The sequence below is a fragment of the Onthophagus taurus genome, chromosome 3, assembly GCF_036711975.1.
Source record: "Onthophagus taurus isolate NC chromosome 3, IU_Otau_3.0, whole genome shotgun sequence".
Lineage (NCBI taxonomy): Eukaryota > Metazoa > Arthropoda > Insecta > Coleoptera > Scarabaeidae > Onthophagus > Onthophagus taurus.
The window spans coordinates 20,905,257-20,977,345 of NC_091968.1; the positions used below are offsets into that span (position 1 = coordinate 20,905,257).

At 32.4% G+C, this 72,089-nt stretch overlaps 5 protein-coding genes and 2 non-coding genes across 10 annotated transcripts; 3 read left to right on the forward strand and 4 right to left on the reverse strand.

The window, feature by feature from the left end:
- The first annotated feature begins 10,998 nt into the window (after nt 1-10,998).
- On the forward strand, nt 10,999-11,724 carry LOC139429517 (uncharacterized). The gene has a single exon (XM_071195288.1). The coding sequence runs from the start codon at nt 10,999-11,001 to the stop codon at nt 11,722-11,724; it is 726 nt and encodes a 241-aa protein (XP_071051389.1).
- Nucleotides 11,725-11,868: 144 nt separating this feature from the next.
- LOC139429518 (uncharacterized) lies at nt 11,869-12,701 on the reverse strand. The gene is made up of 3 exons (XM_071195289.1): nt 12,323-12,701; nt 12,091-12,271; nt 11,869-12,029 (listed from the first exon to the last, which is right to left on the reverse strand). The coding sequence occupies exons 1-3, from the start codon at nt 12,404-12,406 to the stop codon at nt 11,869-11,871; spliced, it is 426 nt and encodes a 141-aa protein (XP_071051390.1). The 5' UTR covers nt 12,407-12,701.
- Nucleotides 12,702-19,037: 6,336 nt separating this feature from the next.
- On the reverse strand, nt 19,038-20,814 carry LOC139429360 (uncharacterized). Its single transcript, XM_071195052.1, has 4 exons — nt 20,741-20,814; nt 19,531-20,688; nt 19,299-19,476; nt 19,038-19,237 (listed from the first exon to the last, which is right to left on the reverse strand). Exons 1-4 carry the CDS (start codon nt 20,786-20,788, stop codon nt 19,077-19,079), a joined length of 1,545 nt encoding a protein of 514 aa, XP_071051153.1. The 5' UTR covers nt 20,789-20,814; the 3' UTR covers nt 19,038-19,076.
- A 13,868-nt stretch (nt 20,815-34,682) lies between these two features.
- Nucleotides 34,683-37,470, reverse strand: LOC111421019 (uncharacterized). 4 transcript variants are annotated; one of them, XM_071195196.1, is made up of 5 exons: nt 36,386-37,469; nt 35,176-36,333; nt 35,072-35,124; nt 34,944-35,011; nt 34,683-34,882 (listed from the first exon to the last, which is right to left on the reverse strand). In XM_071195196.1, the coding sequence occupies exons 1-5, from the start codon at nt 36,431-36,433 to the stop codon at nt 34,722-34,724; spliced, it is 1,488 nt and encodes a 495-aa protein (XP_071051297.1). In that variant the 5' UTR covers nt 36,434-37,469; the 3' UTR covers nt 34,683-34,721. The 4 variants fall into 4 exon arrangements, 2 of the variants coding, with proteins under 2 accessions (XP_071051297.1, XP_022909894.2); XR_011640080.1 differs by having other exon boundaries at nt 34,862-34,882; nt 34,944-35,018; nt 36,386-37,470; XM_023054126.2 differs by having other exon boundaries at nt 34,944-35,124; nt 36,386-37,466.
- A 1,945-nt stretch (nt 37,471-39,415) lies between these two features.
- On the reverse strand, nt 39,416-41,011 carry LOC111421018 (uncharacterized). The gene is made up of 3 exons (XM_023054123.2): nt 40,938-41,011; nt 39,728-40,885; nt 39,416-39,677 (listed from the first exon to the last, which is right to left on the reverse strand). Exons 1-3 carry the CDS (start codon nt 40,983-40,985, stop codon nt 39,417-39,419), a joined length of 1,467 nt encoding a protein of 488 aa, XP_022909891.2. The 5' UTR covers nt 40,986-41,011; the 3' UTR covers nt 39,416.
- A 17,984-nt stretch (nt 41,012-58,995) lies between these two features.
- On the forward strand, nt 58,996-59,069 carry TRNAT-AGU (transfer RNA threonine (anticodon AGU)). Its single transcript has one exon. It is a non-coding gene; the product is annotated as a tRNA-Thr (tRNA).
- A 176-nt stretch (nt 59,070-59,245) lies between these two features.
- TRNAT-AGU (transfer RNA threonine (anticodon AGU)) lies at nt 59,246-59,319 on the forward strand. The gene has a single exon. It is a non-coding gene; the product is annotated as a tRNA-Thr (tRNA).
- Nucleotides 59,320-72,089: the final 12,770 nt, after the last annotated feature.

The following is a 72,089-nucleotide window of genomic DNA, read 5'->3' on the forward strand; positions in this document are numbered from 1 at the left end:
CGGTCTCGGCGATTTGAGGATTAATGTCTTCCTATAGGAAACTTTATACTTTTACAAAGATATATGAGGAGCAATTTTGCCTCAAATCGTCGAGGTCGCTTGCGGGCGAGGCGCTAGATCCTCCAAAACTGTCGATTTTGGGTTGATATATCAAAGCTAGCGCCTCGCCCGCAAGCGACCTCGGCAATGTGAGGATTAATGCCTTCCTATAAGAGCCTTTATACTTTTACAAAGATATATGAGGAACGATTTTGTTTCAAATCGCCGAGGTCGCTTGCGGGCGAGGCGCTAGATCCTCCAAAACTGTCGATTTTGTGTTGATATATCAAATCTAGCGCCTCGCCCGCAAGCGATCTCGGCGATTTGAGGATTAATGTCTTCCTATAGGAAACTTTATACTTTTACAAAGATATATGAGGAACAATTTTGCCTCAAATCGTCGAGGTCGCTTGCGGGCGAGGCGTTAGATCCTCCAAAACTGTCGATTTTGGGTTGATATATCAAAGCTAGCGCCTCGCCCGCAAGCGACCTCGGCAATGTGAGGATTAATGCCTTCCTATAAGAGCCTTTATACTTTTGCAAAGATATATGAGGAACGATTTTGTCTCAAATCGCCGAGGTCGCTTGCGGGCGAGGCGCTAGATCCTCCAAAACTCTCGATTTTGTGTTGATATATCAAAGCTAGCGTCTCGCCCGCAAGCAACCTCGGCAATGTGAGGATTAATGTCGTCCTATAAGAGCCTTTATACTTTTACAAAGATATGTGAGGAACGATTTTGCCTCAAATCGCCGAGGTCGCTTGCGGGCGAGGCGCTAGATCCTCCAAAACTGTCGATTTTGTGTTGATATACCAAAGCTAGCGCCTCGCCCGCAGGCGACCTCGGCAATGTGAGGATTAATGTCTTCCTATAAGAGACTTTATACTTTTACAAAGATATATGAGGAACGATTTTGCCTCAAATCGCCGAGGTCGCTTGCGGGCGAGGCGCTAGATCCTATAAAACTGTCGATTTTGTGTTGATATTCCAAATCTTGCGCCTCGCCCGCAAGCGACCTCGGCGGTGTGAGAGTTAATGTGTTCCTATAAGAGACTTTATACCTTTACAAAGATATATAAGGAACGATTTCGCCTCAAATCGTCGAGGTCGCCTACGGGCGAGGCGCTACAATCTTCCAAGCGGACGATTTCGTGTTGAATAACCAAATCTAGCGCCTCGCCCGCAAGCGACCTCGGCGGTTTGGGAATTAATCTTGTTATAATATATTTTGTATCTTTATCAAGATATCTAAAGAACGATTTCGTATTAAACCGCCGAGGTCGCTTGCGGGCGAGGCGCTAGACCATCCAAATCTGTCGATTTTGAGTAGATATAGCAAATCTAGCGCCTCTCCGGCAAGCGACCTCGGCAATGTGAGGATCAATGTCTTCCTATAAGAGACTTTATAGTTATACAAAGATGTATGAGGAACGATTTTGCCTCAAATCGCCGAGGTCGCTTGCGGGCGAGGCGCTAGATCCTCCAAAATTGTCGATTTTGTGTTGATATATCAAATCTACCGCCTCGCCCTTTCTGTTTTGATTAAGTTTAGTTTTGGATCTTTCACCGCCGGATTCTAAATTTATGTATAACAATGTTGACTTATGCTCTGTTATATGCAGATCGACAGTAGCACTAGTGTACGTATTGTCGAGTTTTCCTGAACTTTTAATAAATATGTGGTTGATACAACTTCTACTTGTGTTTTGAATACGAGTGCACCTATTAATCACCAATACGAAATTACATTCGTTAAGAAGGTTTAGGTATTAGGTATTTAGGTATTATAATATGATTTTTAAGAGTTTTTGTCAAATTTAAGTATTCTGTCGATTGTATTGACCCCATTTGGGTCTCCAGGTGGTTAGGGTGTATATATTTATTTCCGACAATATTTAAACACGTTTTAGTTTAAGAATACTAATTTATTTTAGTTATTACATGTCTATTGTGTTCGTTAAATCTATGTGGCTACGAATACTAATGTATTGACTAATTATGTATTTCATTTGTGCCAACAATTCTATTGCTCAGCGTTATTGTAATCGCGCGCCGATGGCCAACGTGTAACTTAACACTTCCCATGGCCAAAGTGTAACTTAACACTTCCGATGGCGAGGTGCATTGCTGTTTAATTGGCAACTTATATAATAACAATAATTTATGTAACTTTGAATATTAAAATATGTCCATCACACAATCCATTGACAAAGTCTTCAGGTGAAGTGGAGGGTGGTCTATATATCACCGTCAAAGTGTATTGCCCACCATTATAACCCCTAATGTTTATCTCAATTACTCTACAGACATCAATATTTGTTATTTTCCAGGTGTAACTAGGGAATTCTTAATATATACTATGACCCCATCATTTTTATTTATATTACCTTCGCTATAAAGGAGATCGTAATTTTCCAGAAAGAATATAGAACAGTCTGGTACCCTAAACGTTTCTGTTAAGCATACAATTTCGAAATCTGTGCTTAATTGTTTCAAATTAACCCTTAATTCGTCCCAGTTTCCATAAATGCTTCGAATGTTTTGATGCAAAATCTTCATTGCATGGTTTAACTTAAGACTAGTGTGATACTGTGTATTAAAAGAATTGATATCATTTATGGTTTCCATTTCTAGTGTATTGAAGTTTTTACAACAATAATACTATTATTACTAATGATACAACAATAACAGTTTTAACCAAGAAAATTTTAGACCACTGGACACGCATCAGTCAATCGGATCAAGTCATTCTCAGTACTCACCCTAATCACTACATCGTTATCATTCTTTTTCATAAATAATATACCATTTTTGAATATACCGCTTCCGGGCGACGCGCTAGACCGTCCAAATATGTCCAATTTGGGGAGATATATCAAATCTAGCGCCTCGCCCGCAAGCGACCTCGGCAATGTGAGTATTAATTTCCTCCTATAAGAGAATTTATACTTTTACAAAGAAATATGAGGAACGATTTTGCCTCAAATCGCCGAGGTCGCTTGCGGGCGAGGCGCTAGACCGTCCAAATCTATCGATTTTGTGTAGATATATCAAATCTAGCGCCTCGCCCGCAAGCGACCTCGGCAATGTGAGGATTAATGTCTTCCTATAAGAGACTTTATACTTTTACAAAGATATAGTAGATAAGGACTGATTTCTCCGATTTTCTATCAGATTGTTTTAAAATATTTTTGAATATTTCAGGATATTTCATACATAGATAAGATTTTTATGAAACCTTATCTATATACTTTCTTTATCCCCCTTTATAATAGGAAAAATGCCCCCACGATACGAAGAGAATAAAAGATAAGAGATGGATAGAAATGATAGTTTCTCGAATGGTTGTGAGGAGGTCGGAGGGGAAACCGTACAGAAGTGGTGAGCACGCCGTAAATCGACACTCGAGGACATAACTTCGCCCGCGACCCTAAATTCAAAAGACATGACAGCGTAATTCCGGGCTCATTTCGCCTGGAGGAGTCGTAACTCGGACCGATGTCGTAAAACCAAAAATAGGAAACGTCTTTCTCTTGCAATGTGTTGTAACAATTCTCGAATCGGCAATTTCAAATTTAATATCCCTATTTTATCTTTTAAGTGTTTCAAAATCTTGCTGTTTTAATTTTAACGTTGCTAAATGAAAATAAAACCGCTTAGAAAACAGTGAAACTTTACAGTTCTTTTCTTCCCCCTTGATTTACTCGGTTGGGGATAATGCCTCGAGGTTGAGTTACAACACCAAGGGGGTGGGTACTAGGAACTGGTGGCTAGTGCCTTAATGCTATTACGGTGTTATTATTATGAGATATTGCTCGAACGAGTAAGAGAGGGAAGAACCACCTTACTCCTAGTATTATAAACAGATGCGGGGAGGAAGGTAAGATGTCTGTTTAATGCTAAGGGGATCGTGATGGGGGGATAATGGAGATAATAAAGTAAATTGATGCACGCCGGGACTAAGGATAGATTACAGCTTTAACTTTTTTCTAAATAGTTTGTTTAATGTAGTATATTAATTGTAGTATATAATATTAAATATTTTAACATCAATGTTATAAGATCCTAATTGTATACGACAGTTTTGTTGTACAGTGATGTCTTCCTATTAGCCATTTATATGATCAAAATTTCATGCCCATTTCTTCCATTTTCTTTTTAGCCAAAATTTTTCGCCTCAAGTTAGTGTCAAGTGTCATGCCTAAGTACATACATTGCGTCCTCATATAGCTGTCACGTTACATCTCACTGCGTAGCACTGATGTAGCACTGATCTACATCGGCTGCAAACGTTGCCAGTGGTATCTGCTATATCAGTGGTATGCAGGACATAGAGTGAAGGCTTAGGGACATCTTCCTGATGCACTCCAACTTCCACTTCTTCTTAAATCTGAATATGCATCCTCTTGTTTAACTCTAAAGAGTCTGTTGGTTAAGTATGATGTTAACATTTCAGAGCTTCGTACTAGACAACAAGAAATAGTGCAGGAATAGGTATACTAACATGACAGTACCTTCTTTAGGAAGCTGCTTTAATATTTTCCCTATGATTAGGTCGAAGCATGCTGTTTCTCCGCTGACCTATTCTTTTTCTTCTTCGGAGTACCTTGGACTAAAAGTTGTTTCTTTAATGACTAAAGTTCTGACTCTGACATTTGACAAGAAATATTATAAGACACAAACACACAATGGTACTATGAAGAGCAGGATTTCACGCATGCATTTTTCTTCCTGTTGGTTCCCTTTGGAAAGGGGCAGACGTTTCGCCAAGATCTCTCCTGGCATCTTCAGTGCGTTGTCGTAGTCTCCTGTCGGCAGACTGACAATGTATATATAAGTTTACTTCTGAAAACTTTACTCCTAAACCATACTTAGATTGCCAATGAGGAAGAGGCGTGCTAGAAAATCTATCCGAGCTATCTAAGTTAGTGTCAGAGTACTGCAATTTCAAGTTCAGTAATTACGCTTGTTCAGAAAATCATCACTCTGCTTTTACATCAAATCCAAGGGCGTAGATAGGCAGAATCTAGGTAAATCTAATGTGTTGTAATTTATATTCTTTAGGAAAATACAATCTAAGTCCACTATTGAAAATGACACAGTTTAAAAAATTCACCTCTCTCTTCCTATAACAAATATTCAGCCTACACGGGCAGGAAGAATACAAAGAATTGATCTAGTTTCTTAGTTGGGAAATTTTCACTGTAGTGTTGATGTCCGATAGACTAGAATGGTTGAGGTGATACGACTAAGGGTTTTCTGAGTAAGAGTATAGAAGAAAAGTGGAGTTTAAGAACGTGGTGAAGATGATAAGGAGAAGGTTTCCACAAGAATCAAGTCTAGTATCTAACTGCAAGGTAAAGTATGCCAGAAAGCAACTTGTGGAGATCATCTGCAGGAGAAAGAAGTTTGAAACAATGAGAGAAGGTATGAACAGGATAAAGGACTGTGAAAATTACAAATGTTACTAAGTACTTAGTCCCTATTGTTTGTGGAACATCGGCATGTGGAATTTCGAGATGTCCTCTGAGGTTGCCCTCCATCAACTTGAGTAAAGAGCAAGTTTTCAGTGACAAGGCACTTAAAGCTGCCTCTGTTTGTATACATATACAGATGAAGTGGTGTGAGACCACTTCAAAGCAGTAGTGTTTCAAAAGCAGCCGTTGGACAAAATCTCATTGCACCTGTTATATTAAGACAAGCTAGTCGCTGGATTTGTGCTATCACCACCAAACCTGTCCTACCAAACCAGTAAGGCATAGGCGTCCATGCGTCTGATTACAGCTACGTAGTCCCAGTGAGCTGGTTAGTCATGATGGCATTTTTCCTCAATTTGGTTTTTTCAGGTTGATAGCTCTGCCTTCAATGGAAGTTGCTCTCAGTTGTCCCTTTGCCGAGTGAAAGTGACTATTTCTCCTTTGTTCGAATTAATGCTGACCCCATTGTTTCTGCATAAAGTGTTGGTATGTAGTTGGGCTTTTCCATTAATTGGGTTATGACAATTAAACATACACAGATGTAAAAACTCGTCATCAAATTTGCTTCAAAATGTTCTTTATTTCGTGATGATACCTCAATTCGTTAAAACATGCAGAGTTGGATTTAAAAAATCATAACAACGATGTTTATGGAAAATAAAAAATTATTTATGGTACATTAAATCTTCAGGAAATGTGTGAAAATGTTCTTTATTTCATGATTTCTCCATTCGTTCTTGAAATACGATTCTTTTAAATTTATGTTTGATATTAAAAATCATAACAACGATATTTAAGGAAAATAAAAAATTTGTTATGGCACATTAAAATAAGAACATCTTTGATTACCATCCAAACCAATTTGTTTAATACAGTCGTTTGTTACCATGTTCATCAATAAACCGACTTGTCCAGGGACTCCGTTGAGGATCCGTACGTTGACATAAAGAATTGCCAGCAAATATGAGATTGTTTTGTCAAATATGCCTTAGTGCAGGTGCTACAAAATCCTGGGTATGCCTTTTCAACAATTTAAAGCCGAATCAAGAAACAGCTTAAATCAGGTACTTCAGAAAGGTACAGATGTGAAGGTACATATTGTGATGTTTGTAACAGTAATGTTGTCAGAAATGGGATTGATGTTGACATGTTGTTATTGTGGTGGGAGATGCTTTCCAAGAGTGTTCCAAATCCACCTATACCCTGTCAAAGCATTGACAAAGAATATTTTAAAGTCAGAAAATGGGCAAATAAAGACTAGTTATTCAGATCTCGCCTATAACAAAGCGTCTACAATAAACAAATTATACAGTTAACATACTTAGTTAGAGTTAACTTGACGTTTATCAACATGGCGATTGAATGTGCGTTTTGTTGTAAAAACATACAAAGAAATTCTGATTATATCGCTTGTCGCGGAAATTGTGGTCACAATTACCACCTAGAATGTGTACAAATGAGTGTCGGAAAGTTCAACACCATGAAAGAGTGTGCCTCAGGGAAGTGTATTGGGTCCATTACTCTTTTCAATTTTTATAAACAGTGTTACCAAATTCATTTCATGCAACTATCATTTATATGCGGATGATCTTCAAATCTATACATCAACAACTATGAATGAGCTCCCGGTATCCATGGCGCGGCTTAATGATGATCTGTCCAGGATACTTCACTGGTCTAAATGTTTTGGCCTGAGTTTAAATATTGCCAAGACGCAAGCTATAGCATTCGGCTCAAAACCTTTACTTACAAAATTTTACTCTTCCAATGATACGCAACTGATACTCGGTGACAATGTTATACATTTCACCAATACGGTCAAAAACTTGGGGGTGACAATGGACTCAGCGCTGTCTTGGCGGTATCAGATTCAGTCTGTTTGTAGGAAGGTCTATTTTTGTTTTCATTCTTTACGTAAACTTGGTTGTTTTCTTCCCCTTGCTGTCCGTCGTAATCTCTGTTACTCATTAATACTGCCCCACATAGATTATGCTGATGCTGTGTATCCCGACCTGGCAATTACCCTCCGTAACAAATTAGAAAGATTGCAGAACAACTGTCTACGCTTTATTTTTGACCTGGGTAAGTACGACCATGTTACGCAATATCGTAATCACCTGCAAATGTTGACTGTCGAAAAGCGCAGATCATTCCGTATACTGACAACGCTGTATAAGATACTTTCTTCTCGGACCCCAGGATACTTGTACACGAACTTTCAATTCATGTCGTCTCACGGTCTGCCTACTAGAGCACAGTCTGATACGTTACTCATATTTCCCATTCATCGCACCGAGAGATATCATGGATCTTTCACGGTGCAGGCTATAAAGCTTTGGAATAGTTTACCCATGGAAATACGCAACACTCGTAGTTTTCTGACATTTAAGGTCTGCTTAAGGGATTATCTATTATCATTACAATTATCGGAATCTAACTATTGATATCGCCTGCTTCTCTCCTCTTTTTCTTTCTCTTCCTCTCTATCAACTGTACTCGTTGTGTTGTTTTTCCTCTTTGCTCTTTTTCTTCTTTTTGCTTAAATGTTGAATTATTTATATAGCCATATTGATTTTTTTTACATACGTTGCTGGTTGGGTCTTTTGGAAGACATCGCCTTTGGCGATAAACTGACCTTTTGTCAACATGCATTACTTATTCATTTATGTATACATATATATTATTTTTCTCTTGTATTAACTATGTGGCAATAAACTTATTATTATTATAAATGCGTTACAACAAGAAAATGCACCCTTTACAACAGTAATGCGTAAACCAAGAAGGAAGTCAATGTTAAATATAACTCTCGACACGGCATCTGATATTGAATTAAAAGGAACGCCACAATATGTTAACTTTCATATATGTGGTTTTGAAACTACAACTACTGAAACTGTTATAACAGAATATCTTAGTAAAAATAATATAAAAAACGCTAATTCCTCACTACTGACAGCTTAAGTCAGTACCTATAGAATATCAAAATGAAACAAAAAAACCAACGCTATGGCCATCAGGAGTGCGTATAAGTCGTTTTGTAGAAATGATTTATAAAAGATCCCACCCAACATAGAAGAACACGATGTATCTATAACAACTACTTTCACAGTGATTCATCAGAACATTCAGAGTATTCGGAATAAAATTGATGAACTGCTTGTTTTCGTAGAATCCTTAGATACCACTGTAAATGTAATAACTTTGACTGAACATTGGTTGAAAGCTGATGAAGTAATACTAGTAGATGGTTATAAAGTGGCTTCAACATTTTCAACGGTAAATAATCAACATGGAGGCAGCTGTATACTAGTACGTAACGATCTCAAGTACACGGAGCTGATGAATATAAAAGAAAAAAGTAAAGAATTTGTTATTGAACGTAGTGCTATAAAATTAAATGTACAAAAAGTAACGATTATCTGTATATACCGATCACCAAAATCGGATATAGAAGACTTTTTTAACATTTTAGAGGACATACTATTAGAATGTTCACCGCAAACATTGAGAACTAAATTATTATTAACTGGTGATTTAAATATAAATCTAGAAAATAGAAATACTAATACTCTCAGATTGTTAGATATGCTTAACCGACACAATCTTAGACCAACTATCAACAAACTAACACGGATAACTGAATATTCCAGCTCACTTATTGACAATATTTATGTGAACATAGAACGTTGTAACAGTGAAGTAATCATTTCAACTCTTTCCGATCATACAGCGCAGAAGATATCTTTTCCAATAACAACTATAGATGGCAACACACAAGTAAAAATGCTAAAAAAACGTATATTTAGCAATACAATTCTCTCAGAAATACATGCTGAAATACATACTAGCTATAAAGAGACTGACGAGTTATATGACAAGTTCATAGATGTAATACATACCGTATTTTCTCGAATCTTATCCGCACTCGAATCTAATCCGCACCCCGATTTTAAAAATGCATAGTGGTAAAAAAATTTAGTTTGCGAATGTAATCCGCATCTTTCTTTGAGCAATTCGACAACACCAAAACGATGCGATGCTTGTTGTTAACCATAAATATATATTTTTTCTGTTGACTGACGCTGATGTACCTAAAGAAACCTTGCTTACGACGAGTTTTTATTAGATTAGACTTTAAATTTACCAAGCCAGAAAAAATTGGAAAATAAATATAATTTTAAAAATAAATAGTAATGCCTAGCACGAATGCCGTTCACATACTGCCCTCGTAGTAGCTCGAAGGTGGTGTCTGCTTAATTATACATATAATAGCGTAATTATAAAAAAAAAGTAGCAAAAATCTAAAAGGTTCTTCTATACAGCAAAGTTTAAAGAGATGTTATTAAGTTAGCGTTAAGGAAATCGAAAAGCTGGTACAATTTTTGCTGTTAATGAGAGTAACGTTGCGGCTGTTGCGGAAAGACAAGGTACCTATTGCAGACTGTGAGGCATCGTACAAAAAATTTACCGGGCCAAAGGAGAGACGATTTCATGAAATTGACGAGGCAGTTTTCTAGTTCTCTTAAGAAAACCGATAGGAGGGACTAAAAAATTTTGAATACTAGCAAAGGTTGGACTGTGGGATTTATGCGCCGAATGGTGTTATCGTTGAGGCGCAGAACTACAATTTCCCAAAAGCTCCTCCAAAATGATTTTCAAGAAAATTTCAATTTGTCTCAAACTGTAAATGTCAACGAAATGGTAGTATATCTGGATATGCCACCCAATTACACACTGGAAAGCAGAGGTTGCGCATAACATTGATGCTAGCAGTAACAAGTGATAGGGAAAAAATGGTTTCATTTGTCATATTGAGAAAAAAACCATTCTGAAATCTGAAAGACTTCCCGAATGACATCCTAGTTAGGGCACAACAAAAAGGATGGATAATGGAAAAGCTGATGATGGAATGATTAAGACAAGTATGGAGTCTTAGACCAGGAGAATTATTAAATAAGGATATTAATTAATCATAGACTGATTGCCCTTGGTTTAGACTTCTTGTCATAATAATAATACCTGGTGGAATAACATCCATACTGCAACCTGTGTATGTAAATGTATATTAACAACCTCGAGAATTAACAAAACCGGGAGCAATTAAAGGAGCTTCTGAACTTGCTCAGTGAGTGTAGGCGACATGGAAAACGTTCCCTGAAAACAACATTATAACATCATTTAAGAAGTTTTGTATAATCCGAATTGATCTGTATTGCTCCGAAGATGACGGAATATGAGAAGAAAATGATACATAAAAATGTAAATATCGTTCTAAAACCTTTAATAAAGTGTTATTGTTATAATATGATTTTATTTTACTATTTTCCAAATTGCAACTATACGACTGCGAATCTAATCCGCACCCGATTGTAATCCGCATTTGATTTTAGAGCACATAAAATTTGTAAAAAAGGTGCGGATTACATTTGAGAAAATACGGTAATTGCATAATTAAAAAATCAGAGAAAAAGTTAATTAAAATGAATGTTAAATCGGCTACTAATAAATGGTTAACAAAAGAAATAAAAAACAAAACGAGTGTGAAGCGTCAACTATATGAAGGAATGTTAATGGGTAAAATTGATAAAGAATATACTGTTTTTACCAATTTTATAGAAACAGCTAAAAATAAAGTAAGGGCTACATGGAATACCATCAATACGCTCAGACAAAATAAGCAATCTGAAAATCTCGATTTATGTGATTTTCAAAACAACTATAAAAGTAATGATGAACTGTTAAATGCAATAAATATTTATTTTGCCAATATAGCGGTTGGTAAAATGACTAATCTACAAGTACACAAAACTATAAAAACAAATATCGACTTAAAGAGATCATTTGCGTTTTATCTGACTGATCCGGGTGAAGTAAAATCAGTCATAATGTCTTTAAATAATACGTCTACAGTTGGTTACGACGAAGTTCCGATCTCTGTTCTAAAAGCTTGCGTCGATTATCTTGCTGAACCTTTAAGTAGTATTATAAACCTGTCATTTGGTTCTGCAACTTATCCACACCACCTGAAAAGAACCTTAGTAAGGCCATTGTGTAAAAAAGGTGACAAATCAGACTTTTCGAATTATAGGCCAATCGCTTTAATACCTAATGTTGCGAATGGTCGGAACCTTTCAGAACTCTTTCCAATGTCCCAGGTCACCGGTTGTACCTTATCTGGATTTTGTTTGTTGAACGTTCTTAAATAGTCTTTCAAGAATCTTTTTTAGCCTCGTTGTCCATAGATTCAGATTTTGCAATCAAAAATATAGATTTTCATATTACCTTTAAAATAAGGTTAAGATCATAACAATTCTAGTTTTTTTATAATTTTTATTTATTGAAACTATTAATTAATTCAACTTTAAGTCTAATTCGTGACTTAATTTATCAATATTAGAAAAAATATTGTCAAGAACTTCTTGAACCTCTTCCCCACTATGCATAACACCTTCTTTTGTAGCTAATGACAAGTGAAAACGATCATCATACGTAAATATTGTTAATAGAATACCTAAACAAAAATATTTATTTCATTAATCCGATTTATTATGCTATAATAAACACCGACTTACGTGAGTTATAGAACTGTGGAATAAAAGGAATTGCTGCTTCCACTTTACATCCTGCTAGATTTCCCGCTTTCAAACCTCCAACGTTAGTTATTGCCGATGTTATATTCGTGATAGTTGTAACGAAATACTTTAGTATAGAAGCAGGCATTATATTTGCTGTGTTGCAAATGGAATAAAACTCCTTAAATTTGGAACATTTTTGAATTAGAAATGATCAAACCTTTTAACTTACCATTCCGTCAATGGAATATTTAGCTTTAGTCATTTCTTCCCTAACAAATTTAATTCGATCCATCATCGTCGATTTCTTTTGCATGGTGAGAGGTGCGTTTATCGCAATTACCGTTGCATTATTTGTAAGATCGTTATAATCGTACGTTCCGTTAATAATACCAACTAAATTTTCATCGATTGGCCTAAATACCACAGCCACTGTGCATGTACTGAATTCCTTGTCTCGTTTATCCAAAACTTTTTCTAAGCTAGCTATTAACCCCGCAATTAATACTTCAGTAAACCCTAATCCGAGTTTATTTTTAATTTTTTTAGTTAACGGAACATACTTGATACTACGTTCTATATAAAACGCAATGAGACGTTCGTTATTTATTATTTCATCAAATTATTCCCCATCTTTTTCAAGTTTTAAAAAGTTTCTGTAAATGTAAGCGTCATCTAGTGTAAATATAGGTTTCGTTGTATATTTTGGATCGAGTTTTGTAGGTTTTGGTTGTTCTTCGGGAGTTGCAAATTTGTTGGCTAAACCTATTAGGGATGGACCATCACCTAAACAATGCCTAAATACAATCAGCATCGCTTTTTGTTGGTCTTTTTCATTCCATAAAACGCGTTGTGTAAATATTTCCCCATACCACAATCTTTTCCCATTACACATATTACGTAAAGACTTCTTTTTGATATGTTCTAATATTTCGTCACGAGTCAAACATTCTTTATCGTTAATTTTAGTAAAAACGCAACAATCACCAGAATTAACTTGGTTCTTTACGTAATAACTATACCCCAAACAACTTTCGACTACGTAAGATAATTTCTTGGATGAGTTGTGTATATTTTTGAATAATTCTTGAATCCGTTTATTGACATCTTCATCATCTTTAGTGTGATTCAAAATTATTAGGCACCCAAGGGATGTCTTTTCCTCTGAGCATTCAAACACAGCGTCTTGTCCTGGTAATCTACCACCGTAATTATTGCCTAGTTTCAATATTAACCATAAATCGAGTCCGAATAAAAATATTTGAGTTAATAAAAATGCAAAAGATAAACAGAGCATGATTATAATTGATGCAATAACGAGACATGCTTGTATTAGTAAATATAGCGGATATGGGTGTTTTTTCTTTAATCCTGGTGGTATCCCTAACATGTACTAAAATTTAAATATAAAAAAAATAATAAGATAGAGAACAAGTTAAGATTTACCTTAATCAAGCAATAAATAGTAATGAAGTGATAGAATAACAGTTTCATGATGTATTTTATTTGACTAAACTAAAAATGAAACTTACATCGTTTTATATGTCGTTTTGAACATATTTAATCATTACGTGCTATTTTTGTAAAGTATTTTAAATCTGCAATTTTACGGTGTTATTTTAACGATTTCGCAATTATTTCACAATTAGATGTAGCAATTATTTAATTACAATTGTATTAAAATAGATTAACCATTTTTTAAACAATAACAATTAAAATTGTGCGTTAATAACCTCACATGCACGTTATCATAGTTGTGTACACAGCAATAACCATACAAAGTGAATAAAATGTAACTGGGGAAATTTAATTGTAATTGAAGCAACCCCACAATTTCAGAATGAGTTATTTTTGTTACAAGAAATAATGGTATGCATAATAAGTTTACATAATTTATAATTCATGATATTAAATGCAAAGTAAAATTTTTGTATCAACACAATTGTCAGAAATAAACATCACACAAGACTGAGAACTCTATTTAATTTATCCTCATGAAAAAGTATATATATATATATATATATATATATATATATATATATATATATATATATATATATATAATAATAATTGAACAGATCCGAATTTTGCCTGGTGATCTGTTGTAGGAAGGTGGTGAAGTAAAAACGAGTAGATAATTAATTCTAACTAAATTTTATTATAAAAATTTTCAGTTTATATACAAACCCTTAATACTACAGATCACCAGGCAAATCTGTTCATGGTCCTTCGATCCGGAAAACGTTTGTGGCAAATCGAGTAGCAGAAATCAACAGGCTAAATAACGCAGCTGACATCATATCACGCGAAATTGATCCCGATCAGCTTGGTTACAAACAGAAGAAAAGTGGCCAAAAAACGATAAAAATTTGACCACAGAAGAAGAAACAAAATATGCAATCCCCCATTCCAGGGGGATAATGGTACTTGAGAGTACCGTCAAGCATTAAAATATATTTTAGTGATATTGCAGTATACAAAAGCTTTTATTGCTAATATAAAAATAATACATTTTTTAATATTTTAGAAAATAAGTAACACTTGCTTTAGCTAAATCACATTATGATATTCAAAAAAACAGTTTTTTCATCATTACAACATAAATAAACATTGCACGCAGTACATTTTGAGTGGGGTCTAGCTTTGGCAGAACAATCTTCACAACTTTCTCTTTCTTTAGAACTTGCGCTATGACATTTTCGTGGTTTACGCAGTTAATTTGAATATTTATTTATCAGACCTGTAGCTACAGAACGACGAAAATTATGTGAAAATTTATTTTCTATAATCTAAGTGTCAAAAAAGATGCTAATTGAAAATTTTCTGGAAGCCGTGTTTATTGAAATTAAGAAATGGAAGTTATTTTAAATTGAAGCTTAAAGCTTTCTGTTTAAATTGATATATAATAATCGTTGGGTTGGATTGCAAAAATATTGAAAAAAAAGATGTTGAAACAAAACTTCCATTTTTGTATAACCTAAAAGTGTCAAAAAAGATGCTAATTTAAAAATTCCTGGAAGCCGTATTTATTGAAATTAAGGAATGAGACTTGCTCTAAATTAAAGCTTAAAGCTTTCTCTTTAAAATGATGTATAATAATTGTTGAGTTGGATTGGAAAAATATTAAGAAAAGAAATGTTGAAACAAAACTTACATTTTCGTAAAACCTAAAAATGTCAAAAAAGATGCTAATTTAAAAATTCCTGGAAGCCGTATTTATTGAAATTAAGGAATGAGACTTATTCTAAATTAAAGCTCAAAGCTTTCTCTTTAAAATGGTGTATAATAATTGTTGGGTTGGATTGGAAAAATATTGAGAAAAAAATGTTGAAATAAAACTTACATTTTCGTATAACCTAAACGTGTCAAAAAAAGATGCTAATTTAAAAATTCCTAGAAGCCGTATTTCTTGAAATTAAGGGATGAGACTTATTCTAAAGTAAAGCTCAAAGCTTTCTCTTTAAAATGATGTGTAATATTTGTTGGGTTGGATTAGAAAAATATTAAGAAAAAAAATGTTGAAACAAAACTTACATTTTCGTATAACCTAAAAGTATCAAAAAAGATGCTAATTTAAAAATTCCTGGAAGCCGTATTTATTGAAATTAAGGAATGAGACTTGCTCTAAATTAAAGCTCAAAGCTTTCTCTTTAAAATGATGTATATTAATTGTTGAGTTGGATTGGAAAAATATTGAGAAAAAAAATGTTGAAACAAAACTTACATTTTTGTATAACCTAAAAGTGTCAAAAAAGATGCTAATTTAAAAATTCCTGGAAGCCGTATTTATTGAAATTAAGGAATGAGACTTGCTCTAAATTAAAGCTCAAAGCTTTCTCTTTAAAATGATGTATAATAATCGTTGGGTTGGATTGCAAAAATATTGAGAAAAAAAATGTTGAAACAAAACTTACATTTTCGTATAACTTAAAAATGTCAAAAAAGATGCTAATTTAAAAATTCCTGGAAGCATTATTTATTGAAATTAAGGAATGAGACTTGCTCTAAATTAAAGCTCAAAGCTTTCTCTTTAAAATGATGTATAATAATTGTTGAGTTGGATTGGAAAAATATTAAGAAAAGAAATGTTGAAACAAAACTTACATTTTCGTAAAAGCTAATGTCAAAAAAGATGCTAATTTAAAAATTCCTGGAAGCCGTATTTATTGAAATTAAGGAATGAGACTTGTTCTAAATTAAAGCTCAAAGCTTTCTCTTTAAAATGATGTGTAATAATTGTTGGGTTCGATTGGAAAAATATTGAGAAAAAAAATATTGAAACAAAACTTACATTTTTGTATAACCTAAAAGTGTCAAAAAAGATGCTAATTTAAAAATTCCTGGAAGCCGTATTTATTGAAATTAAGGAATAATACTTGTTCTAAATTAAAGTTCAAAGCTTTCTCTTTAAAATGATGTGTAATAATTGTTGGGTTGGATTGGAAAAATATTGAGAAAAAAAATATTGAACTAAAACTTACATTTTCGTATAACCTAAACGTGTCAAAAAAGATGCTAATTTAAAAATTCCTGGAAGCCGTATTTATTGAAATTAAGGAATAATACTTGTTCTAAATTAAAGTTCAAAGCTTTCTCTTTAAAATGATGTATAATAATTGTTGGGTTGGATTGGAAATATATTAAGAAAAAAAATGTTGAAATAAAACTTAAATTTTCGTATAACCTAAACATGTCAAAAAAAGATGCTAATTTAAAAATTGCTAGAAGCCGTATTTATTGAAATTAAGGAATGGGACTTATTCTTAATTAAAGCTCAAAGCTTTCGCTTTAAAATGATGTATAATAATTGTTGGGTTGGATTGGAAAAATATTGAGAAAAAAAATGTGGAAATAAAACTTACATTTTCGTATAACCTAAACGTGTCAAAAAAAGATGCTAATTTAAAAATTCCTGGAAGCCGTAGTTATTGAAATTAAGGAATGAGGCTTGTTCTAAATTAAAGCTCAAAACATTCTCTTTAAAATGATGTATAATAATTGTTGGGTTGGATGGAAAAAATATTGAGAAAAAAAATGTTGAAATAAAACTTACATTTTCGTATAACCTAAACGTGTCAAAAAAAAATGCTAATTTAAAAATTCCTAGAAATAGTATTTATTGAAATTAAAGAATGAGACTTGTTCTAAATTAAAGCTCAAAGCTTTCTCTTTAAAATGATGTGTAATAATTGTTGGGTTGGATTGGAAAAATATTGAGAAAAAAAATTTTGAAATAAAACTTACATTTTCGTATAACCGAAAAATGTCAAAAAAAGATGCTAATTTAAAAATTCCTGGAAGCCGTATTTATTGAAATTAAGGAACGATACTTATTATTAATTAAAGCTCAAAGCTTTCTCTTTAAAATGATGTATAGTAATTATTGGGTTGGATTGGAAAAATATTGAGAAAAAGAATGTTGAAATAAAACTTACATTTCCATATAACCTAAAAATGTCAAAAAAGATGCTAATTTAAAAATTCCTGGAAGCCGTATTTATTGAAATTAATGAATGAAACTTATTCTTAATTAAAGCTCGAAGCTTTCTCTTTAAAATGATGTGTACTAGTTGTTGGGTTGGATTGGAAAAATAATGAGAAAAAAAATGTTGAAATAAAACTTACATTTTCGTATAAACTAAACGTGCCAAAAAAAGATGCTAATTTAAAAATTCATGGAAGCCGTATTTATTAAAATTAAGGAATGAGACTTGTTATAAATTAAAGCTCAAAGCTTTCTCTTTAAAATGATATATAATAATTGTTGGGTTGGATCATTTTTTTATACAGATTCTTTCTTATATAGTAGAAAGTACCAACAGCTCTTAATGTACCGAATAGATGACTACAGTTTAAAATGAGTGTTTAAAACTACCGGTACTTTAAAGTACCGTCGGGACACAAAGGGTTAAATAAGCAACTGCTTTGCCTTCTATATCCAGCGCTTTCACAAAATTCTTGAAGAGTGCAAGTTTTATATGTAATGGTGGTAGAAGCATATTTTCTTTTTAATAAGAGGCAAATATTTAATGTTGCCCTCTCCCAGGGTGTGGCTTTTTTTTCAGACCATTGCTTCCTCTTATAATGGTGTTCCCATATAATGTTATAATGGTGGTTTCAAACTAGTTTTATTGCTATCAATAAATAACCGCCACACGTGTGCATTTTAAGGCTGGCCAAGCTCCTCGAACAAACCGGGAATGTCAAAAGCATATGTTATCAGTTGATGTATAATACTTTGTGTAAGGCCTGTCACGGTCACTGTAATATGTTACTCCAAAAAGTTATAAGCCTAACGATAATAATGATAAGCCCTAAGAAAGTGTACCGCCTAACGTTAAAAAAAGTCATAAAGTATAAAGTATTTTTAATATGAAATACATCCCACTAAGGTTTATATGACAATTACGACATAAAAAACTTGGTGTCCATTCTTCTTGAAGATGTTTAGCTGCTATTCCAAAGTATTGCAGATAATTTTCTTGTACCGAATTAGTAAATTTACGCATATTTTTCTTGACTTGTTGTCTTTTACTCATTTTATAATCAACCACGTATTTACTTAGAAGGTAAAAAAGAATTTTTCTGCGACTCTCCACCGATATTGAATGAATTTTTGGTTCACATTTTGTCTAAAAGAAATCCCTTTTTTACATATTATAGACCATTATTTTAAAACTACCGAACCGATTGGAAAAAAGTATTAATAACATTTATTGGCTATACAATACTCTTTAATTTGATGAATAGCACGACCAGATCAGTCATATCTAACTCGAGATATGCTGTAAATAGTCAACTTACCTCTAAAAAAAAATCATAGCTACAAAACGTATCCATAGAAAAAATTTTAAATGTTAATTACATAAGAAAAATACAGTGGCGTCAAATGTACATTTCATTATTTTTTTTAGACTAGTGTAAAATGTCAATGTCAACCATAATAATTCTAGTTTTTTATAATTTTTATTTATTAAAATTATTAATTAATTCAACTCTAAGTCTAATTCGTGACTTAATTTATCAATATTAGTAAAAATATTATCAAGAACTTCTTGAACCTCTTCCCCACTATGCATAACACCTTCTTTTGTAGCTAAAGTCAAGTGAAAACGATCATCATACGTAAATATTGTTAATAGAAAACCTAAACAAAAATATTTATTTCATTAATCCGATTTATTATGCTATAATAAACACCGACTTACGTGAGGTATAGAACTGTGGAATAAAAGGAATATTTGCTTCCACTTTAAATCCTGCTAGTTTTCCCGCTCTAAAACCTCCAACGTTAGTTATTGTCGATGTTACATTCATGATAGTTGTAACCAAATACTTTAGTATAAAAGCAGGCATCATATGTATGTTGCAAACTGAATAAAACGCCTTAAATTTGGAACATTTTTGAATTAGAAATGATCAAACCTTTTACCTACTTACCATTCCGTCAATGGAATATTTAGCTTTATTTATTTCTTCCCTAAGAAATTTAATTCGATCCATCATCGTTGATTTCTTTTGCATGGTGAGAGGTACGTTTATCGCAATTATCGTTGAATTATTTGCAATATCGTTATAATCGTACGTTCCGTTAATAATACTAACTAAATTTTCATCGATTGGCCTAAATACCACAGCCACTGTGCCTGTACTGAGTTCCTTGTCTCGTTTATCCAAAACTTTTTCTATGCTAGCTATTAGCCCCGCAATTAATACTTCAGTAAACCCTAATCCGAGTTTATTTTTAATTTTTTTAATTAACGGGACATACTTGATACAACGTTCTATATAAAACGCCATGTGACGTTCGTTATTTATTGTTTCAAATTGTTGCCCATCTCTTTCAAATGTTAAAAAGTTTCGGTAAACGTAAGCGTCATCAAGTGTAAATATAGGTTTCGTTGTATATTTTGGATCGAGTTTTGTAGGTTTTGGTTGTACGTCGGGAGTTGCGAATTTTTTGGCTATACCTAATAGGGATGGACCATCACCTAAACAATGCCTAAGTACAATCAGTATCGCTTTTTGTTGTTCTTTTTCATTCCATAAAACGCGTTGTGTAAATATTTCCCCATACCACAATCTTTTCCCATTACACATATTACGTAAAGACTTCTTTTTAATATGTTCTAATATTTCGTCACGAGTCAAACATTCTTTATCGTTAATTTTAGTAAAAACGCAACAATCATCAGAATTAACTTGGTTCTTTACGTAATAACTATACCCCAAACAACGTTCGACGACGTAAGATAATTTCCTGGATGAGTTGTGTATATTTTTGAATAATTCTTGAATCCGTTTATTGAAATCTTCATCATCTTCCTTCTGGTTCAAAATTACAAGGGTTGCAATGGATGTTTTTTCTTCTGTACTTTCAAACACAGCGTCTTGTCCTGGTAATCTACCACCGTAATTATTGCCTAGTTTCAATATTAACCATAAATCGAGTCCGAATAAAAATATTTGAATTAATAAAAATGCAAAAGAAAAACACAGCATGATTATAATTGATGCAATAACGAGACATGCGTGTATTAGTAAATATAGAGGATAAGGGTGTTTTTTCTTTAATCCTGGTGGTATCCCTAACAAGTACTAAAATTTAAATATAAAAAAATAATAAGATCGAGAAAAATTTAAGATTTACCTTAATCGCGCAATAAATAGTTACGAAGTGATATAATAACAGTTTCATGATGTTATTTTATTTGACTAAACTGAAAATGAAATGTACATCGTTTTATATGTCGTTTTGAACGTATTTAATCATTATGTGCTATTTTTGAAAAGTTTTTTAAAACTGCAATTTTAACGTAATTATTTCACCATTAGATATATGTAATTATTTAATTAGAGTCATATTAAAACGGATTAACTATTTTTAAAACAATAACAATTAAAATTGTGCGTTAATAATCTCACATGTACGATTAACCGGGGAAAGTTAATTGTAATTGAAGTAACCCCACAATTTCAGAATGAGTTATTTTTGTTACAAGAAATAATGGTATGCATCCGGATTTTGCCTGGTGATCTGTTGTAGGAAGGTGGTGAAGTAAAAACGAGTAGATAATTAATTCATACTAAATTTTATTATAAAAATTTTCAGTATTGAAATTAAGAAATGAAAGTTATTTTAAATTGAAGCTTAAAGCTTTCTGTTTAAATTGATATATAATAATCGTTGGGTTGGATTGCAAAAATATTGAAAAAAAAGATGTTGAAACAAAACTTACATTTTTGTATAACCTAAAAGTGTCAAAAAAGATGCTAATTTAAAAATTCCTGGAAGCCGTATTTATTGAAATTAAGGAATGAGACTTGTTCTAAATTAAAGCTCAAAGCTTTCTCTTTAAAATGATGTATAATAATTGTTGGGTTGGATTAGAAAAATATTAAGAAAAAAATGTTGAAACAAAACTTACATTTTCGTATAACCTAAAAATGTCAAAAAAGATGCTAATTTAAAAATTCCTGGAAGCCGTATTTATTGAAATTAAGCAATGAGACTTGTTCTAAATTAAAGCTCAAAGCATTCTCTTTAAAATGGTGTATAATAATTGTTGGGTTGGATTAGAAAAATATTGAGAAAAAAAATGTTGAAATAAAACTTACATTTTCGTATAACCTAAACGTGTCAAAAAAAGATGCTAATTGAAAAATTCCTGGAAGCCGTATTTATTGAAATTAAGATATGAGACTTATTCTAAATTAAAGCTCAAAGCTTTCTCTTTAAAATGATGTATAATAATTGTTGGGTTGGATTGGAAAAATATTGAGAAAAAAAATGTTGAAATAAAACTTACATTTTCGTATAACCTAAACGTGTCAAAAAAAGACGCTAATTTAAAAATTCCTTGAAGCCGTATTTATTGAAATTAAGGAATGAGACTTATTCTAAATTAAAGCTCAAAGCCTTCTCTTTAAAATGATGTATAATAATTGTTGGGTTGGATTAGAAAAATATTGAGAAAAAAAATGTTGAAATAAAACTTACATTTTCGTATAACCTAAACGTGTCAAAAAAAGACGCTAATTTAAAAATTCCTTGAAGCCGTATTTATTGAAATTAAGGAATGAGACTTATTCTAAATTAAAGCTCAAAGCCTTCTCTTTAAAATGATGTATAATAATTGTTGGGTTGGATTAGAAAAATATTGAGAAAAAAAATGTTGAAATAAAACTTACATTTTCGTATAACCTAAACGTGTCAAAAAAAGATGCTAATTGAAAAATTCCTGGAAGCCGTATTTATTGAAATTAAGATATGAGACTTATTCTAAATTAAAGCTCAAAGCTTTCTCTTTAAAATGATGTATAATAATTGTTGGGTTGGATTGGAAAAATATTGAGAAAAAAAATGTTGAAATAAAACTTACATTTTCGTATAACCTAAACGTGTCAAAAAAAGACGCTAATTTAAAAATTCCTTGAAGCCGTATTTATTGAAATTAAGGAATGAGACTTATTCTAAATTAAAGCTCAAAGCCTTCTCTTTAAAATGATGTATAATAATTGTTGGGTTGGATTAGAAAAATATTGAGAAAAAAAATGTTGAAATAAAACTTACATTTTCGTATAACCTAAACGTGTCAAAAAAAGATGCTAATTGAAAAATTCCTGGAAGCCGTATTTATTGAAATTAAGATATGAGACTTATTCTAAATTAAAGCTCAAAGCTTTCTCTTTAAAATGATGTATAATAATTGTTGGGTTGGATTGGAAAAATATTGAGAAAAAAAATGTTGAAATAAAACTTACATTTTCGTATAACCTAAACGTGTCAAAAAAAGACGCTAATTTAAAAATTCCTTGAAGCCGTATTTATTGAAATTAAGGAATGAGACTTATTCTAAATTAAAGCTCAAAGCCTTCTCTTTAAAATGATGTATAATAATTGTTGGGTTGGATTGGAAAAATATTGAGAAAAAAAATGTTGAAATAAAACTTACATTGTCGTATAATCTAAACGTGTCAAAAAAAGATGCTAATTTAAAAATTCCTGGGAGCCGTATTTATTGAAATTAAAGAATGATACTTGTTCTAAATTAAAGCTCAAAGCATTCTCTTTAAAATGGTGTATAATAATTGTTGGGTTGGATTAGAAAAATATTGAGAAAAAAAATGTTAAAATAAAACTTACATTTTCGTATAACCTAAACGTGTCAAAAAAAGATGCTTATTTAAAAATTCCTGGAAGCCGTATTTATTGAAATTAAGAAATGAGAGTTATTCTAAATTAAAGCTCAAAGCATTCTCTTTAAAATGATGTATAATAATTGTTGGGTTGGATTGGAAAAATATTGAGAAAAAAAATGTTGAAATAAAACTTACATTTTCGTATAACCTAAACGTGTCAAAAAAAGATGCTAATTTAAAAATTCCTGGAAGCCGCATTTATTGCAATTAAGGAATGAGGCTTATTTTTAATTAAAGCTCAAAGCTTTCTCTTTAAAATGATGTATAATAATTGTTGGGTTGGATTGGAAAAATATTAAGAAAAAAAATGTTGAAACAAAACATACATTTTCATATAACCTAAAAATGTCAAAAAAGATGCTAATTTAAAAATTCCTAGAAGCCGTATTTATTGAAATTAAGGAATGAGACTTGTTCTAAATTATAGCTCAAAGCTTTCTCTTTAAAATGATGTATAATAATTGTTGGGTTGGATTGGAAGAATATTAAGAAAAAAAATATTGAAACAAAACTTACATTTTCATATAACCTAAACGTGTTAAAAGAGATGCTAATTTAAGAATTCCTGGAAGCCGTATTTATTGAAATTAAGGAATGAGACTTATTTTAAATCAAAGCTCAAAGCTTTCTCTTTAAAACGCGAACTAAGTGATAAATACATGTTATATTTGTGCTAGGTGTTAGGTGATTACAGTGATGTTGGAATCATCGGATTGCTATTTTATGGATGTTAAAAGGTATTGCATTTTATTCATTTTTTTGTTAGAATAAATTAATTCATCTTTCTCTTTCCAGCTAAGCTTCGAAGTAAAATCCAAGGAAAACAATCCATTTGGTGAGTCGTTTCCAAATTTATTAATTTTTACCAAAACAAGTCATGGTAATTCGCGATTTGAGCAGTGTTATATTTCGGGAAAAAATCATTTTTGGATTTGTGCATGACAAATGCTACGATTCAATAAATTTTTGCATTTTGTGGTTGATAAATCATAAAACTTTTAATATTGTATTATGTATGAACATTTTCGAAACATTGTTTTTCGACATATAATATTTTGAGACGCTTATATGACGCACTATCTTCTTTCTTTGTCTCTTTAGTACTCTTCAACTTACATTTTTGGTTTTGTTTTCCCTTATTGTACTAGTTGCACGCTAGAGTTTTTTTTTTGAAATCCACCATGAGATTATCATTTGTAAAGAAGTTGTCAAAAAATACTTGTTGACTCGTTGGACCAGTCCCCTGTTTTTGGAGTAATGTTTTGACTTTTGATCATAATGGATTAGTAGAAGCTTCGATGGCTTTGCCAAAATAAAATAAAAAAATATAGCAGTATCCCGTAGAACTTGCTGCTACCCAGTTTTTATGGCCAAACCACACTGGCTTTCCTCGGATAAACTGCTTAGCAGGGTGATTGCCAAAATACTTTACCATCGATTCATCAATTGAAATATGTTCGTGCATCACAACCCACTGAAGCTTTTTTTATTAGTAGTCGAACTTTAAACATTTTGTCCGTGGTAGTAGTTTTAGAACTTTATTATATCGCGAAATCTGTATGTTGTTTAGATTAGTATATATGTTAATCACTTCTTCGTTAAATATTTTTTGGAATATTTGTACTGTAGTGAGATCATTGAGTTGTTTTTTTACAGTTTCCTATCTGCCCAACATATCAGTTATTTCTTGTTCCCTGAAGGGTATCCTGGGTAACACTTACGCCATATTGGTTGCTGGTGACGACGATTTTTTTTTGTAATTTCGGCCAATGATTTATCATCGCACATAAATTTGACCAAATAACCTGTAACCTGTCCTCGTCGACATCTTCTTCATCCGTCACAACACTAGGTTCTGGCAGTATGACCGCTAATTCGTAATCAACGTCAGTTTTTTTTTAAATAGCAATAACTACTTTCTCCAAGCCATTATAACGATTAGAAACGTCAAAACGTGCCGAAATCATTGTATAGTAGACGCCACGAGAGCTGGCAGTAAATCATCGTTTTCCGCTCTTACAAACGCCATACGTAGTTCACAAACCGCTAGAGAGTAATGTGTGTTAGAAAGAGATAGCATTAGTCTGCTGTACAATTCAAATGGCCACGTCGAAAAAGTACGTCTGTTATTCTAAAGGATGTAACTCTATAATTATAACCTCAAATCGAAACGTCTTGTGAGCGTTGTCATGAATCTGTTAGTGTTTTCATAAGCCGAAAATGTTTTCTTTGAAAGGAAAATCATTAAATAATATCTTTGACAATGTTTGACATATAACCTCCATTACTAACATAACCTACATTTAAATGTATATGGTGAAATAATCTAAGTCGTACGTCCATATCTTGATTCATACCATTTTTAAGCGATCTGTTACTGCCAGCTCTCGTGGTTTCTACTACAGCAGAGATCTGGATAAAAGTGTAATTGTTATATGGATTCGGCCACTTTATGATTGCTTTAAGCATGATATTTTGTTGTTATAAGTAGCTAAACATATTTTTTTGCCTTTTGTGCTTGAAAAATCATAAAACTTTAATTATTAACTTTGCGAAAATGAAATAAATTGAAATTGGATGTAAACCACTGCAAATAATACTAAAGTTTCAGTTTAGCTTAAAAAAACTGATTTGGAAAAATGATAATTTTTATTTGAGGAACGAAATCGAATATGGATTATCTTTGGATAGATGTTTCGTCATTGACATCAACATTTTTGTATTGGCACGAATAAATTTCCTATAGTATGCCAGAGGACCTGGGATAGTTCCTGGTGTTCCTGCAATAACGCGATTCATTGCTGGTTGCAATGTTGATGGTGCATTACAAAGTCCAAACGGCATGGGCTCTCAGGCCCAGCGAGATTTTAGTTACTCATAATTTTCTTAAAATAATTTCAATCGGCTTGAGCATTTAGATATGCTCTAAACACGTCTTTATTCAATACACACTTGATTCAAAAACATTCAAGTGTAATTAGCAATCGAAAAAAAAATCATTTCCATTAGCACCCCGTATTTGCATAAACCGGGCCTCCGAAGCCCGTGTACTACTAGTTACTATAGAGCAAGTTTCAACTTGTTCATGACAGGTTGAGGGTTATTATAATTTGTCAAACACTGCTGCGCGGAATTGTGCGTGTCTGTACAAGTTAAAACGTGCATTACTGTTGGATGTATAAAAGTAGGTGCAGCTGTTTTTCATTCAGTTGGAATAGAAGTTGGATTGAGGGAACTTGTGAGATACATATGATAATGGCGTCAAAATGGGATGTGAAAAGCATGAGATTTGGTGACCCCTGTTATGAAGAAATATTGGTGCAGTAGGCAACTGAATGTGATGATCCGCCTTCTAAAGAAAGTGATGTGTCAGAAGCAGAAAATGATGACACAGAAGATAGAAATTTCGAATTGGTTCCTGACGAGTATTCTGGATCCAGTTCTGATCATGGTGACGATAATTCAGAGGATGATGTTGATGATATTGGTAAGCCTTCAACGAGCGGTTACATTGCTCCAAGTGATCTGGTATGGAGTTTGGAACCTCCAGCAAAAAACAAAATTCAACCACACAACATTATTCGACGTGCGCTAGGACTAGCAAGGAAACATATGGCTGCAACACCAAAAGAAACGTTTCAGTTATTTGTAACTCCAGTTATTGTACAAGAAATTGTGAACTGTACTAATTTAGAGGGCAAACGTGTTTATGGAGCAAAAGAAAAACCGTGGAAAGATGTAACTGTTGATGAACTTCTTGCATTCTGTGGTTTACTTATTCATGCGGGATTTGACGACAAGAGAACCCGGAATGCGCGTTTGGAAACCGATAAATAAGCAATGTTGTCCTACATTTAGGATTTATTCATTCAGCAATGCAAAACCTGCGTCATACCTGATACTAATGTAACTATTGATGAACAACTCGTTGGGTTTAGAGGTAGATGCACAGTTGTTCAATATATGCCAAATAAACCGGCAAAATATGGACTTAAAATATTTTGAATGTGTGAATCTACGTCTGGTTATGCTTTGGATGGTTTAGTTTATGTTGGTCGCCAGCCCGGAGAACCTCCACATAAAAACCTGGAGCTTGAAGTAGTACAAACTCTTGTGCGTGGCATTCATAATTCTGGTCGCAATCTCACGATAGACAGTTTCTTCACTAGTGTTCCGCTAGCAACTTATCTCTTGGATAAAAATATTACTGTTATTACTGTTTTTACTGTTTACTGAAAGCCTCAAAAGATCGTGTAGTCTACTCTTTATTGTTTTGTTTTCGAAATAACGTATCCATGGTAAGTTGCGCACGTAAAAAGAACAAATGCGTAACTTTACTAAGCACCATGCACCACGACGCATCTATCAATGACGACGCTAAGAGGAAGCCTGAAATCATCTCTCATTATAATAAAACAAAGGGCGGTGTTGACATCATGGATCAAATGGTGTCGACATACAAAAGGCAAAGTAAACGATGGCCCATGACATTTTTCTTCAACATAATTGATGTTGCAGCACTCAATACATATATAGTCTTTACGAAGGAACTTCCAAACTACAACATAGGAGTGACTCACAAACGCAGAATGTTTTTGAAAGATTTAGCGAAGGAACTAGTGATACCACATATGCAGAGAAGATCTACCCGCCAGCCGCTCACACAAGTGCAACAATTAAGGGAAAAAGATAATAATAATAATAATATACCTTTATTTACGTTAAGAAAACAAAAATACAGAGACACAATAGAAAAATCAAAGATAGGCGTAAATAAAGTGCAAAAGAAAGAAAAAATTAACCCCGGCAATATGCCATAAAAAAAAACCGTGTACATGGACAGAGACATAGCAACTGGCATGGGATGGGAATGTTAAATCCCTTTGAGTGTTAACTGCCTTAATCACGACTGTCGTGACATACAACTGTTTTACTGTCATCAAACCAGATTCTTCAAACAACAGTACAGAAGGATAGATACGAGGTTTATGCAACATTACTTTCATAATCATTTCAAAAATCATAAACAGTTCGCGATTCAATACACGTTTGTTCTCGTGCTCCGTCTTTTTTGGATGATTTATAGCGTTTGACGGCGTAGTTTTGATTTGCTAGTATACAAATACGTTAATGAGTTGGTATACATTTGCGGTGATTTAGTGATTATCTTCTCTAATTTGAGAGTTTTCGTTAAGACGGGTGTAAAGTTTTTAAGGTTTTCGCCTTCATTTTCGGTAAATCTTGTTTCTCGATAAAACCGGTCGTTATGCCAGTGAAGAAGAAATTTTGTGGGAGGTGTAGTCAACTGGTGGGGAGAGACACACCTGGAGTTCAGTGTGACGCTTGCCGGGCGTGGTTTCATGCCAAATGCGTGGATATCGCCAGAGAGTCTGCGGTCGCCTTATCGGTCGCTGGCGCATCATGGAGGTGTTCCACTTGCAGATCGCCTATCTCATTCCTTTGGTGCCCCTCCTGGTACTCCTGCCGATCATGTTTCTTCTGTCACCCTTGAAACTGTTTGCGAGATGATTGGAGAAATGCGAACAGAAATGCAGAGAATGACTTCACGATATGATGAATTGGTTGAGTCGGTACAATTTTGTAGTCAGCGGGTAACAGATTTTGAGGCGACTGTGAAACGCTTTCAGGATCAATTGAAGATTATAGATAAGCTGAATGCCGAAAATATGTCGCTGCGCAAACAAGTAGATGATTTGTCTGGTCGTGTTGGTGACCTGGAACAATACTCCCGAAGAAATAACTTAGAACTACAGGGCGTTCCGGAAAAAGATAATGAAGACCTTTTGATGGTGTTGAAAACCATGGGTGATTTTATTGGGGTTCCTGTGTCTTCAACGGATGTGGACGCAGCTCATCGTGTCCCGCACGGTCCTGGAAATCAAAAACAAAATCGTGGAACGAATCCTAAGGGTATTGTGGTCAGGTTTTGTAGTCGTCTCACCAGAGATAACTTTCTGGCTGCTGCAAAGCTAAAGAAGCGTTCTGGTCCTCCGGGTTCGCCACCTGGCCTGTCTATTGATGGTGTCTCTGAACGCTGTTTTATCAACGAACATCTGACGCCTGCGAATAAGTTTTTGTTAAGTAACGTAAGGAAGGCTGCCAGAGAGAAGGGCTACAAGTTTGTCTGGACGCGTGATTGTAGAGTTTACGTCCGTAAGAATGAAACTGCGCGCCCTATAGTAATTAGGAAAGTCATCGATGTTGATAAACTTTAATTTTTCTGCTTTTTACTGTATATTTTTTTCTCGATGATATTATTTGTACAATGGCTTTATCTTTTTATTATCAGAACGTTCGGGGTCTTCGCACCAAACTGCAATCTTTGCATAATAAACTCTTGAATGCGGATTTTGATGTCGTGTGCATCACTGAAACGTGGTTACATCCCGGTATTTATTCCTCTGAAGGGTTTCCTTCCTCCTTTCATGTTTTTAGATGCGATCGCCCGAATTCTTATTGGAGTTGCAGCGTATCTTCCTGCAATTCTTCAGTCCGCCTGGTTCACTGGTGTTGACGCTGTCGGTGTAACGTTGCGCTCGGGATGCACGACGATTCATATTTGTTGCGTTTATATTCCCCCTCACGATATTACTTCCCTAAATAATTTTTTAAATCAATTAACCTTAATTATCGAAAGTAAACCTAATGATCGTTTTATAATTTGTGGAGACTTTAATTTGCCTGAATTAAACTGGTCACTTGACCTGGATTCCGGTTTCGCCACTGCTTCCGGATCCGTCAGCGCCCGCTCCAGTGAATTTCTGGATGTTCTTTCCCTTTGCGGACTTAACCAACTAAATTATCATAAAAATTCTTATGTAAACACACTTGATCTTGTTATTACGAATTCTGCTGATGTACATCAATTATCTCTTTGTAGTGATCCATTGCTTCCTGAGGACAGTGCGCACTCCACTTTAAAGTTTTCCTGCTCAATTTCATTTACTCGTTCATTATCTATACATCATGGTGATGCTTTTTGTTTTAGAAAAGCCCGGTTTCCTGAATTGAATGAGTACTTTAATGGAATTGACTGGGAATCAGAGCTCGCTGGTCGTGATATCAATGACGCTGTTCAAATTTTTTATAACTATGTTAATACTGCTATTCGCGAATTTGTCCCTTTAAAACGCAGAGCTATCAAGGGTTTTCCCAGTTGGTTTTCATATCGTACCATTAAAGTAATTCGAGAGAAAAGGAGGGCGCACTGTAGATGGAAGCGTTTTAAAAACCGACTTGACTACCTCACTTTTTCAATTCTAAGGAGTCGTGCAAAGTATCTAATCCATCACAATTACATGGAGTATGTTAAGAGAGCTGAAAGTAATATGCAATCTGATCCAAAGGTGTTTTGGGCTTTTACTAAGTTTAAGAAGCGTGCGGATGTCATTCCTTCTACGATGTCATGGAATGGAACTGTTGTCGGCGATGGTGTCGGAGTATGCTCATTGTTTGCTGATTTCTTTTCTTCGGTTTTTGTGGATCCTGGTCCAATCCAGCAGAATGTCGATAGTATAGAAATGGATACCCTTCCTTTGAGTCAGATGCAGTTTGACAGAATTGAGGTTGAGGAGGCCCTGATGGGCATCAGGGTTACAGACAGTATAGGTACTGATGGTATTCCATCAATTTTAATCAAGGAATGTTCACACTCTCTGTCCCTTCCTTTAACTATTTTATTTAATGCTTCATTGAAAATGGGTGTCTTTCCTTTATTGTGGAAGCGGGCTTTTGTTCTTCCCATTTTTAAATCTGGAGACCGTGGTGCTATATCCGATTACCGCCCCATATCTATTTTGCCAGCATTTGGGAAAGTGTTTGAGAAAGTAGTTCATGTACGTCTATTCTTTGCCCTTAAGTCTAAAATCAATTCTAGACAACATGTTTTTTTTGCTGGTCGCTCGGTGGAGAGTAACTTGCTTGAATATACCCTGTATATCTTATCTACTCTGGATGATTCTTATCAGGTTGATTCAGTTTATACGGATTTTAGTAAAGTTTTCGACCGGATGGATCACAACTTACTTCTGTTCAAACTAAAGAAGTTTGGTGTTCAGGGAAATCTTTTGCAATGGCTTGCTTCCTATCTGAAGGAGAGATGCCAGATTGTTTCGGTTAATGGTTTTTTCTCTAATCCTGTGTCGGTTCCTTCTGGTGTTCCACAGGGTAGCCATCTGGGCCCTTTACTGTTTAATATTTATGTTAACGACATATTTGACGTCGTTAATTATGCCCAATGTTTAATGTATGCTGACGATTTAAAACTCTTTCTCCGTATCGCTCACCTCTTGATTGTTCTAAACTGCAATCTGACTTAAACAATCTACATGCTTTTTGCTTAAATAATCGCCTTTCATTAAAGTTATCAAAGTGTAATGTTATTTCCTTCTCTAGGAGGGTGAACACAATCCACTACAATTATAGCGTCGCTGGTGAGAGGTTGCAACGTGTCTCATTTATTAGAGATTTGGGTGTTACATTTGATTGTAAATTATTATTTGATAAACATATCGATACTGTTGTCTCCAAAGCCTGGCGTATGTTAGGATTTATTATGAGATCAACGGTAGCTTTTTCAAACATTGCTGCAATTAGAAATCTCTATTTTGCCTATGTTTACAGCACACTTAACTTCTGCAGCGTTGTTTGGAATCCTCAGTATCTCTCGTATAAATCTAGAATTGAGCGTATTCAATCTAAATTCCTCAAATACCTTTGTTTTAAATGTTCCATTCAATACATTGATTACGAATCAACTTGCACTTCTTTTCGTATGTTAACCCTCAACCAGCGTCGCTTTTGTGGGGATATATTATATTTTTACAAACTTTTGAACAACAAGTGTGATTCTCCAATGCTTGTTGGTTCTATATGTGTTCACGTTCCTCCGAGATTACTTCGCTTTGATTTTCTATTTATGACACCTACTCCTAGAACCAATGCCTGTCAAAACTCTCCTTTATTGAGAATGGCAAGATCGGCAAATCGTGTTAACATAGATCTGTTTCAGCATTCTTTCTATGCATTTAAAAAACTGCTTTTTGCTGCAGTTGGTGTGTTGCCTCGAGCGTTCATTTGATATTTGATATATGATATATTTATATCACCTAAACTTAGTTTTAGTTTTTTTCCCTTTGAATCCCTTTTGTACCATTAATGTTAATTCATTATTATTATTATTGTGAACTGTAATTCTATTTTATTTGTATACAATTGGTTGTTTGTGGTACAGTATTATTGGGTTCGACCTGTTTCTGTACCCACATGAAATAAATAAATAAATAAATAAATTTATAACATCATACCCGACAACCAATCGTAGCTGTAATACTGTTCTATTAGATATTGTGGATGATGTGTTGCGTAGCGTCGACGGGGGTGACATGCATGCGATTGTATTGTTGGATTATTCAAAAGCATTTGATATGATAAATCACCATCTGTTACTAAGTATTTTACACTACATTGGTCTGAGTCACACAGCAATAGAGTTTTTTAAACATTACCTTTTAAACAGAGAACAACGAACTAAAATCAAAGATGTCTTCTCACAAAGAGAACTAATCTCTAAAGGAGTTCCTCAGGGAAGTATATGTGGACCTTTGCTGTTCATAATTTATGTGAGTACGTTTTATAAAAATTTTAAGTTTTGCAAATATCATGTTTATGCTGATAATACTCATTGTCAGTTATCAATTTCATTTCATCACACTGACTCTAACAATGCTGCTATCAAAATTAATTCGGATGTACAATCCCTTGTTGACGCTTCTGAGGCACATGGTCTAAAAATTAACCCCACTAAATCCAATGTAATTATTTTTGGGAATAAAAATCATATCAAATCTGTTAGTGATATTCTTAAAATTAGTGTAGGTTATCAGAAATTACAGCACGTGGATTCCGTTAAAAATTTGGGTCTGTTTATAGACAATGATTTAAAATTTAATACACACATAAATAAGCTATTACAAAAATCTTATTGTATTTTGAAATCTCTCTATCCGTATCGACACGTGTTAAATGTAGATAGTAAACGATTATTAACTGATGCATTGATTTTATCTCTCTTCAACCACTATGATTCGGTCTATGGTCCCTGCTTAACTAAAGAAAATCAAAGAAGGGTGCAGTATGTCCAGAATAGCTGCCTCAGGCTGATTTATGGCATACAAAAATATCAGAGAGTTTCACATAAATTGGCGGAGTGTGGTTGGCTGAATATGCATAATAGGATGGCTCTACATAGAGGAGTAGTTTATTTCAAAATCTTGAAAGACAAAATTCCTGTTTATTTAAGTAATAAAATAACCTACCGTACTGATGTACATAATGTCAATATTCGCAGAAAAGATTCACTTACGGTGCCACGTCACGCGTCGACTGCTTTTCGGAATTCATTTACATACGGCATCACAGTTTTTTGGAACACCCTTCCTCGCCCATTAAGTGTTAAACGTGTCAAAGTTTAAAATTAAATACAGACGGTATCTATGTGAGCGACAGACAAGATTGAATTAGTTTTCCTTATTATACTCAGTTATATATATATATTTTTTTTGCGCTGTTATGGATTATTTGCTGTTATAGAACATAGGAGGCAGGGGAAGAGCAGGCCTCACTACTAAGGTGTTGCCTGACCTGGCTACCTAATTAACCTTCTTAATTTTCTTTATTATGTAAAGTGATTTATATGTAAAAGATTTTTGAGGGTTAATAAATTGCATTATTATTATTATTATTATTAAACGTCAATGTGACACAAATTCAATGTTACTAACTTGTAACCAACTTCACAACAATTTGTCAAAATTAAATGTCAGTTTTATAAAACGTCGTTTTCTTTACGAAAATTAATTAATTTATGCTTAAATCATACGAAAAAAGGAATTTGTTTAGGTTCTTTTAATGTCAAACATTTATAAACTTCTAAAAAATTGAATTAAATTGACGTTTTTTGAACTTTTAACGTTTCAAATAATTATTATTAGTCTGGTCAAGATGGCTACCCGTGAATAATGATTATTATTCACCGTTATTATTCACTCCGTGAAAAATGACTACCATTTTGTTTTAGAAAACTCATTCATAAGGTATATATTATAAGGTAGTCGTGGACAAAAGTATTAATAACATTTATTCGCTATATAATACTCTTTAATTTGATGAATAGCACGACCAGATCGGTCATACCCCTAAAAAAAATCATAGCTACAAAACGTATCCATAGAAAAAATTTTGAATGTGATTACATAAGAAAAATACAGTGGCGTCAAATGTACATTTCATGAATTTTCTTTTAGACCAGTCATGACTTTCATATTACCTTTAAAATAAAGTCAAGATCAAAATAATATCAATCACAACAATTCTAGTTTTTTATAATTTTTATTTATTAAAATTATTAATTAATTCAACTCTAAGTCTAATTCGTGACTTAATTTATCAATATTAGTAAAAATATTATCAAGAACTTCTTGAACCTCTTCCCCACTATGCATAACACCTTCTTTTGTAGCTAAAGTCAAGTGAAAACGATCATCATACGTAAATATTGTTAATAGAAAACCTAAAAAAAAATATTTATTTCATAAATCCGATTTATTATGCTATAATAAACACCGACTTACGTGAGGTATAGAACTGTGGAACAAAAGGAATATTTGCTTCCACTTTAAATCCTGCTAGTTTTCCCGCTCTAAAACCTACAACGTTAGTTATTGTCGATGTTACATTCATGATAGTTGTAACCAAATACTTTAGTATAAAAGCAGGCATCATATGTACTATGTTGTAAACTGAATAAAACGCCTTAAATTTGGAACATTTTTGAATTAGAAATGATCAAACCTTTTAACTTACCATTCCGTCAATGGAATATTTAGCTTTATTTATTTCTTCCCTAAGAAATTTAATTCGATCCATCATCGTTGATTTCTTTTGCATGGTGAGAGGTACGTTTATCGCAATTATCGTTGAATTATTTGCAATATCGTTATAATCGTACGTTCCGTTAATAATACTAACTAAATTTTCATCGATTGGCCTAAATACCACAGCCACTGTACCTGTACTGAGTTCCTTGTCTCGTTTATCCAAAACTTTTTCTATGCTAGCTATTAACCCCGCAATTAATACTTCAGTAAACCCTAATCCGAGTTTATTTTTAATTTTTTTAATTAACGGGACATACTTGATACAACGTTCTATATAAAACGCCATGTGACGTTCGTTATTTATTGTTTCAAATTTTTGCCCATCTCTTTCAAATGTTAAAAAGTTTCGGTAAACGTAGGCGTCATCAAGTGTAAATATAGGTTTCGTTGTATATTTTGGATCGAGTTTTGTAGGTTTTGGTTGTACGTCGGGAGTTGCGAATTTTTTGGCTATACCTAATAGGGATGGACCATCACCTAAACAATGCCTAAATACTATTATTATCACTTTTTGTTGTTCTTTTTCATTCCATAAAACGCGTTGTGTAAATATTTCCCCATACCACAATCTTTTCCCATTACACATATTACGTAAAGACTTCTTTTTGATATGTTCTAATATTTCGTCACGAGTCAAACATTCTTTATCGTTAATTTTAGTAAAAACGCAACAATCATCAGAATTAACTTGGTTCTTTACGTAATAACTATACCCCAAACAACTTTCGACGACGTAAGATAATTTCTTGGATGAGTTGTGTATATTTTTGAATAATTCTTGAATCCGTTTATTGAAATCTTCATCATCTTCCTTCTGGTTCAAAATTACAAGGGTTGCAATGGATATTTTTTCTTCTGTACTTTCAAACACAGCGTCTTGTCCTGGTAATCTACCACCGTAATTATTGCCTAGTTTCAATATTAACCATAAATCGAGTCCGAATAAAAATATTTGAATTAATAAAAATGCAAAAGACAAACACAGCATGATTATAATTGATGCAATAACGAGACATGCTTGTATTAGTAAATATAGAGGATATGGGAGTTTTTTCTTTAATCCTGTTGGTATCCCTAACAAGTACTAAAATTTAAATATAAAAAAATAATAAGATCGAGAAAAATTTAAGATTTACCTTAATCGCGCAATAAATAGTTACGAAGTGATATAATAACAGTTTCATGATGTTATTTTATTTGACTAAACTGAAAATGAAATGTACATCGTTTTATATGTCGTTTTGAACGTATTTAATCATTATGTGCTATTTTTGTAAAGTTTTTTAAAACTGCAATTTTAACGCAATTATTTCACAATTAGATATATGTAATTATTTAATTACAGTCATATTAAAACAGATTAACTATTTTTAAAACAATAACAATTAAAATTGTGCGTTAATAATCTCACATGTACGATTAACCGGGGAAATTTAATTGTAATTGAAGTAACCCCACAATTTCAGAATGAGTTATTTTTGTTACAAGAAATAATGGTATGCATCCGGATTTTGCCTGGGTATCTGTTGTAGGAAGGTGGTGAAGTAAAAACGAGTAGATAATTAATTCATACTAAATTTTATTATAAACATTTTCGGTATTAGTTTATTGAAATTAAGAAATGAAAGTTATTTTAAATTGAAGCTTAAAGCTTTCTGTTTAAATTGATATATAATAATCGTTGGGTTGGATTGCAAAAATATTGAAAAAAACGATGTTGAAACAAAACTTACACTTTCGTATAACTTAAAAATGTCAAAAAAGATGCTAATTTAAAAATTCCTGGAAGCCGTATTTATTGAAATTAAGGAATGAGACTTATTCTAAATTAAAGCTTAAAGCTTTCTCTTTAAAACGGTGTATAATAATTGTTGGGTTGGATTGGAAAAATATTGAGAAAAAAAATGTTGAAATAAAACTTACATTTTCGTATAACCTAAACGTGTCAAAAAGAGATGCTAATTTAAAAATTCCTAGAAGCCGTATTTATTGAAATTAAGGAATGAGACTTGTTCTAAATTAAAGCTCAAAGCATTCTCTTTAAAATGGTGTATAATAATTGTTGGGTTGGATTAAAAAAATATTAAGAAAAAAAATGTTGAAACAAAACTTACATTTTTGTATAACCTAAAAATGTCAAAAAAGATGCTAATTTAAAAATTCCTGGAAGCCGTATTTATTGAAATTAAGGAATGAGACTTATTCTAAATTAAAGCTCAAAGCTTTCTCTTTAAAATGATGTATAATAATTGTTGAGTTGGATTAGAAAAATATTAAGAAAAAAAATGTTGAAACAAAACTTACGTTTTCGTATAACCTAAACGTGTTAAAAAAAGATGCTAATTTAAAAATTCCTGGAAGCCGTATTTATTGAAATTAAGGAATGAGACTTATTCTAAATTAAAGCTCAAAGCTTTCTCTTTAAAATGATGTATAATAATTGTTGAGTTGGATTAGAAAAATATTAAGAAAAAAAATGTTGAAACAAAACTTACGTTTTCGTATAACCTAAACGTGTTAAAAAAAGATGCTAATTTAAAAATTCCTGGAAGCCGTATTTATTGAAATTAAGGAATGAGACTTGTTCTAAATTAAAGCTCAAAGCTTTCTCTTTAAAATGATGTATAATAATTGTTTGCATGTTTAGGTTGGATTTGGTATTGTTGTGGATGGATTACGTTAGGATTGCGTAATTTGGGTGGGACATGGCACACAATCTTTAAATGCGCTCGTTTCTATGACGAAAGAAAACAGATAGAAATAAAAATAGGAAATAAGTTTGCAGAAAGCAACGTGGCAGAACGCATACTCAAAACAGGGACCACAGAAATCGTGATGGACTTCCTCAGAAGAGATGATGAAGGAGGAAGTTTCAAAAAACAAAAAATTATTACGCGAATTAAGTGATAAATACGTATTATATTTGTTGTAGCTGTTAGGTGATTTTAGTGATGTTAGTGACATTAGTGCTGTTGAAATCATCGGATTGCTATTTTATGGATGTTAAAAGGTATTGTATTTTATTCATTTTTTTGTCAGAATAAATTAATTCATCTTTCTCTTTCCAGTTGAGCTTCGAAGTAAAATCCAAGGAAAACAAACATCCATTTGGTGAGTCGTTTCCAAATTTATTAATTTTTACCAAAACAAGTCGGGTGCTAATTCGCGATTTGAGCAGTGTTACATTTCGGGAAAAAATCATTTTAGACAAACGCTACGATTCAATAAATTTTTGCATTTTGTGGTTGAAAAATCATAAAACTTTAATTATTAATATTGTATTATGTATGAACATTTTCAAAACACTGTTTTTCGACATATATATATATATATATATATATATATATATATATATATATATATATATATATATATATATATATTTTATTTTGAAATCCACCAAGAGATTATCATTTGTAACGAAGTTGTCAAGAAATACTTGTGGACTCGTTGGATCAGTCCCCTGTTTTTGGAGTAATATTTTGACTACTTTTTTGTAATTTTGGCCAATGGTTTATCATCGCTGCTAACGTCGTCGGAACTTGGATTACTGTTATCCTCCTCACACATAAATACCTCTATTTGACCAAATACATCATGCAGCAATGTGGCAGTAACCTGTCCTCGTCGGCATCTTCTTCATCCGTCACAACACTAGGTTTTGGCAGTATGACCGCTAATTCGTAGTCACTTTCTTTTAAAATAGCAATAACTACTTCCTCCAAGCCATTATAACGATTAGAAACGTCAAAACGTGCCGAACTCATCGTAGCAGAGATCTGGATAAAGGTGTAAATGTTATATGGATTCGACCACTGTACCCAAATAGGTACAACATTGCTTTAAGCATGATATTTTGTTATTATACATCTTTTTTTCCTTTTGTGCTTGAAAAATCATAAAACTTTAATTATTAACAAGATAACTAAGATACAGCAATAAAAAGAGTAAGCTAAAAGGAGAAGCAACCGAAGATATTGTAATATTTGTAACGATAACGTTGCCAGAAATGGGATTGATGCTGACATGGTGTTATTATGGTGGGAGGTGCTTTCCAAGAGTGTTCCAAATCCACCTATAGCCTGCCATATTTTCTGGATTATTTGCAAAAGCTTTGACATAAAGAATGTTTTAATGTCAGAAAATGGGCAAAAAAGCAGCAGCTGTTCAGAAGCCCTTCCAATAACAAAGGTATTTATTTTGATAGATATTGATAGTTTGAGTTGCTACAATAAACATCGACTCACATGCGTTATGGAACTGTGGCAGAAATGGAATTGTTGATTCCACTTTACATCCTGCTAGTTGAACCGCTTTTAATCCTCCAACGTTAGTTACTCCCGCTGTTACATCAGTAAAAATTTTCTGGCAATATCTTTGTATAGAAGCAGGGAATATATTTGCTATATTGTAAACTGCATAAAACGCCTTAAATTTGAGAGATTTTGAATTAAAAATTGTCAAATCTTTCAACTTACCATTCCATCAACGGAATATTTAGCTTTAGAGATTTCTTCGCCAACAGATTTAAGTCGATCCATCATCGTTGAGTTTTTCTGCATGGTGAGAGGGGTGTTTATTGGAATTACCGATAAATTATTTGTAAGATCATTATAATCGTATGTCCCATTAATGATACTAACTAAATTTTCATCGATTGGCCTAAACACCACACGCACTGTACAGAAATTAATTTTGTTGCCTCTTTTATCCAAAACCTTTTCTAAACTAGCTGTTAACCCTGCAATTAAGATTTCAGTAAATCCCACTCCGATTTTATTTTTAATTTTTTTAGTTAACGGAACATATTTGATGCTACGTTCTATATAAAACGCAATGAGACGTTCGCTATTTATTATTTCAAATTCTTCCCCATTTTTTTCAAGTTTAAAAAAGTTTCTGTAAATGTAAGCGTCATCTAGTGTAAATATAGGTTTTGTTGTATATTTTGGATCGAGTTTTGTAGGTTTTGGTTGTTCTTCGGGAGTTGCAAATTTGTTGGCTAAACCTATTAGGGATGGACCATCACCTAAACAATGCCTAAATACAGTCAGTATCGCTTTTTGTTGGTCTTTTTCATTCCATAAAACGCGTTGTGTAAATATTTCCCCATACCACAACCTTTTCCCATTACACATATTCCTTAAACAATTCTTTTTGATATGTTCAAATATTTCGTCACGAGTCAAACATTCTTTATCGTTAATTTTAGTAAAAACGCAACAATCATCAGAATTAACTTGGTTTTTTATGTAATAACTATACCCCAAACAAGTTTCGACGCCATAAGATAACTTCTTGGATGAGTTGTGTATATTTTTGAATAATTCTTGAATCAGTTTATTGACATCTTCATCATTTTCCTTGTGGTTCAAAATTACAAGGGTCGCAATGGATGTTTTTTCTTCTGCACTTTCAAATACAGCGTCTCTTCCTGGTAATCTACCACCGTAATTACTGCCTAGTTTCAATATTAACCATAAATCGATTCCGAATAAAAATATTTGTGTTATTAAATATACAAAAGAAAAACACAACATGATTATAATTGATACAAGAATGAGACATGCTTGTGTTAGTAAATACAGAGGATATGGAACTTTTTTAAATAATCCTGATGGTATCCCAAAGAAGTACTAAAATTTAAATAATAAAAAATAATAAGATCTAGTAAAATTTAAGATTTACCTTAATCAGGCAATAAATAGTTATGAAATGATAGAATAACAGTTTCATGATATTCTTTATTTGACTAAACTGAAAATGAAATGTACATCGTGTTATATGTCGTTTTAAATACATAAATCAAGTGTTATTTGTTTATGTGCTATTTTCGTGAAGTGTAATTTTTAAATTTGCAATTTTTCGGAGTGATTTGAACGATTTCGCAATTATTTCTCAATTAGATAGAGTAACAAACAATTTTTTAAACAACAACGATTAAAGTTGTGCGTTAATAACTTAAAAAACATTATTGCTCTCGTGTAGTTCTGCTCTCAGATGCGTAAATATCGAGAAAATTACGATGAATATTGTTGATTTAGTAGTTGTTAAAGGGTTAAGAAAATATGAAAATTGGATGAATATGTTGCTTTTTCAAGTTGTTAATGGTAACACTCTGGAAATGGAGCATGTCACAAAAAAACTCTTACAATTAGAACGAAAGTTGTAGCTGATTTTAATTTTAGTAATATATTACAATTTTGCTGTCAGATGCGTGAATATCGCGTCAAAACTAGAACTAACAGTAGCACTATCACTAGAACTAACACTAGACCTAGAACTAGACACTTTCGGGTTAAGCCGCGCCTCTATTGAAAAAAATATATTTGCTATTTTAGCAAAAATAAAAGCTGCCAGAAAAATAAATCTGTGGATTAAAAATTCGTATAAAATCCAATTCTTGGAATATGAGTATCAAAATTTCCCAAAGTGTCTTCTTTCCAATGAACCAACCCGTTTTGGAAAATAACTTTTAGTTTTTACAAAAATAATATTTGAAGTTTTGATCAAACTTTTCGATGTTGCAATTTTCATCGATAACTTTCAAAATTCGCTATAAAATTAATTTCTTGAAGGATCCATGTGGAAATATCACCAATTATTAATTGAAATATCTTCCTTTTAATGCAACATGCCGTTTTAAAAAATCGCTTTTAGTTTTTCAGAAATAAATTTTTGAAATGATCCACAATTTTTTCGAATTTTGCAATTTTCGCCAATTAAGTTTTAACAATTCGCTATAAAATTCATTTCTTGAAAGATCCTTGTGATAATATCACCAATTATTAATTACAGTGTCCTCTTTTTAATGCAACAAGCAGTTTTGAAAAATCGCATTTAGTTTTTGAGAATTAAATTTTTGAAATTATCAACAATTTTTCAAATTTTGCAATTTTCGACGATTAAGTTTTAAAAATTCGTATAAAATCCAATTCTTGGAATATCAGTATAAAAATCTCCCAAAGTGTTAACAAAAGTGTCTTCTTTCCAATGAACCAACCTGTTTTGAAAAATAGCTTTTAGTTTTTGAGCAAACAATATTTGAAGTTTTGATAAAATTTTCGATGTTACAATTTTCATCGATAACTTGCAAAATTCGCTATAAAATTAATTTCTTGTAGAATCCTTGTTGAAGTATCAACAGTTATTAGTTAAAGCATCCTCTTTTTAACGCAACAAGCCGTGTTGAAAAATCGCTTTTAGTTTTTGAGAAATAATTTTTTGAAATTATCGACAATTTTTTCGGATTTTGCAATTTTCGCTGATTAAGTCTTAAAAGTTCGTATAAAATCAAGTTCTTGCAATATGAGTATGAAAATATCCCAAAGTGTTAATAAAAGTGTGTTCTTTCCAATGAACCAACCCGATTTGAAAAATAGCTTATAGTTTTTGAGAAAACAATATTTGAAGTTTTGTTAAAATTTTCGTTGTTGCAATTTTCATCGATAACTTGCAAAATTCGCTTTAAAATTCATTTCTTGAAGGATCCCTGTGGAAATATCACCAATTATTAATTAAAGTACCTATCCTCTTTTTAATGCAACAAGCTGTTTTGAAAAATCGCTTTTAATTCTTGAGAAATAATGTTTTGAAATTATCAACAATTTTTTCTAATTTTGCAATTTTCTCCGATTAAGTTTTAAAAATTCGTATAAAATCCATTTCTTGGTATATGAATTTGTAAACTTTCCAACGTGTCAATAAAAGTGTCCTTTTTCCAATGAACAAACCTGTTTTGAAAAATAGCATTTAGTTTTTGAGAAAACAATATTTGAAGTTTTGATAAAATTCTCGATATTGCAATTTTCATCGATAACTTTCAAAATTCGCTATACAATTCATTTCTTGAAGGATCCTTGTGGAAATATCACCAATTATTAATTAAAATACCATCCTTTTAATGCAACAAGCCGTTTTGAAAAATCGCTTTTAATTCTTGAGAAATAATGTTTTGAAATTAACAACAATTTTTTCGAATTTTGCAATTTATTCCGATTAAATTTTAAAAATTCGTATAAAATCTATTTCTTAGAATATGAGTTTGAAAATTTTCCAAAGTGTTAATAAGAGTGTCCTCTCTCCAATGAACCAACACGATTTGTAAAATAACTTTTAGTTTTTGAGAAAACAATATTTGAGTTTTGATAAAAATTTCGATGTTGCAATTTTCGTCGATAACTTTCAAAATTCGCTATAAAATTTATTTTTTGAAGGATCCATGTGGAAATATCACCAATTATTAATTAAAATATCCTCTTTTTTAATGCAACAAGCCGTTTTGAAAAATCACTTTTAGTTTTTAAGAAATACATTTTTGAAATAATCGACAATTTTTTCGAATTTTCCAATTTTCGCCAATTCGATTTTAAAAATTCGTATAAAATCCATTTCTTGGAATATGAGTTTAGAAATTTCCCAAAATGTTAATAAGAGTGTCCTCTTTCAAATGAACCAACCCGTTTTGAAAAATAGCTTTTAGTTTTTGAGAAAACAATATTTGAAGTTTTGGAAAAATTTTCGATGTTGCAATTATCATCGATAACCTTCAAAATTCGCTATAAAATTCATTTCTTGAAGGATCCTCTTTTTCCAGTTGCTTCGTTAGTTAAATCAGTATCAAAAAAGTTCATTTTATATCTTGGATCCAAGTAAGTTGACGTATCTTATCAGCTTTCTTATTAATTTCATTTTTATTTAAATATCGCAATAGTGTCACAATATAGGGTATCACTTCAGATAGATATGCCGGATAGCCGGATATCCGGCCGAAGGGGATGCCGAATATCCGGTCTCATACATTTAAAGTCATTTCCATTTGTTTGGACATTTATTGATGTCATTATGGTTTTTTATTTTCTTTCTCATGTAACGTATCATACGCTCTCTACGCCTTGCAAACGTGGAACTGCTGTTGCCATGAATGTGATACTAAACACAGCTTGAATACATCGATATTTTCTTCATTTATCTCTCTTGCCATTTTGTAATTTTTCTTTGCAGGTACTTTGTTATATTTGCTTTTTCCTAACTGCATCATATAATAATATGGAGTAATATGCAGTGTATTAATGGTGTTAGTACCGTTTATTCTATCTGTTGCAATGTTTGTTAAGATGTTATCAATGCAGCTTGCAGATTGCGTTGTAATTAGCTTAGAACTGATTATGGACTATGGTTTTTCGTTATAATATGAACTTTTTTTATTCATAACTTACTTGTCGGACAATCCATTTTAGCATTTCCACATTTCCGCTTCATTCCTGGATAATTATCATATCTAGACTATCTATATGCAGTTGTAGCATATAGATTATAATTTGTTGATGACATATTCAAAGATTTTTGGCTTTATTTTCCAGCAAAGTTATATCCCCAGTATATACAGATACATAATACCTAGTAGTACAAGATTTGCTCCTGTTCGTATAAAAAAAAAACTTTCTTCGTCTTCTCGGTGACAAGGGAAAAGGGGTGTGAACGAAAAGTCGTCGGTGTCGATCTGTCAGACGATTGATGGTCGAAAGAGCCAAGAGCACGGTCGTCGGTAATGCGTTCGTTTTCGACGCCACAGATAATGTAGATACCGACGCCCATCGTCGTCGTTCGTCCGGTCTACGACGACATGGAGTGCGATAAATGACGGCGACGCCGACGCCCCATAGATAACTTCTACTCTCTTCGGCTATGTCATATTTGGGATCACTTTTTAGCCAAATTTAAAATTATTTGAGTCTAAAATAAGAGCATAAAGAATAAACTTAGTTTTATATAAAGCAAAGTGTAAAAAATTCGTGAATTTCGTCTCTTTTAAGATTTCAGTTATAATTGTAAAAGTTCTACGGAAAAAGTTAATAACGAGCCGATGGAAACGACTGAGCTTTTGTCATCGACACTTTGCCTTTTAAATTAAAAAACTTTCACACAGAAAAAAGTCGATTCGTTCGTTTTTATTAATTTTTTTTTTAGTCTAATGGCTAACATATATAAACAGTTTAAGAATAATAAATTTTCGAAAAAGCTTTTGCGGTATGGAGGAAGCTCTTTGGCTTTGCGAGAACGAAACGATCTAGATGTGGCACACATTTAGAACTTGTCTACTTTTTCTCCTAAATCGCCGATTAAATAAATTAAACTGCTCGCGTTAGCTTCGCCGCCACCAACGGCGGATAAATAAATAAATTACCGAAGAGGAGGAGGTGGCAGGCGGTCGTCGCTTTTTTTTAAGGGGGGTGGCGGCTGCTGCCCAAATGGTGCGGAAATGCAATGGCCTCTCCGACGAACTAATGCGCACCGACAAGAAAAATTGCTCCCATCTACGGCTTTACAAAGATTAACTGAACTGATATATGTGCGGCCTGCAAAAAAAACACGCTTTAATTGCACCAACGGTACCGGAAATAACGGAAATAAGGGAACAAACTACATTTTCCCTAACAACCTTTTACCTTTTTCTACTGCACTATAAAACTACCCACGAAACTAATTCTAACTCGATTGATTATCAACATTTAATTGTTATTGAAAGAAGATTATTGAATAGTATGCAACCAATATCACAGTATTTTTATTGCAATACGCGATTTGCGTATGATTCGTATTGCACGGTAATATTGGTTGCATACTTGCAATGATGACGTCGGGTACGATAATTAATTAACACACTGTATTTGTGCTTTTATTAAATCGGTATTGTTAACAATACTACTAAATCAATACTCATTTCTCAATAACGCTACATAGAAGCTAGATTAAATATTATTCTACAGAAAGGACTCCTCTTCCTGGAATTAAAAGGGATAAATTCAAAGAGTGAACACGTAGAATTCGTAATAAACTTTACAAAGTATTTTAAAAAGGCTTTCGAATCGATTTTCACAGTATTGAAACACTTCGTACTAGAATTAACCAAATTATTAATGTGGTTGAATGGATTACTTCGAGATTTTAAAATTAAAAAAGTTCGAGGAAATCCCACTCGTACATTAGAACGAAATGAAAACACTAGAGAGGCTACCTAATAATGTATTATTCAATACATTTATATTTCAATTCATTCTGCAAAATGCAATTTCCTGGAAATGTATACAAAAGAAATTATTCTTACTTCTGTATCTTATCAAAATTATTAAGTTATCTTCAGACGATACATAAAACTCCTACTGAGCTCTCCTATCACACACTTCCTTTACAAACATAAAGTGATAATGGCCGAAATCGATGTGTTTTAAATTTACCTACCATCAATAGACTTGTACTATGGATAAATCCAAAGTCCAAATTGTTCACCAATTGCTGCCTGCTAACCTTCAAGCAAGGTACGGTAAGGCAAGTAGACGATGATTTCTTCACTTAAGCCATTACACCTCCTCAAAGTGACTTGAGGCAGATGTTAGACGAAGTTTTTTGTCGCAAGTTGCTGAATTAGGTCTTAATCATTATTGGTTCCAATAGGACAGAGCAACCGTCACACAACTCAGGAATCGATGGAGATTTTAATGTGATTTTCCGGTTTGGGGATTTGGACTGGTAGGCACATAACTGTGCATCATTTCAAGGAGGTATCAGTTGACCTTGATCAGCCTTATTTTTATCATTTGTAACAAAATTTCTACTAATTCACATCACTTCAGGATTTCATTAAATGGGACTTTACGATTTTAAATTATCGCTTTGATCATTTCTTTTGGCACATACAAATATATGAAAATATTCAAGATTTCCACTTTCTCTCAGATTATATGGCAGTAACAAAAGTTTAGTAATCTAGATTTTCAGCACTCTAGCAAAAAAATTGGTTCCCCATGGATTGTTATAAATGCACGGCGATCGTTAACCAAGTTTTCTCTCTGGAGTTTCTACATTTTATACTCTGCGTTATACTCTGCTCTGTGAAGATGCATCTTTTCCAGTTTAGGGACTAATTTAGGCATCTCCAGAGCAGTTTGAACGTTCTTGTTATCGCGACAACCAGGAACATCATGACGAGACGTCGAGTTGAGTACTGACAAGACAAAATTGAAGATCAAGAATTGTTCATAATATAAATGAAATTAATAAAAAGATGTAGGGTAGACTGGGTGCGGTTGTGCCAGGGTACGATTGTGACAGTAGCAATTTTAGCGAAACTATATGGACAACTGGGGTGGATGCAAGAGGAAAGAGGTGCGATTTGAATGTCTGAACGTGTTTCACAGTACTGCGTCAGCCATCGCGCGACATTAACGCTAGCAGAGGCCTTCATTACTTTTTAACGGTCAAAAGTAAGTATTTTGATTCAATTTCTTTTAATAATTGTTGTTATATGTGTACAGATAGAGTAATGACTGTTTTTCCTCGTTATAAGCTAAACATTAGTAGTTATATAGCAGTAATTACTTTGTACGTAGATTATTTTGTATTGTCATGGCGATTGTTTTTTTGCGAAGGAGTGCGTTGGGTACGGTTGGTGATTTGGCACTTGACGATTAGGAAATTTTTCCCTATAGACTCGAATGCTTTTGCGACTATTAAATCGACATTGGCCATAAACTAAAATCATATCTACTTGCTCATCATATGTGTAAGTATCCATTATAAAAATAACGTTAAACACGATTTATTGTTATGTTAGTTATGTCTTATTATTGCAATAACACATGCATTATCCTTTTGTTTCTAAGAATTGATTACAAGTTTCTCTTTGTCGTACTGAATCAACTAAATACGACTACGTTTTTTCCTAACACTGTATGCTTTCAGGATCATTGAATGCCCTCGCTTGTGATCAATTAATGATATTGTATTCACGTTAAACATAACTTGCAATTAGTTGAAATCAGTGCCAACTACGATGAGGTAACTTTTGTAACTGTGACTGCAATGAAACAAGGCTTGCAGATATTTAAAAATATCTTTTTTCTGGCTTAACAACTTACGTAATCAAAATCTTATAAGAGTCAAAAACGCTTTAGAACTAAATGGGCTATTCAGAAATTATAATAATGTAATTCTCGCCTGGCCAGAAAAAAAGAAATATGAAAAACCATAAAAAGAGAAAACCTCACCATTACACTTGGTGATAAATACGCCGGAATAGTTATATTGGACAAGATTGATTATATTGATAAAACACTTAATTTTTTTAAAAATAATAATATAAAGAAGTTAAGAAACGACCCAACAATTAAATACAACAATAAATTAAAAAAGTCGATAAAGGATTATCATATACAACTAGGCTACTTTAATATAACTCCTTATAACTCAAATGTCATGAACACCCTTTCTAAAGTCTTATATAAAATTACATAAAAAAGATTTCAGCATCCGGCCCATAATAGGAAATACTAACACACCCACTAGTAAAATCGCTAAAAAGATTCAAAAATTCCTTCATGAATGTTTTAAAAATGAATCTCAATTTAACATTAAAAATTTTACAGATTTAATGAAGAAATTAGAAAAAGTTGAAATCTCGAAAAATTCACGTCTAATATCTTTTGATATAAAAAACACGTATTCAAACATACCAGTAAATGCCTCTGTTAATATTATTAAAGAACACATGATAAATAATATAGATTCACTAAATCTTGATTCGGAAAATGTCATGTCATTTATCGAAATTCTAAAAATAGTCACCCAACAAAACTTCTTTATATTTGAAAACGAATATTACGAAATGATATTACTGAAAAATACAAATTAATAAACCATAATATCAAGTTTTATGGTAGATATGTAGACGATCTACTTATAGTTTTTGATGGTAACAATGCCCAACTATTAGCACTCAAAAATATTTTCGATAACTTATGCAATTTGAAATTCACTACAGAAATGGAAATTGAAGGTAAACTGAACATCTTAGATTTAACCTTATATACACAGAGAGAAATATATTCTTGAACGAAGATTATTACTCTTGGCTCAAGCTTATCATATTCTTGTATTTCCACAAGAAGATCGTTTTGTTGAGTGAAGAAAAACCACATATTCTCAAAGCAAGTATACAAATATTCTTGATTCTCAAGAAAACAAATTCTTAGTGAAAGTAAATCAATAATCTTGAAGAAGAGTATCTTAGTGTTGCATCAACAATCCCATTTTCGTACCGAGAATAGATTTCTTAAGTCAAGAATAACGTATCTTTCTTTTTAGAAAAACTTATTCATATAACAACAATCTTGTATAATTCTTCATTTCAGTATTATAAATTATTGACGCAAGAATGAATTATTTGATACAAAAAATTGATATTCTTCGATGTTAAGAATATGACATACTTCATTCGATAATATTTCTATTCTTAAAACAAAAAAATATTTTTGTTTTAAGAGTATCTTATACTTGTTTCTAAGAAATACATTCAAGAATAAATTTTTCTTGAGAGTCAAGAATAATTTCCCTCAGTATAATAATACTAACAAAAATAAAATAGAATTTGACATTTTTCGTAAAGACACCTACACTGATGCCACAACACCTACGAATTTATATAGTTGCCTCCAACACAAATATTCTAATTTCAATTTCATGTTCAATCTTTGATTATATATAATATGGATTGAGCCAACGAGAGAGATAGCTTGCGCAAGGTGATCGAACCGAGATAGACATAGAAGCGTACTGCCATATAATGGGTGTACTGATAGAAGTGAGATAGATATAGAAGCGTACTGACATATAATATATCTATCTTTGTTACACTTTCACATTATCGCTTTCCATCTGCGTCTATTCACCTTGAGCAACATTTTTGTTAGTAGATATATTCAGTTAGCTCAATCCATATTATATATAATCAAAGTGTTCAATAGACTAATTAACTACCCTCTAAGTGATGTAAACATAACTAAGGAAATAAATAAAATACTAAACATAGGTGTTAATAATAACTTCAAAATTACGGAACTTCAAAAAATATTCAATATAGCTCAGAAGAAGCTAATCAATCAATTTATAAATAACAAGCATAAATTCGACATGTTAAAGTTAAGTGGCATATATAAAATGTCTTGTAGCAGTTGTGATGAATTCTATATAGGACAAACAGGTAGAAACTTAAAAATAAGAGCTCATGAACACCTTAATAGAACATCCTCTACCTTCTATAGACACCTACAAAACAACCAACACTCATCTAACATAATTAATATTAAATTAATTAAAAGTATAAACAAGTCCAAAGAACTCGACCTATACGAAGAACTTTTTATACTTAAATATAAAAACAAATTTAAAAATAACGGTAACGACAACCTGATAAACGATATTACCGACTTTAATAACTTCAGACATTTTCATAGATTTATTAATACACAAATATAGTTTTAAGTTTTCCTGAACCCTTAGATTCTAAGTTAAGCATGACAATATCACTATGTATTGCTGTTTTTGATTTGGTTTTTTGTTGTGATTTTTATTCTGTCTTCTCGCTCTTAGAAACAATTGAAGCATTTTATGAAAGTATTTACACTTGCGCACGTGTTCTTATATTACATCTGGCCAATTTTGTGCCTGTTTATCTGAAACCCCACCCTGTTTGAACCACAAAGACCGCAGTTCTACATTTGGTTTCAAAAGTTTAAGATCTTTACCCTACAACAAAGAATATTAATTTTTGGTCGTATTGAAAATTTTCCTACACCTCAAATTTATCGAGAATGTTTAACATCACTTTTTTAATACCTAAACAAATTGACGGTAAATATGTTTTTTAATAATGATTTAATAGTATTTAGTTGATTTTAACTTTTAATTTTTAATATGTCCTGTGAAATAAGTTTTGTTCAATATATTATAATGTTTAATTAATACACTCACCTAGTTGGTATGTTTTATGTTTTGTAGTCGTGCCTGAGGACGAATAATTTTTATTCGAAATACGATAAATTCGTATAGCACTACAAGCACCGAAAACATAAATAAACATTTTCATCATCTAAATAGAAGAAAAATATCTTTATTTTCTACCACCCTAACATAAAAAGTCGTTATTAAACCTAGGAATTCACTTCTGAAAAATTGTTTCAATTGATTTACGCGTTTTCGAGTTATAAAAAATAAAAGAATTTTTTTTGCTAACTTTGAAGTCCTCTAGCGGCGAAACGAAGCAAATTTGGATATAGATAACTTAACTTAAATCGACCTATTTTGAGCCAAGGAATCTGTGGATTTCCGTTGTACACGAATTTCGGAGACACCTGTATATAAATTTCTATATAGAGGTTAATCTAAACCGCTACAATATGTGATAAATTAAAGATAATGGAAGGTTTTTTAAAAAAGACCACTTTTCCTCCGTAATTGTTATAAATTAATCAATCTGAGACGTTTCGAGAACACCTCCCATCTTCAGTCTACAAATAGTCATTCATATTATCTACAAAAAAACCACAACAAAAGACCATAAAAATCTCAAACCACACAAAAAAATACAAAAATTAATCGGTGTCGAATGTTAAAAAAGTTTACCTCTAATCTTGATATGATGATTTAAAAAACAATATTTTAAAATTACTTTGCATATATGTATGTGCGTCACATTGTACAACTGTTTTGAAATACCATTGTACGAAGTTTCAAGGTTAATTTTACTACCCAAAAACTGGAATTCGTTCTTCCTTTCTACCACTCCCAAACGTCTTCTATCTATCTCGCTTTATATATTTAATCTATCTAAGATATTCGCGTCATGCGCTCCAATTTTCCCAACATCAGTTTTGAAATTGACTGCGTGATTGATATTTTTTGTTATACAGGGTGATTCATAAGTAATGGGCCAAATTGTAAATGTACGTTCAGGAGGCCAAAATAATAATATTTTCATTAACAATAATGGGTCTTAGTCTGCTCCTTACTGAGATACAGGATGTTAAAGCGAAAAAAATAAAATAGATTTTTGTTAATAGATCAGCTACTTTTCTACATAATGACTCATAGTTGACTTATAGTTTTTGTAAGGGTAAACAATAATGTGTGAGAGGATTTGAGTTAACTCGTAGATGTCGCCACATGCGCCATATGAATTAGATGAAATCAGCTACAATTTTTTTATCGCTCATTATTTTACAACATACTTGTTTAATTTGGATAGCCCCATCATTTCTGTAGAAAAAAGCTATACTTCTTTGATCTTGAAAATATTAACGATTTTCGAGATATTTGAATTTTACTAATTCACTACACTACATTTCACGGTGGTCGACGTAGCATTAATCTGTTAAGACACAAGCATGGCATGGAATGTTGACATTTACCTAACCGTAATTGATAATTGATAACAATATTAAACTGAAACCATAAAAAAATTACGTAATAAAACAATTTATTGTACGCCAGTTAATAAAACGAAATACAACATTAGAACAGACTTGAACTAAGACCACTTACGACAACTGTTATCAAAACCTACATGTTAATGTTGTGCGAAGTTAAATTAAATTTAAGCTTAATTATGAGCTACTGCAAAAGGTTTTCAACATGACCACCACCAGCATTTATACACGCATTTAACCGTTTGGTTAAGGATTGTCTGACTTTAAAAAATGTAGCAGGATTATTTCGTATTGAATTGGCTGCATCTTGAATTCTATTCCATAACTCGTCTCGTGTATTTATAGTAGGTTCAGCATAGACCATTGATTTCATGTAACCCCACACATGGTGGCCACTGAAATTCACTACCACGTCCAATCCAACGGTGAGGGAATGTTTCATTCAGATGTTCGCGCACAGCACGTGAAAAATGTGGAGGAGCACCGTCTTGCATGAACCACATATTTCTTCTTAGTTGTAATAGAAGATCTCCCAAGAGGTCGACTAAGTCATTATTTAAAAAAATTAAATATGACTCTCCATTTAAATTAGGAGGTAATTCAACTGGGCCCAGTAATGTATTGCCTATTACACCGCACCACACATTTATTTTAAACTCGTGCTGGAAATGTCTATCTTTTTTTAAACGAGGGTTTTCGGTTTCCCAGGCATGACTATTTCGCCAATTAAAAACTCCGCGTCTGGTAAAGGTTGCTTCATCCATGAAAAGAATGTTATTTAGGAATGTTGGATTATTATTCAATTTTCCTTTTAGCCACTGACAAAATTGAACTCTGATTCGATAATCTGTTGGAAGTAAATTTTGCACAGGTATAAAATGATAGGGATATAAATTTTCCTTGTGTAAAATTCTAGTCACGGATGGTTGACTTATTCCAGTTGCTGCAGACAATCGACGAGTGCTTATTTCAGAATTTTGCGCAATTCTTACCAAAATTTCATCTTCTTGCTGCGGAGTGATAATCTTAGGACGTCCTGTATGATATTTTGGACGAAATGAACCTGTTTCACCCAATCGATTATAAATATTTTGAAATATCTTCCGGTTTGGCTGCCTTCTGTAAGGGTACATTTCACGATATTTTCTGGATGCTGCTTGCCCAGAAAAACGTTCTTGTGCGTAAACGCATAACATGTCTCTCATTTCTTCGTTTGAAAAGTGATTATGTCTCGGCATTTTGATTTATGTTAGGACAAGAATGAATCAGTTTACTTAACAATAAAATGTTTTAAACTATTCATTAAACGTAAAAGCTCATTGACGTTTCATAATTCATATGGCGCATGTGGCGACATCTACGAGTTAACTCAAATCCTCTCACACATTATTGTTTACCCTTACAAAAACTATAAGTCAACTATGAGTCATTATGTAGAAAAGTAGCTGATCTATTAACAAAAATCTATTTTATTTTTTTCGCTTTAACATCCTGTATCTCAGTAAGGAGCAGACTAAGACCCATTATTGTTAATGAAAATATTATTATTTTGGCCTCCTGAACGTACATTTACAATTTGGCCCATTACTTATGAATCACCCTGTATAAATTGATTCTAAATTTTTCCTTATTAAGGTATTATTATTTGTATTGAGAATCCTGGAGTTTTCAAAGTCAAATTTGTGGTTTAATAGTACAGAATGTTGACACAATGCTGTTTTATTATTTATTTTGATCTGTTTTGAGTCATATTGATGTTGTTGAATTCGTTTTTTCAGGTGTTGTTTTGATTCTCCAATATAAACTTTATCACAATTCATACAATTTAATTTGTAAACGGTATCGACTTTGTCTATCATCTTAATTTTATCAATGTGTTTATTTTATTATCATTGTATTTTGCAAATTTAATTTCTTTAAAATCATGATCTCTGAATACTGAAGTTATTTTATTCGTTAATGACGGTATGTATTTAATCTTACAAAACTTATTCAAATTTGTTATTTTATTAGTTTCGTCATTTATATTTCTATTATCCTGTTCACTATCATTCTTCTGATTATGTTTATCGAAATGTTGTGTAATTAATGATTGGCCTTCTGTTTTATCTTTTGTTTTACTTCTTAAAAAATATTCTTTTTTATATTGTTCTGTAGGTCTCGATATGTGAGAAGTTGTATTGTTATCTTGATTATCATTATCAATAGAATTTTCAATTCTATACCAAGCATCATTGACTAATCTTTTAGGGTAGAAATTTTCTAATAAAATGTTATATAATTGTTTTCTTATTTCTTTTAAGAAGGCATTGTCTGTAACTGAGATAGCTCTTTTTATGTAATTGTTCATGGTATTAATGATTTGGGACTTAGGGTGATTGCTATGAAAATTTAACAGTCTATTGCTAGCAATTTCTTTTTTATACCATTTCGTTGCAATTGAGTTGTTGTTTCGATTCATAACCAGAACTATATCCAAAATAATAATAATAATAATAACTGTTGAATGTGTCCAATAGTTTTGGATATTCATTCTTGGGTAAGATTAGTAACAGATCGTCTATGTACTTAGCAATTAGTATCGGTTTTATTTTGGTTGTTTTTAATTGTGTTGTTATTAAATCGTTCAACACTATACCACTCAAATTCACGCTCAAACTGGACCCCATTGGAAGACCGTAAATTTGTCTGTAATAGTTATTATCCTGTTTGAAATAGCTATTAAACGTGCAAAGTTTAATTCCTTCAATAAACAATTTTTTATTTTTAATTACAGTGTGATCTTCTATATGTTCCCAGTTTGTTTCTACTAATTCTATCATTTTTTGTAAAGGTATGTTTGTGAATAAGGACTGTACATCAAAGCTTACAATATCATATTTAATATGATTATCCAGATGTAATGATTTTAACTTTTCTTTTAACTCTAATGAATTTTTGATGTCGTAATCATTCATTGAGTTTAGGTTATTCATTAATATTATTAACAATTGGTCTCAATGGCTTGTCTTGTTTATGAATTTTAATTAATCCATGAATTCTTGGTGTTATGAAATGTGTTGGTGCCAATTTTAATTTCAGGGGTTTATCTATGTAATTCATTTTTTCAAGTCTTCTTAGGTAATCATTAATTTTATCAACCAACGGAGGTCCTGGATCTGACCATTCGTTCTATACGTTTTATTATCATTCAGCAAATTAGCAATTCTTTCATTATACGACTGTTTATTCAGGATAACAAATTGTTTAGTGTTATCTGCTTTAATAACTATCAAGTCTTTATTATTTAATAGGAATTTTTTAAAAATTATAATGTCCCTGCAAATTTGATTGGCAATGTAAATTCTTTTGCTTATATAAGAAATTGGTAATTTCGTTGACAATTTTATTTCTTGTAACATTTATGTGATTTTCCACTGTATTGATGGTGGTAAAAATCTTTTCAACGTCTGCAATGAGATGAATTATATCTTTATGGAACGATTTCTTGAAACCAAATGTAAGAAAACTGAAATTATTACCCAATGATAATAGATTAATAATATTGTTTGGAATCTGTTTTTTGGTTAAATTTATTACTCTGTTCGTTTTATATAATATGAAATATTTCTCTAATACATCTGAGTCATAGTCGAAAATATTTTTGGATTTTAAGTTGTTATTTTTATTAACTTTTAGAAAGTTAGGTAATCTAATTCTATCTTTTCTACTTTTAACTACATTAAAATGCTTATGTGTAATATGGGGTATTTTTCTTTTACTGAACTTGTTAATAATTCCTTTAAAAAAATCATCTATTCTAGTACGAATATTAACTTCTAAATTTTTTGGTAACTGTGGCTATGGGGTATTAGCCAACATAATAATACAATAATTATAAAATTAACTTTTGGTAGACTTTTTATTTTGTGTCTGTTCTGTTTTGCATCAAAAACAATTGTGTGGCAAATATAAAAATAATAACAAATGAAAATACATTTTGTTTTTAAATGGAGCTGCTGCCACAGCACGCTACATCCACTTCCCCTCCTATAAAGAAAGAACAGAAGGAGGGAAAACATTTAGTCAAAAATTTGAATTAAAATTTAAAATGTACTTTTTTAGTTTTATTAATTATTAAATTGTTGACTTCAGGAGAAACGTTTTCGTCCAGAAAGAAAGCCGGTTTCAGCAAATCGAGGCTTACATTTATTTCTTTACTGTCTTTCAATACCACGAAAAATTTTGAAAATCTCTTCAACACTCTGAAGGGACCTTCGTACCTAGGAGACAACGTAGGTTTAATTCCAGTAATTTTAATAAATACAAAGTTTGACCTGAATAATTCTTTGTGAACAAAAGGTTTTTGGCTGGAATGTATGGTTGACTGAACTGGTTTAATGTCAGCAAAAGATGATTTTAAACGTGTTAATAATGGTTCAGTTTCAATTGATGGTTCGGTAGGTAAGAAAAATTCTCCTGGTAATCTGAGTTGCTGACCATAAACCAATTCAGCGGATGAGCAACCTAAATCCTCCTTTAGGGATGACCTGAGACCTAGGAGAATCAAAGGCAAGTCATTGTTCCATCTAGAAGAATTACCTCGAGCAATAATCGCTGATTTCAAAGTACGGTGAAATCGTTCAATCATACCGTTACTTTGTGGGTGATAAGCAGATGTGTGTATTTGATGAGTACCTAAAAATAATTGGAATTTTGAAAATAATAGTGATTCGAATTGTCGTCCTTGATCGTGAGTGATCATGGTAGGAATACCGAAACGGCTGAACTAATGCCTGAAAAGAATATCTGCAATAGAGGCTGCAGAGATATCTTTTAGAGGAAAAGCCTCTGGCCACCGTGTGAAACGCTCAATGACTGTGAGCAGATAAGTACATCCAAGAGATGGAACAAGTGGGCCAACCAAATCAATGTGAATGTGTTCAAATCGAACTTTTGGAACTTTGATTTTGAGAATTGGCGATTTTGTATGCCTTTGTATCTTAACTTTCTGGCATTGTAAACATGATTTTGTCCAAATACGAATTTGTTTTGACATATGAGGCCAAAAGAATTTTGTTTTTATTAAATGAATGGTTGCTCGAATGCCAGGGTGAGATAAACCATGAAATTTTTGTATAACTATTTCTCTAAATTGCTGCGGAATGTAGATTCGCGGAGATTCCGTTGATATTTCACACCATAATTTGATATCAGGTAGCGTTGTGGGTTGTAGCAATAACTGATAGGGTGTTGTAGGGTGAGTGTGAGAAAATTGTTTATGTAGTAGGTTCGACAATTCGATATCTGTGATTTGAGCTTTGTAAAGTGTAAGTGTGTCGGGGTACTGAGAATTTAGGGATTCAATATTTGTCCTGGACAAAGCGTCTGCAACAATATTGGAATTTCCCTTAATGTATCTCACATCGGATGTATATTGTGTTATGTAATTTAGGTATCTGGTTTGTCGTGGTGTTTTTTCTGTTGAAGAAAATATTGCCGTAGTTATAGGTTTGTGATCGGTGAAAACTGTAAAATTTTCGTCTGTTCTGTTTTGCATCAAAAACAATTGTGTGGCAAATATAAAAATAATAACAAATGAAAATACATTTTGTTTTTAAATAGAGCTGCTGCCACAGTAACAATTCAATAATATATCTGTGCAATTATTCATTAACCAATATGTCTGTTTTATTTCTAATTTTAACATTTTGTTTCCAAATTCTTTATAAATATGTGATCTATCAATCGGATATTCATCATAGTAAATGCTATCTATTTTATGTATATGCTGCGCAATGTGTCTTGGAATCAATTTTAAACTTTTGGAATTTTTTAGGAAGGTTAGTTTTGCTTTAGCATTAATCAGTTTGATTAGAGGTTTTACAAATATTTTACATTCGACACTTACAATAAAACCGTGTAAATGTTGCAATTCTTTCAAGATATCATCGTAGAGATCCCCTACTATTCCGCCCTCTCCCGCATGGATAGTTGTGTCCTACATAATTGTAATTAAACGATAAATTGAACTAGAGGTGTTGTTATATGAAAGGTTTTTTAAAAAAGACCACTTTTCCTCCGTAATTGTTATAAATTAATCAATCTGAGGTAAACTTTTTTAACATTTGACACCGATTAATTTTTGTATTTTTTTTGTGTGGTTTGAGATTTTTATGGTCTTTTGTTGTGGTTTTTTTGTAGATAATATTACGAGTGACTATTTGTAGACTGAAGATGGGCGGTGTTCCCGAAACGTCTCAGATTGATTAATTTATAACAATTACGGAGGAAAAGTGGTCTTTTTTCAAAAACCTTTCATATAACAACACCTCTAGTTCAATTTATCGTTTAATTAAAGATAATAATTTCTTAATCTCAAAAGTGTTGCGTAAGTTTCAAATTATAAAGCAATATTTTTATCATTTCGAACCTAAATCCATTATCTACATTATCTAGACATCTCAAACTCCTCGAATCGCTTAACACACCAACTTATATACAACGGCGCCGTGGCTTAGTTGGTTAAAGCGCCTGTCTAGTAAACAGGAGATCGCGAGTTCGAATCTCGCCGGGGCCTAAACGCTTTGAGCGTTTTTTTGCACAATATCAATCAATTTAAAAAAATCTTTTTAATCTAACTTATTTTTTTAATTAAATTAACACTTATTCTTGTCTTATCTTCCAATATTATTTTAAAATATCGTTTTGTTTTGACGATCCTGGTAAAATAACCTTGCACGATGTCGAAGCATCGGCGCCGTGGCTTAGTTGGTTAAAGCGCCTGTCTAGTAAACAGGAGATCGTGGGTTCGAATCCCGCCGGGGCCTAGAAAGTTTCGATTAAAACTTTCATTTTTTTGCCTTTTTTTAATCAAAAATTATATTAACAAATAATGATTTTAAATGAATTCAAAATATACCTAGATTAAAAACATTTTGAGATATCATCTTGAAAAAGTGCTAATTACACTTCCGGAAAAGTTCCTTTTAAAGCCCCGGTAATCTACGATAATTCCACCGAAAATTGCGTCACGTAATTGTGGACTATTTATTACCTTGATTGCCCGTCGTGGTGTTTATTTTCGTCGTCTCGACGTCGGCGAAAACGGAGCCGAAGACGTCGTCTAATTTGCAATTTTCAGCGTTCCCGGAGCAAATTCCGGCTACCTACTACTACTAGTACTAAGCTTTTCAGGCACGGCCGCTGCTCCTGAAACCTGAATATTCTAATTACTAATGTCGACGCTCGTCTTTCTCAAAAGGAAACCTTTCCACCTTTACCCCCCTTTTCACCCCTTTTCGTTCCTTTCCGTCTCCTTCTCGTTGGCGTCGTTCTCGTTCGAGTGTGCACAAGTTCGCCCTCCAACTTCCGGCCTAGTAGAATTTCCAACAAGTTGGAAATGTCGCCACCGAAGGAACGAGTGTTACTTGATGACCCCTAATATTAGGAGAGGATGGTGACTTTTTGTTCTTCCAACTCTCGTTTCAAACTCACATTTGAAATTTTCAAAGTTATTTAACTTTAATTAATCTTATTATAAATTTAACTCAAATCTACTGAAATTCTCTTCAACACGCTTAATTGAATTGAAAATCATTTAATTAAAAAAAAAAAAACTTTAACTCGTTCGTGTATCATGTTCGTGGAACATATTGATTCAACGCAGGAATTAAAAAGTTAATTAATGTTATACTTTGTGGCTTTTTGTAAAAGTATGGAAAAAATGAGAGAAAAATATAATAACAGTAGGAATTAATTAGCTGGAGAGCTTGTGTTGGTTCTACGAGTTAAAATAATGAAAAATAAATATTAAAAAATTTCAAAGTTTTATATAAAATAAGGTGGTTGTTATACAAACTTATAATTTGGTATAACATAACCTCAAACATTCCTTTACATCTCCGAAAAGTTTCATTTCTTAATTTGAAACTGTTTTAGAACAAACAACTTTTATGATTGGTCGTGATTTCAATAAGCGTTAAATTAAATCAACAATTTTCAAAATTTTATATAAAAAAATCACTCTGGAAGCTTATAATTTGGTATAACATAACCTCAAACATTCCTTTACATCTCCGAAAAGTTTCATTTTTTAACTTCAAACTGTTTTGGAAAAAATGGTTTTTATGATTCGTCGTGATTTCAATAAGCGTTAAATTAAATCAACAATTTTCAAAATTTTATATAAAAAAATCACTCTGGAAGCTTATAATTTGGCATAACGTAACCTTAAACATTCCTTTACATCTCCAAAAAGTTTCATTTCTTAACTTCCAACTGTTTTAGAACAAATAATTTTTATGAGTGGTCGTGATTTCAATAAGCGTTAAATTAAATCAACAATTTTAAAAATTTTATATAAAAAAAATCACCCTGGAAGCTTATAATTTGGTATAACCTAACCTCAAACATTCCTTTACAACCCCGAAAAGTTTCATTTCTTAACTTCAAACTGTTTTGGAAAAAATAGTTTTTATGATTGGTCGTGATTTCAATAAGCGTTAAATTAAATCAACAATTTTCGAAATTTTATATAAAAAAATCACTCTGGAAGCTTATAATTTGGTACAACCTAACCTCAAACATTCCTTTACATATCTGAAAAGTTTTATTTCTTAACTTCAAACTGTTTTGGAAAAAATAGTTTTTATGATTCGTCGTGATTTCAATAAGCGTTAAATTAAATCAACAATTTTCAAAATTTTATATAAAAAAATCACTCTGGAAGCTTATAATTTGGTACAACCTAACCTCAAACATTCCTTTACGTCTCTGAAAAGTTTCATTTCTTAACTTCAAATTGTTTTGGAAAAAATTGGTTTTATGATTGGTCGTTTATTTCTATAAGCGTTAAATTAAATCAACAATTTTCAAAATTTTATATAAAAAAATCACCCTGGAAGCTTATAATTTGGTATAACCTAACCTCAAACATTCCTTTACATCTCCAAAAAGTTTCATTTCTTAACTTCAAACTGTTTTGGAAAAAATTAATTTTATGATTGGTCGTGATTTCAATAAGCGTTAAATTAAATCAACAATTTTCAAAATTTTATATAAAAAAATCACTCTGGAAGCTTATAATTTGGCATAACGTAACCTCAAACATTCCTTTACATCTCCAAAAAGTTTGATTTCTTAACTTCCAACTGTTTTAGAACAAATAATTTTCCTCAAACATTGTTTTATAATCTCGAAAAGTTGCACTTCTTAACTACAAGCAGTTTTGCAGAAAATAATTTTTATGTTTGACCACATTCTCAATAAACATGAAATGAAATCGGCAATTTTCAAATACTTTTATAAAACAAGGGGAACATTCTAGAAAGTGACGAAATTCTCCATATTTCTCAAAAAACTTAATAATAAAAATAGGAAAAAAGTATAGTAGTATATAAAAAGTATGGTAGATAAGTTAATTTCCAAAAAATTTTAAGGATTTTATTTATTTTGATTTAGTAAAAATTTTTTTTAGAAATATTTTGTATTTAAGAAAGAAAACCAAAACTCATTCCTATTTCCAACATATTTAAAATTTTTCCAGCATTTTGTAATTATTTTAAGTACTGAAGATGAAATATTTGTTTTGAAACATGTTTACTTTTTGAAATAAATTAAGTATTTTTAATTTTTCTCACAAAAAGTATTTACTTTTTCCTATTTTTATTATTTAACACGCTAGAAGCTTATAATTTGGCATAACCTAACCTCAAACATACCTTTATAACCTCAAAAAGCTGCATTTCTTATGTTCGGGCAGCTTTGCAGAAAATAATTTTTATGTTCGACCGCATTCTCAATAAACATGAAATGACATCGGCAATTTTAAAATTTGTTTATAAAACAAAGTGATCATTCTGGAAACTTTTAATTTGGCATAACCTAACCTCAAACATTCATTTATAACCTGAAAAAGTTGCATATCTTAACTTCCAGCAGTTTTGCAGAAAAGCATTTTTGTGCTTGCCGCATTCTCAATAAGTGTGAAATGAAATCGGCAATTTTCAAATTCTTTTAAAAAACAAGGTGATCGTTCTAGAAGCTTATAATTTGGCATAACCTAACCTCAAACATTCTTTCATAACCTTGAAAAGTTGCACTTTTTAACTTCAAGCAGTTTTGCAGAAAATAATTTTTATGTTTGACTTAATTCTCAATAAACGTGAAATGAAATCGGCAATTCTTAAATTTTTTTATAAAACAAGGTGATCATTCTGGAAGCTTATAATTTGGCATAACCTAACATCAAACATTCTTTTATAACCTTGAAAAGTTGCACTTCTTCACTTCAAGCAGTTTTGCAGAAAATAATTTTTATGTTTGACCGCTTTCTCAATAAGCGTGAAATGAAAGAGACAATTTTCAAATCTTTTTATAAAACAAGGTGATCATTCTGGAAGCTTTTAATTTGGCATAACCTAACCTCAAACATTCCTTTATAACCTCAAAAAGTTGTACTTCTCATCTTCATGCAGTTTTGCAGAAAATAATTTTTATGTTTAACAGCATTCTCAATAAACATGAAATAAAATCGGCATTTTTAAAAATTTGTATAAAACAAGGGGATGACTCTGGAAGCTTATAATTTGGCATAACCTAACCTCAAACATTCTCTTATAACCTAGGAAAAGTTGCACATCTTAACTTCAAGCAGTTTTGCAGAAAATAATTTTTATGTTTGGTCACATTCCCATTAAACGTGAAACGAAATTGGTTATTTCTTTGTTAACTTTAACAAGAGATATCTCGGAAAATAATCAAGATATTAAAAAGCGGTTTCCATCATTAAAATTCTTAAAGAATTCTAAGTACATACACCAAATTTCATTGTTATAATCTCACCCATAACCTCGAAAAAAAATTTTAAGCCAACACTAAACCATGTGTACATGTCAACCTGTATTTTATTTAGGTTAACTTCAAGAAGAGATTTCTCAAAAACTAATCAAGATATTAAAAAACGGTTTTCACCATTAAAATGTTTAGAGAATTATAAATAAATACTCAAATTTTGATTGTTTCCATTTTACACATGACCTAGAAAAAAAACTTTTAAGACAACATTAAACGGTGTGTAAATGTCAATTTGTATTTTTTTTAGGTTAACTTTAAAAAGCAATATCTCAGGAACTAATGAAGATATTAAAAAGCGGTTTTCACCATTAAAATGTTTAGAGAATTATAAATAAATACTTAAAATTTGATTGTTTCCATTTAAACATAACCTAGAAAAAACACTTTTAAGACAACATTAAACGGTGTGTAAATGTCAATTTGTATTTTTTTAGATTAACTTTAAATATATATTAAAATACGGTTTTCATCACTCAAATTTTTAGGAAATTCTAAATAAACAATCAAAATTTGATTGTTTCCATTTCACACATAACCTAGAAACAAAAATTTTAAGCCAACATTAAACCAGGTGTAAATGTCAACATGTAATTTTTTTTAGGTTAACTTTAAGAAGGGATTTCTCAAGAATTAATGAAGATATTAAAAAACTGTTTTCACCATTAAAATTCTTAAAGAATTCTAAATAAATCCTCAAAATTTGATTGTTTCAATTTTACACATAACCTAGAAATCAAATTTTAAGTCAATAACGAAAAATGTATCAATATAAATGAATCTAGTTCTAATAGAAATTAATTATTGACAATTAAGTATTTAAATTAATTTTATATCTACCCCACCAAATTAAACCGTCAACTTCATTATCTAATCGCAGTCTAAAATTACATTTTAACATCTGCTATTGAGATAAACAAAAATGTTTCCTTATCAATAAATAAATCAAGCATATCTTAAAATCTTCTTCTTGTCATTGTCATTGAGGGGGTAACCGGAAACAGCGACCAAAACTCGCATTAGTCACCACTATTGCAAAAACAAGAAGCGATTTAGCATAACGGCCGCTTAATCAATGGGTTATCTACGTTAAATATGGTAATTTCGGTTCGGGGTTCGCTGTGAAGGGGGATGAGGGCGAGATAAACGCATTTGCCGGTTAATTTAACGATGGGGTAGCTGGGGGAACAGGAATAATACTAGTTGTGCTTCTGGGGAGCTTCTGCATCTGTCTCAGTTCACCGACAGTTTGTAAAGTTAGTTTTTGCCTTAAAGGTAATCTTAATTATCTTACTTTATCTTAAATCAGTTCAATCTTTAAATCAGTTAAATCTTTAAATTAGTTAAACCTATCTCAAATAACTTCTAAAAGCTATTAAAGAGATTTTTTTGGGTTAGATAACGCTTTAAGTCGAATCAAATAAAAGAAAAACTTTTTTCTTGTCGTTTTCTTAACCCATAAACAATTATTACCTCTATTATTTTCGTTAAGCGTTCGAAATCGTTTCTTTTTAAGGATCGTAGAAGGGGGGACAAAAGGACACGAGAAATGAGAGTTAGATTCTGCCACTTTTGTTGGACCCCGTGACCCCCCGTAATCACTATAAAGGGCGAAATATAGTCGGCAATAGTCGTTTGCTTAAATCCCAAACGATTCGGAGCTGTGCACCGGGATGAGTTTAGGTTGTTGGGTTTGGGTTCCTTCTCTTGATTATGTCCCCAAAATGAAGCGCCTCGAGTCTCTTTCCTTTTCAGCGTCGCACGAAAAACGGAAAAAGGAACCGGAAAATTATTTTCATTATCATCAGTACGGCGAAAAAGTTTCTTAAACCATATTAAAATAGAAAATAAGAAAGGTTAAATTTTGCCCCTATGGATGAATTTGAATCTGGAAAACGCTTTTCCCTTTCGCATTCGTTTTCTTTCCCCCCAATCAATTATTAACGATTCAGTTTAGGGTTTGCGGTCCTTGTTTGAACAAATAGGGCCAGCGGCTGTGCGCTCTTACGCCTTGCAAATATCATGAATTGTTTAACGGTTAATCAAGTCGACAGAAAGCCAACTCCCCCAATGTCGCCCACACCACGATGTCTCGCATCTCTTCCGGTTTCTTGAGGAACAAAGACATACGTGTCTTGTTTAAATTTATTTTGAAAATCATTAAATTTAATTATAAGAAAAATTTTCACTTTATTTGACTGTAAGCTGCTTGTAGTGTATGCTTTGCTGAAAGTAACCAAATGTTATGATACGGAGGAAAAGATGGTCTACAGCAAAAATTGTATATCATATATAGGCAAGAATCTCTGGTTACAGTGTAATCATTAAAAAAATATGGCCCAAGTTAGGACACAGAAGTTATTCACAGGAATTAGTATCTCTTTTAGGTGTTGGACACTGCAGATAATAATCAAATTCAACCCCAATAAGACTTTTTTCTTTGAATACAACTTTATTTATATCAGGTTTGGCATTAGCAACCTCATTGTAAGCATCCCAATACGATATTTAAAATCTCTTGTTGCAGTTTCGTCAAGTTTTCATTCGATTACTTCTGGGAAGATCAGTGTTTTTTTTCTCTCCGAATATCTCGAGGATCTAGACAACCCAAGATCAAGATCGGATAGGATTGTGGAAGAAAATGCACATCAACACCCGTAATTTCATTCAGCTTGGATTAAGCAGAATCATATATTTTGGCCTACTGGTGAGACTTCCTGGAGATGATGGTGTGGAACCGATACTCTGATATTTCGGCTATGAGTGTAGAACCACTTAGAAGTGCACCCACTCAAAGTTCCCCTTCATTTCTTTTCATTATAGAAACAGTTCCAGAATTCGCCTCAGCATTGTGCGCAGCCATCACTGCATTAAGATAGATTACGATATTCTTTCCTTCTCTGCACGTTTCTTAAATATCATTGTTCACCTTACAAACTTTGTCAATACATCCAATCTAACTCCTTCGCCTGTCACTAAATGTGTCATGATTTTTGTATCCTTTCCTCCACGAACCTAGCACAATGGAAGATGGTGTTCCTCAAAATTAACATTTTCCACCGCATACAAATCAGCATCTATCAATCTCAAGCTTCTTAGTTTCGTGTAAGCTATCCTTCCAAAGGATCATATGTGTCGTCCTTCTGTTCCATATCATTAATTATTTCTATTGTCTCTACTGCAACTGCGATTCTTTGTCGTTTAGCGTAAAATCTTTGTCCGTCAATATAATATGGATGTCCTTGTCGATATCATGGTTTCACCAGTATTATGCCGAATTGCAATCCTGTATTTCTAAATGGAGTTAAAAATTTGGCATCATTCCACATCATTCATTTGTCCCACATTTTTCCTCTAACATATACAGATCCAGAAATATATAGCAGGTCATCACATAGGGGAATGTCGTCAGGGTTGGCTAAACTTTTAACTTTTACCCATAACTTCCTTGTAAAAAAGAATTCGGTTAATCATTGTTAGAAAAGTTCAGAAAAGAGAGATTGGGTAAAAAATAAAATGTTACGAGCATTCTAAAAGAAGTAAAAATGGCCAAGGTTGGCCCAGAGTTGCTGCTGGTCAACCGAAGAAGCATCGCTTCAAAATAGATGACGTATAAGTCTTCATTTTCATCCGAAGAGAATATCTCCTGCATTTTCTTGGATGGGCGATCTCGTTTTGCAGTTTTTGTTGTGGGCTTAGTCGGGGTTAGAGCTGCGCGTCTTTTGACTGTCTTCTAAACGCTTCGCTGTTGTTGCTTTTCCTGCAATATGAAGATGCTCTCTGGCGAAGTTAAAACTCAACTGGCATGATAGCCTGTAAAGTCCGATTTATGACAAAATAGGTTGAGATGTGGTTGGCGAAAATGCATCTCTCGACTTCTTCATGCACGCCAACTTCGGGAACATCTGAAACAATTATCCGTCGTTGTAATTCCTGGTCGTAGACTTTGGCCTCTATTAGAGCTTGATGATTTTCACCACTGCCACCTCTTGCATAAATTCAGAATCCGCAAATATGTACTCTGCAGCTTTAAAAGACCGAGTTTCACTTTCGTAAAGATTCGTAGCAATAAAAAATAACCCAGCGCTGCAAATACTCCGAAAAAAAGGGACTATGCAAGTGGTACAACCTTAACGACAAACACCACTACTAAACAGGTCATCAAACTGCAGGTTCCCTTTAAGTTATTATCAAACGGGTAATCATATAACACACTTATATATTTACCTTAACAATTGCATGTTTTTGCTTCAAGATCTGATGCCGTACTTACTGACACTGGAAAACTGGTAGTGTTTCGAAAAGGTCTCTGTCATCAACAGATGTTTTACCAGGTTTGCACAAAGATGGGGTCAATGGTAAGATTTAAAAAATCACAATGGGCCTACCTAGACGACGGGCCAACCTTGACTACATTCCCCTACCAATTGAATCTAGAACAATAGACAATTTTATTGCTTTGCAATTCTTACATGAATTGGATTTCATTTCTTCCTATTTATACAAAAAAAGCGGTCGAAACGTGGGAGGAAATAATAATAATAAGGAGAATTCTGTCCCTATGAATCAGGGTCATCATCAGATTTATTGATTTTGATATGTGATCCATCAATCAGTCCTATTACACTATGAAAGCCATTGTGACAAAAAATTTCTGCTATATCTATCTTTTCTTCTTGAGTAAGCTACTTTATTATTTGCGAAGAGGGTCCATAAGGATCAGCTTGGGAGTTGTAACGAAATTTATGGAAATATCAAACAACTACTTAACGTGTAATGAACGCTGAATGCAAAAATGTAGGCTCGGACTTTCGGTACTTCAACAATTTCAGAAACTCTTGTGGCAATCACGTAACTGTTTCAAATGTGTTTGATACGTTATTGTTGGAACAACGAACTTTTCAGATAATTTTTAGACAAAACTCTCTTGCAACAACGTATTCCGTGTAGTTTTGACATCGTTTCTGCCACTACGCTATCATCTCTGCCATTTACCAATTCAATTTCTTCTAGTCTAGCATCTTGCTAGTTCGATCTTCCTTAAGATGTTTACGTATTTTTATATTTCAGGATACTTTCTCAGGCGAAGACAGAGTAAAGTATCAAGGAGCTGATCGTTGTTGTCAGCACTCTTCCGCCGATTTTGGATATCAACCGCTAAAATACTATATTTGTGCAGAGTTACGCCCAAATACCTTCGGCAGACTCTTTTGATGGAGTACTAAGCTTTGTCAATTATTACTTCTTGTGATACTCCGTATACTACACGAATAAAGTCAATAGATTGTCAACAAATTTAAAAAACATATTTTTTGAGAAACTTATATGTAAGTTATAAAATTTTGCTATTGTGTTTATTACTATTTTAAGTAAAGTTCTTGGTGTTATTACTCTTAAGTTAGACAACAATTTATACACAAACTTGCCGACTTAAGTGTTACAACTTAAGTAAATACATAAATTTAATTTATTAATTTATATATTTCGTTAAGTATGAATGTATTAAAACGAAATCTACTCGAAATCCGTATCAGTTCGAAATTCATGAGACAATGTTAATTTTTTGGCAGAAAGTCTAAGAGAGGCTGGAAGAGGTACTGAGAGTTATTGTGATGCTGCGACTTATTAGAGCAACCCATATTCTTTAAAAGCCTAAGGTATAAGAAGTTAGCTGGAAGCCAGAAGGAATAAAACCTATTAAATAGTTATGGGACCCATTTGGTTTCATAACAATCTATCGATTGTGATTCGAAACTAAATTGGGTGCTCTAAAATAGGCAGTAAGAGTCATTGAATAAAAAACGGTCAAAATAAACTTTGACAATACTAAAATACTTACCACTAGTACCAGAAATTGATCACAGAAATTTCCTTAGTGATCAGAACTTGATTTTCGAAAAGATATCATTGGTACAGGGGATGGTTCTAGTATGGAAGATCATGCTTATGTTTATATTAAAGTTCAAGTTCAGTCTCTCCATATCACCTTTTCTATTAATGTTGAGAGCTTCTCCGGTCATCTTCTCCAATCAAAGTATTTCTGTCTGATCGCAATATAATTGATAACACACTACGTACTACTATGCGTTGCGATTGCGGTGTTAATGTTCTTTTTTTCCAATCAGATATAAATTTCTAGTTCTGCATTCCCTTAGAACAATTTGATTATTTATGAAAATCTTGATTGTGAAGCAACAGACGTTCTGAAACTTGACGACGTTATCACTAGGTGTTGTTCTTAATCATCACTTAAGACTGTCTTGTCGTCTAGATAGATCAAAGTTAAGAATCAAGAGAGATATCCAGATTGAGCCGATTTGCATCCTCTTGATGTCGAAGAACTCAATTTTGTTGAGACCTTTATCAGTTTTAGTATAAAATGTGTTCAAGTATATGACTGAACTATAGAACTTCCAAAGATTATTTTCTGTTCCAACAGGATAACGATCCTAAGCATACTACAGAAATACTTAAACTCTGGCTACTGTATAATCGACTCAAACAATTGCATACACCTCTATAATCACCAGATTTCAATTCCATTAGGCACCAGTGGGATTTATTGTAGTGTATGATTCGGCAGCATGATACAACTTCAAAAACAATGCTGAAGAACGTCATTACTGAAGAATGGAGCAAAATAACATTGGAAGAAACATCACAGCCGGTAAAATCTATGCCACTTCCAAAGATAATTATCTGTTCCAACAAGATAACGATCCTAACCATACTACAGAAATACTTAAACTCTGGCTACTGTATAATATACTCAAACAATTGCATACACCTACCTTCATAATCACCAGATCTCAATTCCATTGAGCACCAGTGAGATTTATTGTAGTGTATGATTCGGCAGCATAATACAACTTCAAAAACAATGCTGAAGAGCGTCATTACTGAAGAATGGAGCAAAATAACATCGGAAGAAACATCACAGCTGGTAATATCTATGCCAAAACGCATAGCAGAGGTTATCAAGCGCAGAAGACGAACTACAGCAACTGTAGTTTCTGGTGTTCTGACTTGCCGCCCACTACAGCAAATGGAGACGTAGAGTTTATTTCGTTCATCGCGTATTAATAGTTCTTAGATAGTGGTATACTATCCTTCGACTATATACAGGGTAGAAAATCACGCGTTTTGCTGTAAGCCACCTTGTTGTTAACAATTTCATTCAGTTACTGGGTAATTTTCTGCGTAACGACTACTTTTTTGCAATTTAAGGCGTACTCCAATAAGATCCCAAGTCTAATATGGAATACAATTTCACCTTTGTCAACAACAAGAGCCAAGTCTCTCTGTATATACAGTGTGTTAATTAATTTATCGTACCCGACGTCATCATTGCAAGTATGCAACCAATATCACAGTGCAATATGCATCATACGCAAATCGCGTATTGCAATAAAAATACTGTGTTATTGGTTGCATACTTGCAATAATGACGTCAGGTATGATAATTAATTAACACACTGTATATGGTTTAATATATAAGTATGAGAGATAATATGTTTGGCTTGGTGAATCAGATATTATTCTTAAATGTATGGAAACAAAGACCAAGGAGATGTTTTGTAAAGTGAATATAATAGATGGTGTATTCATTAAAGTACTTGAGAGAGATAATTAATTATATTCATGACAAGTTGAACCCAACATCAACCACTCTTCGTTATAAAAGCAATAGAACGAATAAGTTAGACAACCATTTATGCACAAGCGTGTAGACTTAAGTCACAAAACAATTTAAGGCGTTTAGCTCTCCATAAAATAACACACATTTTTATGGTAGATAACCATTCTTACAACTCTGTTTAAAAATAAATTCCAAAAACTTTTAAGGCGCTTTCTTTCCCACAAAATAACATTTTTTTTATACACTACACTCGAACGTTTACGAGTAAACTTATAATCTTATGATTAAATTAACGGTTCAAAAATTAAATACCCAATTAGTATCCAATTCTGAAATCGTACATTAATTTTTTAAGGCATACTCAAGGAAGTAGTCAGAGTAACATATTAATAACTAACCACATCGTATGTAATCAAATAATGTAAGGAAAAGTTAAACGTACGATATCGGTGGGTAAACTTTCTTTTTACTTATCCCAAAGTACTTAACGGGCATAATTAATAATTTCCGGGTTGGGTTAAAACGAAAATTATAGGGCAATTAATTTTTTTATTAACTTAAAATAATAATTGAAACTTTAAAACTTTTTTTAACTCCATTCACAAAGAGGAGGAATTATTTTCGTGGAAAACACGCGTGAGTCGCTATTATTCTGGGTAAATGGGCGAAAGATGCTTCTTGAGAGCACAAAAGATCCTATTTACACCGATAAAGACCGAAGATTAGTCGCGGTTGTAATCGTGCGCTTTCAAAACACAAAAAAGGGGGTTTTGAATGAAGAAAAAATGTGCCAAATAAACTTTAAAAATAGACTAAATGGATGTAAAGATAAGTGTGGGTTGAGAGGAATTTTGAAAATTTTCCAAAAGTCGCAACATCCGCGCTTTAAAAAATAAATCTAAAAACGAGCTTACATAAATCCTCGACGGATTTATAGGCGATATAAAATTTGATTTACGATCGTTTATTTTACGATATCGCGACAACCGGGTATCAAATTTTTATTATTAAAGGGTGAAAGAACAAAAGTTTCGTTTTTATTTCAAACATATAAATTAAAGTTGAATATAAATGTAAAGGAAATAAAAAGTTAATGATGTAAAGATT

What these genes read in the sequence shown, in the direction of transcription:
- LOC111421019 (XM_023054126.2), bottom strand. Translation starts at nt 36,433, where the DNA reads ATGAAACTGTTATTATATCACTTCGTAACTATTTATTGCGCGATTAAG. An exon ending in CTATTTATTGCGCGATTAAG is followed by an intron (nt 36,334 to 36,385) that starts GTAAATCTTAAA and finishes TTTAAATTTTAG; the next exon opens with TACTTGTTAGGGATACCAAC. An exon ending in AATATTCCATTGACGGAATG is followed by an intron (nt 35,125 to 35,175) that starts GTAAGTTAAAAG and finishes TCCAAATTTAAG; the next exon opens with GCGTTTTATTCAGTTTACAA.
- LOC111421018 (XM_023054123.2), bottom strand. Translation starts at nt 40,985, where the DNA reads ATGAAACTGTTATTCTATCATTTCATAACTATTTATTGCCTGATTAAG. An exon ending in CTATTTATTGCCTGATTAAG is followed by an intron (nt 40,886 to 40,937) that starts GTAAATCTTAAA and finishes TTTAAATTTTAG; the next exon opens with TACTTCTTTGGGATACCATC. An exon ending in AATATTCCGTTGATGGAATG is followed by an intron (nt 39,678 to 39,727) that starts GTAAGTTGAAAG and finishes CTCAAATTTAAG; the next exon opens with GCGTTTTATGCAGTTTACAA.
- LOC139429517 (XM_071195288.1), top strand. Translation starts at nt 10,999, where the DNA reads ATGAATGTTAAATCGGCTACTAATAAATGGTTAACAAAAGAAATAAAA.
- LOC139429518 (XM_071195289.1), bottom strand. Translation starts at nt 12,406, where the DNA reads ATGCAAAAGAAATCGACGATGATGGATCGAATTAAATTTGTTAGGGAA. An exon ending in AATATTCCATTGACGGAATG is followed by an intron (nt 12,272 to 12,322) that starts GTAAGTTAAAAG and finishes TCCAAATTTAAG; the next exon opens with GAGTTTTATTCCATTTGCAA. An exon ending in TCCACAGTTCTATAACTCAC is followed by an intron (nt 12,030 to 12,090) that starts GTAAGTCGGTGT and finishes ATTTTTGTTTAG; the next exon opens with GTATTCTATTAACAATATTT.
- LOC139429360 (XM_071195052.1), bottom strand. Translation starts at nt 20,788, where the DNA reads ATGAAACTGTTATTATATCACTTCGTAACTATTTATTGCGCGATTAAG. An exon ending in AATATTCCATTGACGGAATG is followed by an intron (nt 19,477 to 19,530) that starts GTAAGTAGGTAA and finishes TCCAAATTTAAG; the next exon opens with GCGTTTTATTCAGTTTGCAA. An exon ending in TCCACAGTTCTATACCTCAC is followed by an intron (nt 19,238 to 19,298) that starts GTAAGTCGGTGT and finishes ATTTTTGTTTAG; the next exon opens with GTTTTCTATTAACAATATTT.